Source organism: Phyllobates terribilis, unplaced genomic scaffold (assembly GCF_046119375.1).
Source record: "Phyllobates terribilis strain yellow unplaced genomic scaffold, ASM4611937v1 Scaffold_10__3_contigs__length_209671492, whole genome shotgun sequence".
Taxonomy (NCBI): domain Eukaryota; kingdom Metazoa; phylum Chordata; class Amphibia; order Anura; family Dendrobatidae; genus Phyllobates; species Phyllobates terribilis.
The window spans coordinates 186,165,929-186,238,017 of record NW_027362770.1 but is presented as its reverse complement, the minus strand read 5'-3'; the positions used below and the strand labels follow the sequence as shown (position 1 = coordinate 186,238,017).

Sequence of the window (72,089 nt, the reverse complement as noted above, 5' to 3'; positions counted from 1 at the left end):
AAACTACTAAAATTATCCCGTTTCTCCTCCTTATGTAGTCTGCATTGTCGGAATTACTAATGTGCATACTGACATTTACTGGTTTTAACCTTTGAATACAATAAATCTTTGCATTTTACTTATCTCTGATGTTCGGTGAGCTGGATTAATTCCTTTTTCAACATTTCTACTGAGCGCCGGCAGAGCACTGATTATGAGCCCCTGGAGTCATCAGAAGCTGTGGAGGTTGAGCTGTTTTTTTCCTTCTTTTCCCTACATACCCTGCCTGCTTAACTCCTGCTATCAACTTCACCACTGAAAATATGCAGCTGGATTAGTCCTCAGAAGGACTGTTAGTTCAGATGGATATACAGTATATATCTATGTTGTGGAATACCTATACTAACTATAAACAAGCAAATCTCTCCCTGACTAAGCAGCAGCTCTCCCTATTCTGCCCGTTTCCGGGGTAGACTGTGATGAGCATAGCGGCGCCAGGTCTTATATAGCCAATCACTGTAATGCCCACAACCAACATGACTACGGCATTACAGTGCGTGGCAAGCAATCCCTGCATGTTCATTGGCTCTCTAAAGAGCGGCAAACATGCAGGGCGGGAACCCGAGCTCCCCCCAAGCAAACCAGAAATAGTCGCCGAGCTTGTTGAGCAACGTGATGCTCGGGCGAGTACCGAGCAGTGGCAAGCACATTCACTCATCACTAATAAACAGCTCTAATATTTACAGCCACAACTGTTTATCCCTCTCTCATAATGATAGTTCTGCTTCACATCACTTGTCTCATCTATAGCATTATTTCTATGTCCTGTTGTGCATAAATATGTGACTTCAGATTTTGTGTTATTCTATACCTGATGAAGATACCCTAGTAGTCTCGCAAGCTTGCAACTTGTTACCTTTTAATGGCTAACTTAAAAGATGGTATCAACCACTGAGGACTCTCAAATCTTAGCAATTACAGAGGAACTCCCATATGAGGGAAATTAACATGTCGAGTTCCTTGGAGTAATAAGAGCAATGGACCATGTGTTGTTAGCTAATTGCCTGCGAAGACTTTCAGCCAATTCAGGAACATTTGCCTAATGTTATATGGTTTACTTCTATTATCTATTATATAGAGATATGGTTACACTATTTGTTGTACTTTGCTGCCATCTACTGGCCATTGTTATAATTTGTTGTTCATGTATTATAGCTGTGATTTCCCATAATACCTCTCTTTCTGCAACTCCTCCTATCTTGTTTGCTCACATCTAGTGATGAGCGAGCGTGCTCGTTTAACTCTTTAACCGAGCATGCTCGGGTGCTTACCAAGTATCTTCCGCGTGCTTGTATATTATGTTTGAGTCCCTGCGTCTGCGTGATTTATGGCTGTTAGATAGCTTCAACACATGCAGGGTTTGCCTGTTTGTTAGTGAATTCTCACGTGTTGAGGCTGTCTAACAGCCGTAAATCATGCAGACGCTGGAACTGGAACATAATATACAAGCACACCGAAGATACTCGGTAAGCACCCGAGCATGCTCTGTTAAAGGGTTAAACGAGCACTCTCTCTTATCACTACTCACATCCTTTCTTGTGGTCAGTGCCATCTTGGGCAACACGTGCATCAGGACTGAAGAAAGGATTCTCCTGTTACTTCTAACCTCAAGCTCAACCCTCCATGTTCTACCTCATCTTCATCCCTCATCTTCCCTCATCTCACCAAGGTACTCTGAATAAAACCTGTTAAAATTCATCAAATCTTCACTGCATCGTCCTTCTGGATTAACCATGTGCAGCAGGTCAAGAATAGGAGAAGAGGTTAGCGAGTAACACTACCTGCCATTGCTTGTACAGAGATCCGTACTCACATCCCTCAGACATATCTCAACCACGTACATTGGTGGCAGAATAGTAACAGGAGACCTAAGTCTACAGTGTCTGTGTCAGTGTGCATATGCATTGTCTGCTAGCAAGTTGTGACAACACAGCATTTAATCTTAATTATCTAGACATCAAAATTCAGTAGGTCAGGAGAAATACACTATTCTCTTTATGTTGACTTTTGAATTTGTGTTTTCTTCGGTTGATCAAGAAGGACAGACTGTTATTTGTATAAGCCTGAATGCTGGCACTTAAGTTGATATTTACTGCAACTTATTGTCTCATATCTCTGGAGGACAGGGACTGAGGGTTATGGAATAATAATGTTTGCTAATATGATGATTATATATTGTCCCAGGCCAACTAGCTTGTTGACTCGCAAAACAGGAGGACAAACTATGCAAATTGATTAAAGCTTCAAACAATGAGACATGAGCCCCTGCCACCTTCCACCTGCCCAGTGAATGATGAGAAAGATCTTTACAAAATCTTTGCCAAGAGAGACTCGTCAGGTTCAGATTGAATTGCCAGAGCAGCAGCTAGGACACATGGCTCCATTCAGAAGGACACAGATTTGGATTCTACAGGATGCCAGCCTAAGGGACCATGGCCCTGGATGGAGGAATATGGATCTGCTCCATTGACTATCACAGAACCCATGGATACATTTGGGGAAACCAGGTTGAGACAATCAAGTCACCTGGTCCCATGGAGATGTTTGGGGTAGCCAGGTTGGGGACCCACCGGTCACCTGGTTCCATGGATATGTTCGGAGAAGCCAGCTTGGGATCTTTGGGTCTCCTGGCTACGTACCTCAATGGACTGTCAGCTTACTAAGCTTGCCGCTACCTTCTCTCTGTGGGTGCCTGCCAAAAGCGGGGGGCCACTGGTTGTGGTAGTTGGCCCTGGAAGCCTCAAAATCACAGCTGCTCAAATCCTGGTGGCCAGCAGCTGGGTGAGACTGTCATTTTGCACTATTTTGGGTATTTGCTGGGACTGTTCTATAGCTTTATTGTCTGTTTGGTGGTTCAACAAAGTATTGCCACACTGTTTTACCCTCACCCTTTGTTGCCTGAGTGGTATTATGCCCACGGGAGACTCCCGTGTCTCCACACAAGTCTTTAACCATCTGCCATTTTAGCTAAGGCATGTCCACAAAAAGCTCTGTGGATCCCTCTGTGAGAGAAGCGCATTATGTTCCTGACACCACAGATGCATCGAAAGCAGAGTCCATGCTTACCGCAGAATGACCCAAACATGTAATCAAGCTGACACCAAAGGTCAGAGAGAACTTTGAGACAACTAGAGTTGAGTTCCATGACATCCTAGATAATTTATTATTATTTATTATTATAGCGCCATTCATGCCATGGTGCTTTACATGTGAAAGGGATATACATTTCACAAACAATTACAATAAATTTGAAAAATACAAGTCGGCAACTGGTACAGGAGGAGCAAGGACCCTGCCCGTGAGGGCTCACAGTCTACAGGGGATGGGTGAGGATACAGTAGGTGAGGGTAGAGCTGGTCGTGCAGCGGTATGGTGGAGCGAGGACCCTGCCCGCGAGGGCTCACAATCTACAGGGGATGGGTGAAGATACAGTAGGTGAGGGTAGAACTGGTCGTGCAGCAAATATTGGAGCGAGGGTTACTTCAGGTTGTAGGCTTGTCGGAAGAGGTGGGTCTTCAGGTTCCTTTTGAAGGTTTCCACGGTAGGCGAGAGTCTGATGTATTGGGGTAGAGAGTTCCAGAGTAGGGGGGAAGCATGGGAGAAATCTTGTATACGATTGTGGGAAGAGGAGATAAGAGGGGAGTAGAGAACGAGATCTTGTGAGGATCGGAGGTTGCGTGTAGGTAAATACAGGGAGACTAGGACACAGATATATGGGGAAGACAGGTTGTGGATGGCTTTGTATGCCGTGGTTAGGGTTTTGAACTGGAGTCTCTGGGAAATGGGGAGCCAGTGAAGGGATTGACAGAGAGGAGAGGCCGGGGAATAGCGGGGGGACAGGTGGATTAGTCGGGCAGCAGAGTTTAGGATAGATTGGAGGGGTGCGAGAGTGGTAGAAGGGAGGCCACAGAGTAAGAGGTCGCAGTAGTTGAGGCGGGAGATGATGAGGGCGTGCACTAGTGTTTTTGCAGATTCGTGGTTGAGGAATGTGCGGATCCATGAGATATTTTTGAGTTGGAGTCGGCAGGAAGTGGAAAGGGCTTGGATATGTGGTTTAAAGGAGAGATCAGAGTCCAGGGTTACCCCGAGGCAGCGAGCTTGCGGGACTTGGGAGAGTGGGCAGCCATTGACTTTGATGGATAGGTCAGTTGGGGGATGGAGTGAGACGGTGAAAAGATGATGAATTCAGTTTTGTCCATGTTAAGTTTTAGAAATCTGTCAGAGAAGAAGGATGAAATAGCAGACAGACACTGTGGGATTTTGGTTAGTAGGGAGGAGATATCGGGTCCAGAGAGGTAGATCTGTGTGTCATCAGCATAGAGGTGATAATGAAAGCCGTGAGACTATGAGCTGTCCCAGGCCGAAGGTGTAGATGGAGAAGAGTAGGGGTCCTAGGACTGAACCTTGGGGGACACCGACAGATAGGGGGCGAGATGAGGAGGTGGTGTGTGAGTGGGAGACATAAAATAACAAACCACAACATCAGTGCACAATGAGAGGAGGGGATAGTGCCTCACCTTATTTAGGCCTTATCTCACCCTACCTTGCCGCAGAGGTTGGCACCCTATTTTCCTGCACAATGGCGCCCCCGCTCAACGATGACTCTCCCTGGGATCCCTATAACACCCTACATTGACGGCCAATGGGGTACAGGGATTTTTAGTGGAGAACACACAGTTTCTTGTGACAAATAGAAACAATGCAAAACATACTCAAAAAGTTTTTAAATATCTGTAGCCCTGATCAGTGCAATTTGGCCACAGATGCAAAAGGGTGCAAGAATATAATCAAAGCGCATAACATGGATCAATTTTTTGTTTGCTTGAAATCATGCCTCATAGAAGGATAAATCTTAAAATGCACTACTTAATTTCCATGACATGGACAAGATAATACTCAATGCCCGATCAGTTTACATATAGCTCATGATCTCAGTTAATAAATTGTCCTGGACCAGGGATCCATTTAATACAAATAAATATTGCTTAGTAGATGTAACCACAATTAAAAGCTGAATTTCAGCTGTTTTATTTGAATACTTCCAGATTTAAATATGACTTTCAAGGGACCCCAAGTAAATCTGTCATGCAACACTGTCCCTAATGCGTGAAGTAGTTTAGCAACATTAGGCCCACATTGTTGGGTTCTTCTATCTATAGAATAACCACATATCTTTGCATCCTTTGATTATGTCTGTTCTTGTATCATAATACCCCCCAAATTTTTCCCCTTCTTTTGCAATCCCCAAAGAGAATGATATCTGTGGTTAAGTCACAATGCATTCTATCAAAAAACTACATCAGAGTCTGCAATCCCTAGAGCGCTATTAGTTGACCGCGCCCGGAGACTTCCGGTCATGTGCCCCTGACAAGATTTTGTCAGTGCCGGCATTTGGTACGCACACTGTGGAACGCATGACTTCCGATGGGTGAGGCGCACCACTTCCTGTGCAGTGGAGCACACGTGGACTTCCGGCATTTAAGATGCATGCTGGAGAGCACATGTTCCTCGTGCTATGCAACGCATGTTAGCCTGCTGGATCATGTCACCAGTGTTGAATTAATGTAATATCCGCTCAACCAGGTGCGCTGCATGCACTTTACTGATAAATGAGAAGGGGATTTATATATAAAAGAGGGTGTTTGAACAGATGGACTCTCCAATACAAGCACATTTATTATAGTGGGGACTCTCCCTGGACTCTCAAAATACTCTACAGAGAGATGGTGGAGACTCTGTGCTTTTACATATGGAGGACTCAGATAAGTAAACCTTTAAATTATATATTATGTCTTTGAAAATTTGCCTAAATAAGATACTCCTGATGAACCTTGGTAAAAGGGGAAACGCGTTGAGTTGTACAGGCATTGAGTCATATTTGCACGATATTTTTTCATTCATGACATGCGATCTTAGTTATGCAAGCATTAAGTCATATATGTATAGATTTGATAATATATTTTGATTTATGACATGTAAACTGTGGTCATGAGCTACATACGAATTGCCTTTAGCTATTTGGGCTTTTAATTGTGGTTACATCTACTAAGCAATATTTATTTGTATTAAATGGATCCCTGGTCCAGGACAATTTATTAACTGAGATCATCAGCTATATATAAACTGATCGGCATTGAGTATTATCTTGAAATGGATCCTCTGTCCATGTCATGGAAATTAAGTAGTGCATTTCAAGATTTATCCTTCTATGTGGCATGATTTCAAGCAAACAAAAAATGTAAAAATTGATCCATGTTATGCACTTTGATTATATTCTTGCACCCTTTAGTATCTGTGGCCAAATTGCACTGATCAGGGCTACAGATATATAAAAACTTTTTGAGTATGTTTTGCATTGTTTCTATTTGTCACAATAAACTGTGTGTTCTCCACTAAAAATCCCTGTACCCCATTGGCCGCCAATATAGGGTGTTATAGGGATCCCAGGGAGAGTCATCGTTGAGCGGGGGCGCCATTGTGCTGGAAAATAGGGTGCCAACCTCCGCGGCAAGTTAGGGTGAGATAAGGCCTAAATAAGGTGAGGCACTATCCCCTCCTCTCATTGTGCACTCATGTTGTGGTTTGTTATTTTATGGCTGTCAATAATTTAATACAGATATTAAAAGTTATATATTTTAGAATTTGTTTTGAAGAGGTACGAGCTCTGTGAATTGTTAGATTGGTTGGTACCGTAACTATATAGATCCTTTACTGTGATTCGTGTGAGTGGGAGACACTGAATGTCCGGTCAGTTAGGTATGAGGAGATCCAGGATAGGGCCAAGTTCGTGATGCCAAGAGATGACAAAAGTCTGTAGTAAGAAGGAATGGTCGACTGTGTCAAAGGCAGATGACAGGTCCAGGAGGAGGACAGAATAGTGTCGCTTGGATTTGGCAGTAAGTAGATCGTTTGTGACTTTAGTCAGGGAAGTTTCAGTGGAGTGGTGCGGTCTGAAGCCAGATTGGAGGTGGGCAAAGAGTGAGCAGGAGGAGAGGTGGGAGGACAGCTCAGAATGGAAATGTTCCAGTATTTTTGAGGCACAGGGGAGAAGTGATATGGGGCGATAGCTAGACAGAGAGGATAGGTTAAGGGAGGGCTTTTTGAGGACGGGTGTGATCGAGGCATGTTTGAAGCATGAGGGGAAGACATCAGTTGTTAGTGACAGGTTGAAAAGGTGGGCTAGGGCTGGGATGAGTATAGTGGTAAGGCTGGGGATGAGGTAGGACGGGATTGAGTCAAGTTCGCAGGTGGTGAGGTGTGATTTGGAGAGTAAAGAGGTGAGTTGATCTTCCGTAATGGTGGCGAAGCTGGTTTTGGAGGAGGAGGATTGAGTAGGAGTGAGGAGGGGCTGTGGGGACTTTAGGCAAAAGCTTTGTCTGATGTTATCAATCTTCTGCTTGAAGAATGTGGCAAAGTCTTCGACTGAGAAGAGAGGAGAGGGAGGAGGTGCTGGGGGACAAAGGAAAGGATTGAAAGTTTTAAATAGCTGTTTAGGGTTGTGAGACAAGGAGGATATGAGAGATGAAGTATGTTTGTTTTTCAGCAGTGAGTGTGGACTTGAAGGTAGAGAGGGACTGTTTAAATGTGATGAAGTGCTCGTTGGAGTGGGACCTTTTCCATTTCCGCTCAGGAACCCTGGAGGTCCTTCACAGTTATTAAGTCAGGTTGGTGTGCCAGGGTTGCCGGTTGAGTGGGAAAACTGTGGTATGTGTGAGGGGGGCGACCAAATTGAGAGCTGCAGCTGTTGTGGTGTTATATAAAGTGGCAGCAGCATTTGCATCTTGTAATGAACTTATGCCTGTGAGAGGGAGAAGGGATTCAGAGAGTGAGTGTAGGGCAAGGTGTTTGAGAATTCTGCGAGGGTGTGTAAGTTTGTAGAGTGGGGCTTAAAGCACCTGGAGAGGAGAGGGTGGAGAATGTGAGTAGGTTGTGGTCAGGGAGAGGTGAGCTAGAGAGGTTAGATAGGGAACAGAGGCGGGTGAAGATGAGGTCCAGTGTGTGGCCATCTTTGTGAGTGGGGGCAGAAGACTATTGAGCAAGGACAAAGGAAGAAGTGAGGGATAGAAGCTTGGAGACTGATTAGTGGGAAGTGTCAATGTGGATGTTGAAGTCACCCATGATGATAGTGGGGATGTCAGCGGAAAGGAAATGAAGCAGCAAGGTGGTGAAGTGGTTAAAGAAGGTGGTGGCTAGTCCTGGGGGGTGGTAAACGACGGCCAGTTGGAGGTTGGAGGGGGAGTATATGTGCACACAGTGCACTTCAAAGGAGGGGAGAGTAATGGAGGGTGGCAGTGGGATATGGGTGAAGGAGCAGTTGCCTGACAGGAGAAAACCTACTTCTCCACCATGCTTGCCATTGGAGCGAGGGGTGTGAGAAAGATGGAATCCACCATATGAAAGTGCAGCTGGGGAGGCCGTGTCAGAGGGGGTGAGCCAGGTTTCGGTGATGCCGAGAAAGGAGGGTTTGTTAATAATGAAAAGATCATGGATGTAGTAAAGTTTGTTCCCCACGGAGCATTTATGGGCACAGTTGATCACTATTTATCAGCTCTTCACCGCTCTAACAGTGACACTGCAGATTTAACCACGCATTGAATCGTTTATCTGTTTCATATAATCGCTACCAGAGACTGACTGCAAAGTACATCACATTCCTGAGTAACTGTGACATGGATGATACCCCAGCAGAGATAGATGAAAGGGAGACACTTCTCCAAAAAAAAGACCTCATTAGTGCAAGATGCCCAGGATAAGGCAGAACTCCACATCGCACACCTCCAAGAGGTTAGGTCACATCGTACAACGTCGACCAAAATCATATCTCGATCTTCCAGATCATCTCACTTGTCTGACAGGCTACTGGAAATCCATGCAACTGCAGGGGAAGCTACTCAGAAGCTTCTTTGCAAGGCACGAAGCTGAGATGGAAACCCAATTAAAAATACTCCAAGCAGAAAGGGAAGAAGCAACAGCTCTCACTAAACTGAAGGCCTTTGAACAAGCACTATGTCAAGATGCTGATATGGCCTGCCGTATTCCAGGAGAAATGTAAGACCCAGCTGATCGCACTACTGACTACGCGTTAAGATATTCAACATCTGTACCACCTTCATTCTCCCACACGGACGCACCCGCAAGGCAAGAGATGTCGCCATCTACTTCTGACAAGGTAACTTCCAGCACTAACCCACAATTTAGGCCGCAGCCAGCAGAACCTATAGAGACTAAACCACAGCTTAACCCTCATGCCACATTTTTCCTGATTTGTCGCAGTCATATAAGCCAGAGAACATTCCCCAGGGATACAACAAGTCAATCCTGCAACTATGACCAAGAGATCGGACATGTCTGACTTTGCCAGATACATGATTCACAGCGAGTTAATAAACATCAGTTTCTCAAAGTTTGAGGATCATGCCGAGAACTATAGAGCCTGGAAGTCGATCTTTCAAGCAGTATTCCAAGACCTTAACCTCACCGGCAAAGAACAACTGGATTTGCTTATTAACTGGCTAGCAGGGCTGTGGAGTCGGTAAGCCAAACCTCTGACTCCGACTCCTCAATTTCCATGACACTGACTTCAACTCTTACTCCACGACTCCCTCATACATGGCTCATGTTTGTGATAAATTTACTGTAGCATAGATTCATCTTAGCTAAAAGTCTAGACTAGTGTTAAGCGAGCATACTCGCATGTACTCGGTACTCGTCTGAGCATCTCAGTACTCGAGATGCTCGGAGCTCGCCGAGTACTTGCAAGATGCTCGGGCAGATGCTCGGGGCCCCTCCCTGCATGTTGGGCGCTCTTTACAGAGCCAATGAACATGCAGGGATTGCCTGCCACTCACTGTAATGCCACAGCCATGTTGACAGACCTGGCGCCGCCATGCTCGTCAGTCTACTCCCCAGTCAGACAGTGTAGGGAGAGGTGCTGCTGAGCTAGGGAGAGATTTGCTTGTTTATTAGGTAGTGTGCCATTTGCTTGTTGGCACTGCAGAATACAGCCAGGTCCTTTTCCATATTACAGCACTTAAAATACAGCTATTTAAAACTGTGGTTTGTCCGTCACACGGATCACATATACACTGTGTTCCAAATTATTATGCAAATAATATTTTCTCAGATTTTCCCAAATTACCTATATGAATTGCAGTCATTGTAATTTTCCAGTCAAATAACTATTAGAGTACAATTGAAAGGTTTTTGTACACACTGCCTATGATAACAGTATATTTAAAAAAAAATAAAACACTCAAACTGCACTCAAAATGCATGTTCCAAATTATTATGCACAACAGAGTTTTCAACCTTTTCATTTTAATAAAGAACAAAAAAAATGGTCATTTTTGAAATTATAAGCATTAGCAGGTTATTGCACACTGAAATCAAACAGTTTTCAACTCAAAACTTTATTCTAGGTGATGTTACATTTGCACATAGGACCCCTTGTTCGAAAGGAGCTTCTGAACTCTCTCGTCCATTGAATTTGTCAGGTTTTGGATGGTTTCTGCTTCAATTGTTTTGCATGAGGACAGAATACCCTCCCAGAGCTGTTGCTTAGATGTGAACTGCCTCCCGCCGTCATAGACACTCCTTTAGATGATGCTCCAGAGGTTCTCAATGGGGTTGAGGTCAGGGGAGCATGGGGGCCACACCATAAGTTTGTCCCCTTTTATGCCCACAGCAGCCAGAGATGCAGATATGTTATGTGCAGCATGAGACGGGGCATTATCATGTATGAAAATGATCTTGCTGCGGAATGCACGGTTCTTCTTCTTGAACCATGGCAGGAAGTGCTGTTTGAGAAACTCAACATACATTATGGAGTTCATCTTTACCCCTTCAGGGATCCTAAAAGGGCCGACAATCTCTCTCCCCATGATTCCAGCCCAAAACATTACTCCACCTCCTCCTTGTTGGCGCCGTAGCCTTGTTTTCATGGGGTGTCCATCAACCAGCCATCCTCCACTCCATCCATCTGGACCATCGAGATCATTTCATCTCCCAACTCCTTCCATGTATCTCTCCTCAAACCGGTTGTTCTTAATTCTTTTTCCGACTATCCAGGTACCTCCCCAGCTCCGGTCTCCGCTGAGGACGTCTATGAGGTAGAGAACATTCTGGCCACGAAGAGAGTAAGAGGAAAGACCTTTTTCCTGGTGGATTTGAAGGGGTTTGGCCCAGAGGAGTGAACTTGGGAACCCAGGGAGAACATCCACGCCCCGCTTGTTCTTAAAATTTTTTTTCGGACCTAAAGAAGAGGGGGCATAAAGGGGGGGGTACTGTAGCAGCGGCATCTCTGCCCCCTGAGAGGCAGAGACGCCGCCCCCGGCGTCCTCCGGCCCTCCTGCTGCTGCCGGTGCACGCAGCTTCCCGAGCACTGTGCTTAGGGCGCGCGCGCTCCCTCCCTCTTAAAGGGGCCGCGCGCGCCGTCCTAAGGAGTCTCCGGCCAATGGCCTGAGGACCTCTCATATAAAAGGCACCTACTCCAAAGTGGAGGTGCCCGTGCAAGGTTGTAGCTCTGTGTTCTAAACTCTGCTTCAGGCCTCAGGTCCCGCTGCTAGCCTGACTACCAGTCCAGTCCGCCAGCCTGACTACCAGTCCAGTCCGCCAGCCTGTATACCAGTCCAGTCCGCCAGCCTGTATATCAATCCAGTCCGCCAGCCTGCCTACCAGTCCAGTCCGCCAGCCTGCCTACCAGTCCAGTCCGCCAGCCTGCCTACCAGTCCAGTCCGCCAGCCTGACTACCAGTCCAGTCCGCCTACCAAGTACACTCTCCAGCCCGACGGTCTGGCTACGGTCATAACCCGCCAGTCTGTCTATGGGCCAGGCGCGCCGTCCTAAGGAGTCTCCGGCCGGAGGACCTCTCATATAAAAGGCACCTCCTCCAAAATGGAGGTGCCCGTGCAAGGTTGTAGCTCTGTTTTCTAAACTCTGCTTCAGCCCTCAGGTCCCGCTGCCAGCCTGACTACCAGTCCAGTCCGCCAGCCTGACTACCAGTCCAGTCCGCCAGCCTGACTACCAGTCCAGTCCGCCAGCCTGACTACCAGTCCAGCCCGCCAGCCTGATTACCAGTCCAGTCCGCCAGCCTGACTACCTGTGTCCGCCTGCCCATACACTCTCCAGCCCGACGGTCTGCCTACGGTCATAACCCGCCAGTCTGTCTATGGGCCAGGCTTGCCTGCCTACCCGGAGAACGTACCAGTTACCTGCCGTGCCTACCAGCCAGCCTACCTGGAGGCTCCTGCCAGTTACCCGTGGGATCTGTTAGTCCGTCTTCCCTGATCACCCGTCAGCCTGCCTGCCGTGCTCATCTGATATACCGGTCAGTCCCTGCCTTCTGACCCGTGGGAGTCACCTGCTCTCATACAAGGACTGGTCCAGAGTAGCACCTGGTCCGTCTGCTCGGTCCTTCCCTGGTTCACGGAGTCAATTGAGCCGCCGTGCGACCTCGGTCAGTCCGAGTTCATACCTAGTTACGCCCCTCTGGTCCCTCCTTGCACCGCAGCACAGAGCTTCCACCACCCGGATCCGTAACCCTGGCCTCCATTATTGACACGGGTTTGCTGTTCAAAATAGTTACCTACAGGCAAGCTATTTAAAACTGTGGTTTGTCCGTCACACGGATCATATATAATTGCGCTGAAAATATTGCCATTTCTGGCCTCCATTAAATTTTGTTGCAGTGTGTCAGTGAACTGATTGACACAAGGTCGGCGCTGTTAAAAAATAGTTACCTACAGGCCAGCTATTTAAAACTGTGGTTTCTCCGTCACACAGATCACATATACGTTTTCAGAAAATTCTGCTATTTCTGGCCTCCATTAAAAAAAATTTCAGTGTGTCAGCGAAGTTTTTGACACCTTGCTGTTCAAAATAGTTACCTACCGGCCAGGTATTTAAAACTGTTCTTTGCCTGTCACACGGATCACATATAACTTCACTCCAAATTCAGCCATTCCTAGTGAGCGTGGAAGATATTGTCCTCCATTTAAAATGGCCAAGGCGCGTGGCAAGGGACGGGGAACTGGACGTGATGGTGATGGTGCATGCAGAGGCCATGGCCATGGGCAAGCTGAATTTGTGCCACAACAAACACCCACATCTTGTCGCTCGACCGTCTTGTCCCAATTACAAGGAGACTGCAGAACACCACTATTGAACCCAGAGCAATGTCATAACATTGTTGGTTGGATAGCAGATAATGCTTCTAGGCACTTTGCCACCACCACCACCACCCTGTCTTCCACACGGTCAAGTCTCAGTAGTCGTGAGTCTGGACCGTATATTCCTCACCCTGATCCCCCTTCCTCCCACCATGCCGAGTGACTGGAGACAACTGATCCCACACTTGGACACTCAGAAGAGCTGTTCACTTTTCCATTTGTAGATTCGGGCCTCTTGCCCGGCCAGCTTCAAGCGAGTCAAGAGGAGAACGCGTGTAGCGATGCCCAAATATTTGAGCAGCCATGGTCACACGAAGGCAATGGTGGGAAAGTGCAATTACTGTCGCAAGAGGTGGATGATGATGATGAGACACAATTACCAGAAAGTAGGACCAGGGTGTGGAATTGGACGATGAGGTGGTGGATGATATAGTAACTGACCCAACCTGCCAGGGGGATATGCAGAGCGAGCACAGCAGCACACAGGTGGAGGGAGGCATAGCACCACAACAGGCAGGAAGAAGCAGTGTGGTGGTCGCAGACACAAGGCGGGAAAGCATTCCCTGTAACACCAACACGACGGAAGTTGCCAGTTCAACTGTTAGGTCTTCAAGTCTGGTTGTTTTTTGAAAGACTCTGCAGATAACCCCAAAAAGGCCATTTGCACCACCTGCCAGGCCAGCATCAGCAGGGGTAGCAAAACTAGCAGCCTGACCACCACCAGCATGATCAGGCACATGGCAGCAAAGCACCCGACTAAGGGTCCAGAAACAGTGTCTGTGGATGACACCACTGTTTCTTCCGCTGTTGAACGCGCACGCCAATCCCCTGTCCATGGCGCATGTGAAGATGCCTCCCGTCCAGCACTTGTTGTTGCACACTATCAACTAGCACCATCAGCAAGCACATCCACATCCTTGTCCCAGCACAGCGTTCAGTTGTCTCTACCCCAGTCCTTGGAATGCAAGCGCAAATACGCAGCCAACACCACACAGGCCACCCTACTAAATTCACACATTTTGCGAATGCTTGCGCTCAAAATGTTGACCTTTAGGCTCGTGGAGACGGAAGCTTTCTGCAACCTGATGGCGGCGGCCATCCCTCGGTACTCGGTCACCAGCCGCCACTATTTCTCCCAGTGTGCCGTCCCCGCATTACACGAGCACATGTCCCACAACATTAGCCGTGCCCTCAACAATGCAGTTAGTGGGAAAGTCCACCTAACCACGGACACGTGGACAAGTGCTTGTGGGCAGGGACGCTACATCTCACTAACGGCACACTGGGTTAATATAGTGGACTAGATGGTGGCCCGATTCTAATGCATCGGGTATTCTAGAATAGGTATGCGGCCGACCGGGTGCAATCAGCAGAGCTGTGTTTAAATTTTGCTCCAAAATCGCTGATTGGTCGAGGCCGGCAACCGTGACCAATCAGCAAAGCGGTGTTAAAATTTGGCGCCTATATCGCAGATTGGTCACGGCCGGCGGTTGCGACTAATCAGCAGAGCGGGGTTTAAATTTGGCACTAATAATGCTGATTATTCGCGACCGGTAACCGCGACCAATCAGCAGAGCGGTGTTTAAATTTGGCGCCAATTTCGCTGCTTGGTCGCGGCCGGCCACCGCCACCAATCAGCGAAGCGGTGTTTAAATTTGGCACCAATATGGCTGATTGGTCAGGGCCGGTGGTTGCGACTAATCAGCAGAGCGGGGCTTAAATTTGGCGCCAATACTGCTGATTGGTCGCGGTCACCGGCCGCGACCAGTCAGCAGAGCGTTGTTTAAATTTGGCACCAAAATCGCTGATTGGTAGCGGCCGGCCACTGCGACCAATCAGCAGAGCGGGGTTTAAATTTTGCGCCAATACTGCTGATTGGTCGCGGCCGGCGACCGCGACCAATCAGCAGAGCAGGGTTTACATTTGGCACCAAAATTGCTGATTGTTCGCACCCGGCGGACGCGCCAATCAGCAGAGCGTTGTTTAAATTTGGCACAAAAAACGCAGATTGGTCGCGGCCGGTGGTTGCGACCAATCAGCGGAGTGAGGTTTAAATTTGGCGCCAATCTCGCTGATTGGACGCGTCTGGCATCCGCGACCAATCAGCAGAGCGTTGTTTAAATTTGGCGCCAAGCTCGCTGATTGGTCGCGGATGCCAGACGCGACCAATTAGCACAGCAGTGTTTAAATGTGGCGGCAAGATCGGTGATTGGTCACGGCCGCTATTTAAATGTGGCGCCCAAATCGGTGATTGGTCGCGGGCAGCGGCCGCGACCAATCAGGAGAGCGGTGTTTAACTTTAGCGCCAAGATCACTGATTGGTCGCGTGCGGAGAGCGCGACCAATCAGCGAATCGTATTGGTGAGGAGCGGGGAGCGGAATCGTATTAGTGAGGACCGGGGAGCGTCGCTGCCTGTGCGGATACTTCCGCTGCAAGAAGCCGGGAGATGAGCGACTGCTCGCAGCATAAGTATCCCAACCCGCAGCGCCGCTCCCCGGTCCTCAGCACAGCGGTGTTTAAATGTGGAGCCAAGATCGGTGATTGGTCGCGGCCGATATTTAAATTTGGCGCCCAAATCGGTGATTGGTCGCGGGCAGCGCCAGCGACCAATCAGCGATTTTTAACACAAATGTCCGGACCTTTGTAACACCATGCGGATACTGTGGGGACATCAGCGTCTAGGGTGTGAAGGGAGGACCAGGGAGCGGCGCTGCGGGTCGGGATACTTCTGCTGCGAGCGCCCGCTCATGTCCCTGGTTCTCGCAGCAGAAGTATCCGCACAGGCAGCGCCGCTGACATCCATGCGGCTAGGGTGTGAAGGGAGGACCGTGGAGCGGCGCTGACATCCATGCGGCTAGGGTGTGAAGGGAGGACCGGGGAGCGGCGCTGACATCCAATTGGTCGCGGCCACTATTTAAATGTGCCGCACAAATCGGTGATTGGTCGCGGTCTTGGCCCGCGACCAATCACTGATCTTGCAGCCAAAGTTAAACACTACTGTGCTGATTGGTCGCGGACGCTAGGTCCGAAGACCGCGACCAATCAGGAGAGCGGTGTTTAACTTTAGCGCCAAGATCACTGATTGGTCGCGTGCGGAGAGCGCGACCAATCAGCGAATCGTATTGGTGAGGAGCGGGGAGCGGAATCGTATTAGTGAGGACCGGGGAGCGTCGCTGCCTGTGCGGATACTTCCGCTGCAAGAGGCCGGGAGATGAGCGACTGCTCGCAGCAGAAGTATCCCAACCCGCAGCGCCGCTCCCCGGTCCTCAGCACAGCGGTGTTTAAATGTGGAGCCAAGATCGGTGATTGGTCGCAGCCGATATTTAAATTTGGCGCCCAAATCGGTAATTGGTCGCGGGCAGCGCCAGCGACCAATCAGCGATTTTTAACACAAATGTCCGCTGACATCCATGCGGCTAGGGTGTGAAGGGAGGACCGTGGAGCGGCGCTGACATCCATGCGGCTAGGGTGTGAAGGGAGGACCGGGGAGCGGCGCTGACATCCAATTGGCCGCGGCCACTATTTAAATGTGCCGCACAAATCAGTGATTGGTCGCGGTCTTGGCCCGCGACCAATCACTGATCTTGCAGCCAAAGTTAAACACTACTGTGCTGATTGGTCGCGGACGCTGGGTCCGAAGACCGCGACCAATCATCGAATCGTCTTGGTGAGGACCAGGGAGCGGCGCTGCCTGTGCGGGTACTTCCGCTGCGAGAAGCCGGGACATAGCGGGCGCTCGCAGCAGAAGTATCCCGACCCGCAGCGCCGCTCCCCGGTCCTCCCTTCCGCATGGAGGTCAGCGACGCCGGCGGTCCTTCCGCTGCTACCGGCCGGGAGATGAGCGCCTCGCGCCACTCATCTCCCGGCTGCATCTCCGTCCCGCAGATGGGTCCGGCGGTCGGGGTCCTTCTGCTGGTACCGGCCGGGAGATGAGCGCCTCCCGGCTTCATCGCCGCTGAGCTCCATCCCGCAGATGAGCCGCTAACAGCCGCCATCTTTTTCCAGAAATCCCGCGGCGCTGATTGGCCGCTGCCGGACCAATGAGCGACGCGGGATTTCCTGGACAGACAGACAGACAGACAGATAGACTGACTGACAGACAGACAGACAGACGGGATAAGACAATTATATAGTAAATGTTACGGATCCGGGTGGTGGAACCTCTGTGTTGCGGTGCCAGGAGGGACCCAGAGGGGCGTAACTAGGTATCAACTCGGACCGACCAGGGTCGTGCTGCGGCTCAATCGACTCAGTGACCAGGGAGGGACCGAGCAGAGGGACCAGGTGCTACTCTAGGGACGACCTTGTAAGAGAGCAGGTGACTCCGACGGGTCAGATGGCAAAGACTGACCGGTTCAGCAGATGAGCACGGCAAGCAGGCTGACGGGTGGTCCGGACAGACGGACTGGCAGGCACGGCAGGACCAAGCAGGAGCCTCTAGGTAGGCTGTCAGGCAGGCAAGGCAAGTAACGAGCAGGAGCCTCTAGGTAGGCAGTCAGGTGGTCACGGCAAGTGACAGGCAGGAGCCTCTAGGTAGGCTGGCAAGTGGTCACGGCAAGTGACAGGCGGGAGCCTCCAGGTAAGCAGGCGGACAGAGCCCATAGACAGACTGGCAGACTGGACTGTAGACAGACTGTCGGGCTGGAGAGTAGACAAGCAGACGGACTGGACTTGTAGTCCGGCTGGTGGGCTGGACTTGAAGTCAGGCTGGCAGGCAGGACTACTAGTCAGGCTAGCAGCGGGACCTGAGGGCTGAAGCAGAGTATAAAACACAAAGCTAAAACCTTGCACGGGCACCTCCATTTTAGAGGCGGTGCCTTTTATAGGGGAAGTCCTCCGGTCACTGGCCGGGGACTTTTTAGGACGACGCGTGTGGCCCCTTTAAGAGGGAGGGAGCGCGCGCCCTCAGCACAGAGCCGGGGAATCTACGTGCACCAGCAGCAGCTGCAGGGAGGCCAGAAGACGCCGGAGCAGGACCGCGGCAGTAAGGGGAACGGTGTCTTTGCCGGGCAGGAGGCAGAGACACCGATGCTACAGTGGATGCCGGGACCCAGTAGGACCTTGGGACGGAACACGTCCTCCCAACGCTGAGGATTGCGGGCCCTGGGCCAATCAGGGTTGCCCCCACAGCTCCTGCACCTCCTCTTCCTCCTCTTCAGCCTCCATCTCCGAAATGACTACATCAGTCACAAGCTGGAAGCACTGCCTCAGCTAAGTGGCAACAGGCTGTGCTGAGGCTAATATGCTTAGGTGACAAACCGCACAACGCTGAAGAGTTGTGATCCGCTCTGAAACAGCAGGAAAATCTGTGGCTAACACCGCTGACCCCACAACCAGGCATGATCGTGTGTGACAATGGCCGGAATCTGGTGGCAGCTTTGAGGCGAGGCGAACTCACACACATACCATGCCTGGCCCATGTGCTTAACCTCGTGGTTCAGCAGTTTCTCAAAACCTACCTGGATCTGCTTGTCAAAGTAGGCCGTGTGTGTGCCCATTTCAGAAAGTCAGCTACAGCTTCTGCCGCCCTTGCCGTGCTTCAGCAGCGTTTGCAGCTTCCAGCTCACCGACTGGTGTGCAATGTCCCCACACATTGGAACTCTACATTGCAGATGTTGGGAAGGATTTGTGAGCAGAAGAGGGCAGTTGTTGACTACCAGCATCAACAAGGCCGTCGGTATTCAGGTCAGACTCCACACATAAGACCTCAGGAGTGGACATGGATGTCAGACATCTGTACCATCCTCCAAAACTTTGAGGACTCCACCAAGATGGTGAGCAGTGATAACGCCATAATTAGCATCACCATCCCGCTTCTCTGTCTTCTGAAACGCTCTCTGCTCCCAATTAAAGCGGATGCATTGCAGGTGGAGAACGATGAGATGGAGCAAGGAACCATACAGGGCCATGCCACACAGCCCAGCCTTATCTTATCCCAACATGGATTGAGTGACAATGAGGTAGAGGAGGAGGAAGAACAGGAGCTAGTTTCCTGCACTATAGACGGTAGGTACTACCTGCACAACTGTCATACCGTCTGTTCAGCGTGGATGGCCTGAGGACAGGGAGGAGGAAGAGGAGGAGAGCATGGTCAGTCATCCTCTTGGTGAGGATACGGAAGTCTTGCCTGTTAGCAGTCTGGCACACATGCCTGAGTTTGTTACACTGCCTTTCCCGTGACCCTCGCGTTGGCCAAATTTTGGGTGACAGTCATTACTGGTTGCTTACACTTCCAGACCCACGCTACAAGGAGAACTTTCTGCCTCTTATTTCCACGCCAGACAGGCCTAATAAAATGGGGCAGTACCAGAAGGCCTTTGTTGAGGAATTATTAAAAAAATTCCCATCTGAAAATGCTGGCGGCAGGGGTCACAGTTCATTGGACAACCAAGTAGTACAGGCGAGAGAGACACAAATCCAATCCAGCAGAGGCAGGGGAACAGTGTCAAAGTTCTGGGACAGTTTTCTCAGACCCTCCCATGGCATAGGCCCTGAGGCGTGGGGTACTCTCACAAGGAGGGAAAAGTTTTGGAAGATGCTGAGGTAGTACCTTGCCAACCATATCAACGTCCTCCGTGATTCCTCTGTACCTTATAATTATTGGGTATCCAAGCTGGACACGTGGCATGAACTGTCTCTCTACGCCTTGGAGGTCCTGGCCTGCCCTGCCGCCAGTGTTTTCAGTGCGGGTTTTTAGTGCTACTGGATGGAATTATAACCGATAGGCGCATCCACCTGTCAACTGAAAATGCTGACTGGCTGACTATTATAAAAATGAACAAGGGCTGAATTGGGTCAGACTTCTCAACACCACCGAATGATAGCAGCGTAACATAAACTCAAATGCAGTGTCTTTTTTTGGGAGCTCTAACTCTGTTCCCATGCACCACTGTCTTCACACCCAGACATGGGTATACGCTTCCTGATTTTGTTTATTTGCTCTTGTCCTCCTCCTTCTCCTCATCCTCTATCACCATATCACCACCATATCTACCATATCACCATATCTACGTCTCTTGCAAGAGGCATTGGATTTCCTCCAAATTTTTAGCAGCCGTTGCATTCACTGCATGGGCAAACAGTATGGGAGTCCCACTTCCTAATAATGGGAACATTGTTTTCAGGAGGCCCTCCGACCTCTACGTCTCTTGCAAGGGGCATTGGAGTTCCTCCAAATTTTTGGCAGCTGTTGCATTCACTGCATAGGCAAACAGTATGAGAGACCCACTACCTAATAATGGGAACATTGTTTTCAGGAGGCCATCCGACCTCTACATCTCTTGCAAGGGGCATATGCAAGAACAGTATGGGAGACCCACTCCTTTCTAATAGGAACCTGTCGTTACTGTGGCCCAGCTCTATATGTCTTTAAATTGTTAGTGGGGTTTTTCCTAAATTTTGGCAGCCATTGGACTCACTGCATACCCTATAACTGTATAGCAGACCCGTTGCTTTCTAATGGGAAAATGTTGTTACTAAGGCCCACCTCTGTGTCTTTAAATTGTTATTGGAGTTTTTCCCAAATTTTGGCAGCCGTTGGACTCACTGCATACCCTATAACTGTATAGCAGAACCGCTCCTTTCTTCTTTTTTTTTTTCTTTTCAAAATTCTTTTTATTATTATTATCAAAGAATAAATTCCACATACAGGTTTGAGACTTACTCATGGAATAAAGTTAAGTACAGAATAATAAACGATTATTAAGCAATATGGTAACAAGCAAGAAGAAAATAGAGCTTGCACTATAACATTATTTCAGTTCTCGGAAAACCGGGCGAGCCGGTTGTAGTGCGGAGTGTAAGTCAAATACAGGGTAGAGTAGAACATATAAAGTCCACTTATGCGTTCTAAACTTGCCTGAAAAACAAGGTGTTTAGAAACTACAAAAAGCATAAATTTAAATAGATATTAATAGAGAGTAAGATAAAGGAGAGAAAGGAAATGGAGGGTAGATACAGTAAGGGGGGAATAGATAGAAAAGGGGAAAAGAGGGATATGGGAAGGAGGCGGGAGGAAGAGGGGGGGGCACAATGTGTCATGGATTGTGACAAGATAAAATTAAATTAATTTATTGGGGGAGGGATCTATAGGTAATCCACGGTTGCCAAATGTCTAGGAAGGAAGCCTGAGTGTTGTTCACCAGCGATATTGTTTCCGCAACGTGATAAAGCAAATGAACTTTGTCCTGGAGGTGCAATAAAGTGGGAAGGGTAGTGGTTTTCCAGTGAATCGGTATTAACAGTTTGGCCGCTGCAATAATATGTTGGGCCAAAATCGATGTCTTTCTATGATCAGGCCAAATCAAAAAGTTCAACAAAACTGTCTCTGGTTTCAGACGCAAGGTTTTCTTTACCACAATGTGGATAAGGTTCTCTACTTGTTGCCAGAAATTGAGGATGATGGGGCATTGCCACCAAATGTGAAAATAGCTACCAGAACCAGTTCCGCATCTCCAGCACAAAGTTGATGTGTTTGCACTCCAGCCAGAACTCCGAAGAGGTGTAGGAAACCATCTCGTGACTATTTTGAAAGAATTCTCTTGTGCACATACACACTGGATCGGGCCATAGGAATGCTTATAGATATAGAGAGTTTGGGCCGGTGTGAAATGGTAACCTAAGTCTCGTTCCCAATGAGAAATATATGCTCTCTTTGGGCAAGTGTCAGAGGTTAGTAGGGTCTGGTAGATAGTAGAGAATATTTTTTGGGGTCTAGTGGTCCTAGTGCAAAGTATTTCATAGTTGGTTACAGCTCTGGAAAGATTGGAATGCTTAATATGTCGTTTAATAAATTCTTTAATGGAACCATATTGGATAAAGTTTAGCGACGCTAGGGATGGATTAAGCTGAAAATCCGATAGTGGGGCTAGCGAACCATCCTGTAGTAAATGATCGCTAGAGATGTTAGAGTATTTTAGACAGCCTCTAGTTTGCCCTGAGCGTGGCATTGAATGGGTTAGAATGTTTGAGAGTCTAAGTATGGGGGAGAGAGACGGGGTTAAAATGTCACTGGAATCTTGCCAAACTTTGAGCGTGACCCTAGTATGAGGGTTTGGTATAGAGGTGTTAGGTCGGATGTGAGACTGTGTTAGAAAAAGGGATCTAAGAGGGAGAGGGGCAAGTGCTTCCTCCACCTCAACCCATTGCTTATCTTCAGAGCCTCTAACGATGTCCACCGTTCTAGTCAGAATTGCGGCTCTATAGTAGCGCCTGATGTCTGGTGCACCCATTCCACCACATGTCCTTGGTAGGGCCCACAAGCAGTAAGAGATGCGGGCCTTTTTACTCCTCCAAATGTATGAAGAGAAAAGAGAATTTACCCTCTGAAGATAAGACAGAGGTATTTTATGGGCAACAGGGCAACATCTGAAATAAGTAGGTAAATTTAGGCAGAATCAAACTTTTCAATATATTTTTTCTCCCCATCCATGATAGGTCGGTGTCTCTCTATTGCTTAATGAGATTTACTGTGGAGTCAAACAGTGGGGGAAAGTTCAATTTAAATAAATCTCCGTCCGTTCTGCCTATCTTCACCCCAAGGTATGTGATATGAGTCTTAGGCCAAGTGAATGGGTATAAGTTTTTCAATTTTGCTAGGGAGTGAGTGGGGACATGAAAGTCCAGAGCTTCCGATTTGGAGAGATTTATTTTGAAATTAGAGAGACTGCCATATCGCTCCATCAGCGCCATCAAGGCAGGAAGACCTTTTAGAGGATTGGTTAAGAGGACCAGAAGGTCATCAGCAAAAGCTGCCGTTTTAAAATGTGAGTTGTGTATTCTGATGCCCTGTATCCTCTGATTTTCTTGTATTGAGATTAATAAAGGTTCCATAGCCGAGACAAACAACAGTGGAGACAACGGGCAGCCTTGTCTGTTCCCATTATGTATGGTGAATGTGTTTGACAAGGAATCGTTGATTTTGATGCGTGCAGTTGGGTTATGGTACATAGCCATAATGGCAGTAACCAGTGCAGGTTGTAAGCCGAAGCGTAGAAGTGTCTCCTTTAAGTAGATCCAGTCCACTCTGTCGAAGGCTTTCTCAGCATCTGTACCCAGTAATACCAAAGGGATCTTGTGGGCTTTGGCATATTGAAGAAGGTGCAAAATTTTGTGAGTATTGTCCTTTCCCTCTCTCTTGCCCACAAATCCAGTTTGATTCAGTGAGATAAGATTTGGCAAGAACTCAGCAATCCTACGCGCAAGCATACTGGCCAGCAGTTTCAGGTCAACATTCAATAGGGATATAGGTCTGTAGCTGCCACAAAGGGTCAGGTCCTTGCCTTCTTTATGTATCTATATATATAATCGTCTTATCCCGTCTGTCTGTCTCTCTGTCTGTCTGTCTGTCCAGGAAATCCCGCGTCGCTCATTGGTCCGGAAGCGGCCAATGAGTGCCGCGGGATTTCTGAAAAATGATGGCGGCCGTTAGCGGCTCATCTGCGGGATGGAGCTCAGCGGCGATGCAACCGGGAGATGACCGGCGCGAGGCGCTCATCTCCCGCCCGCCGGCGACGCTGACCTCCATGCGGCTAGGGTGTCAAGGGAGGACCGGGGAGCGGCGCTGCGGGTCGGGATACTTCTGCTGCGAACGCCCGCTCATGTCCCGGGTTCTCGCAGCGGAAGTAGCCGTACAGGCAGCGGCGCTGACCTCCATGCGGCTAGCGTGTCAAGGGAGGACCGGGGAGCGGCGCTGCGGGGCGGGATACTTCTGCTGCGAACGCCCGCTCATGTCCCGGGTTCTCGCAGCGGAAGTAGCCGCACAGGCAGCGGCGCTCCCCGGTCCTCACCAATACGATTCGATGACTGGTCGCAATCTCTCGCCGCGACCAATCACTGATCTTGGACCAAAAGTTAAACAACGCTGTGCTGATTGGTCGCGGCTGCTGCCCGCGACCAATCACCGATCTTGCAGACACATTTAAACACCGCTGTGCTGATCGGTCGCGGACGCTATTTAAATGTGGCGTCCAAATCGGTGATTGGTCGCGGGCAGCGCCCGCAACCAATCAGCGATTTTGAACACAAATGTCAGGACCTTAGTAACACCATGCGACTACTGTCAGGAGATCAGCGGCTAGGGTGTCAAGGGAGGACCGGGGAGCGGCGCTGCGGGTCGGGATACTTTTGCTGCGAGCAGTCGCTCATGTCCTGGCTTCTCGCAGCGGAAGTAGCGGTACAGGCAGCGGCGCTCCCCGGTCCTCACCAATACGATTCGCTGATTGGTCGCGGACTCCAGCCGCGACCAATCAGCGAGCTTGGCGCCAAATTTAAACAACGATCTGCTGATTGGTCGCGGACGCCAGACGCGACCAATCAGCAGATAGTTGTTTCATTTTGGCGCCAAGCTCGCTGATTGGTCACGGCTGGTGTCCGCGACCAATCAGCGAGATTGGCGCCAAATTTAAACAACGCTCTGCTGATTGGTCGCGGACTCCAGCTGCGACCAATCAGCGAGCTTGGCGCCAAAATTAAACAACGATCTGCTGATTGGTCGCGTCTGACGTCCGCGACCAATCAGCGAGATTGGCGCCAAATTTAAACAACGCTCTGCTGATTGGTCGCGGACGGCAGAAGCGACCAATCAGCGATTTTGGCGCCAAATTTAAACACCGCTTTGCTGATTGCGCCCGGTAGGCCGCATACCTATTCTAGAATACCCGATGCGTTAGAATCGGGCCACCATCTAGTTAATGATATTTTGGCTGTGAGCATTTGTTGTGGAAGAGGTTGACCCTCTAATGTTCCATTACAAATCTTCAGAACATGGGGCAAGAAGAGAGGGGCGAAGGTTTTGTAGTATTGCGCAGAGAATCCATCTGGACCAGGGGCTTTGCCTTTCGGGCACCTCGACAGGGTGGACTGAAGTTTTCCTAGTGTGAAGGGTTTAGATAGTTCGTTTTGTTGAGATGTTGTTAATACCGGGAGATTCAATGTACGCAAAAAGTGAGCAGTATCTGACTTTCTCTGTATCTCATGAGCTTCTGTGTCATTTGGGCGAAGATTATATAACTGAGAATAGTATTCCAGAAAGGCCGTCTCAATGTGGGTGGGGTTCTGTGCTGTAACACCTCTGGAGTTCATAATGGAGTGGATGTGGGTGCGGGCTTGCCTTTTGCGGAGCCGGGATAAAAGAAATTTGGAGGTCTTATCTCCGTGTAAAAACATCCTGTTTTTCCACGACCCATACAATTTCGCCAAACTGACATTAAGAATATCTTTCAATTTTTGTCTCTAACTAATGATGGTGGCCAAAGTTATATTGTCATTGTTTTTTTTGTGGTTCAGCTCCAGCTCTGCTATATCGTCGTATAAGTTTTGAACTTCCTAATGTCTCTTTTTATTATAGTAAGATGCAATGGAAATAAGTTTGCCTCTTAGCCCAGTTTTATGTGCTTTCCAGAGGGTTTGGGGGGAGGTCCCCTCTAATTCATTTTGTTGGAAGTATTGGAGAAGTTTATTACTCAGACGCGATCGGATAACAGGTAAGCCCAGTAGTGCATCATTAATCTGCCATGATCTGGGACCCGAGCGCATTCCGGGTGTAAATAATGAAAGTAATACAGTGGCGTGGTCAGAGTAAACGTTCGGGGTTATATTTGCAGTAGATAGTCTAGGCAGGAGCGACCTTGGTACAAAAATGTAATCTATACGGTGGTAGGATTTATGAGGATTGGAATAGAAGGTGTAATCTCGTACGGAGGGATTTAAGTATCTCCATGAGTCAATTAGTTGCATAGAATTAAGAGTGGTGCGCAGTCTCACTAGATGTCTAGAAGAGATAGAGCTTTTTTGTTTGGAAGTCATAGAATCATAGAATGGTAGAGTTGGAAGGGACCTCCTGGGTCATCTGGTCCAACCCCCTGCTCAAAGCAGGATTCACTAGATCATCTCAGACAGATGTCTGTCCAGCCTCTGTTTGAAGACGTCCATTGAAGGGGAACTCACCACCTCTCGTGGCAGCCTGTTCCACTCATTAATCACCCTAACTGTCAAAAAGTTTTTTCTAATATCTAATCTGTGTCTCCTCCCATTTAGTTTCATCCCATTGCTTCTAGTCTTTCCTTGTGCAAATGAGAATAAAGATGATCCTTCTACAATGTGACAGCCCTTGACATATTTGTAGACAGCTATTAAGTCTCCTCTCAGTCTTCTTTTTTGCAAGCTAAACATTCCCAAATCCTGCAACCGTTCCTCATAGGACATGGTTTGCAGACCAGTCACCATTCTGGTCGCTCTTCTCTGAACTTGCTCCAGTTTGTCGATGTCTTTTTTAAAATGTGGTGCCCAAAACTGTACACAGTATTCCAGATGAGGTCTGACCAAAGAGGAGTAAAGACCGATAATGACTTCACGTGATCTAGACTGTATGCTTCTGTTAATACATCCCAGAATTGTATTTGCCTTTTTTGCTGCTGCATCACACTGTTGACTCATGTTCAGTCTATGATCTATTAGTATACCTAAGTCTTTTTCACATGTACTGTTGCTTAGCTCTATTCCTCCCATTCTGTATATGCTTTTTTCATTTTTATTGCCCAGATGTAGTACTTTGCATTTTTCCCTGTTAAAAACCATTCTGTTGGTTGCTGCCCACTGCTCCAGTTTATTTAGGTCTTTTTGAATCCTCTCTCTCTCTTCTCTAGTATTAGCTATCCCTCCTAGCTTTGTGTCATCAGCAAATTTAATCAGTTTACCCTCAATTCCTTCATCTAAATCATTGATAAAGATGTTGAACAATACAGGTCCCAGGACGGAGCCCTGTGGTACCCCACTTGAGACATTCATCCAGCTGGATGTGAAGCCATTTACAACCACCCTTTGAGTCCGATCACTAAGCCAGTTATGAATCCACCTAACAGTTGCCTGGTCCATTGCATACTTGGTCATTTTTTCAATAAGGATGATGTGAGATACTTTGTCAAATGCTTTGCTGAAGTCAAGATATACTATATCTACAGCATTTCCCTGATCCACCCAGTCAGTGATTCTGTCATAGAAGGAAATTAAGTTAGTCTGACATGACTTGTTAGTTACAAACCCATGCTGACTCTGGTTAATCACTTCATTCTTATCCATGTACTTACATACATGTTGTTTAATAATTAGTTCAAAGATCTTTCCTGGTATAGAAGTCAGACTCACCGGCCTATAGTTCCCTGGGTCCACCTTCTTCCCCTTTTTGAAGATAGGAACAACATTTGCTCTTCTCCAGTCTTCTGGGACTTCTCCTGTTCTCCAAGAATTTTCAAAGATTATGGAGAGTGGTTCTAAAATTTCTTCTACAATCTCCTTCAGTACTCTGGGGTGTAATTCATCTGGACCTGGAGACTTGAACTCATTTATGTTAGCTAAATATTCCCTCACAATCTTTCTGTTTACAGATAACTTGGATTCCTCTATTCCTTTAAATGGACAGTGAAGATCAGTTGATGTTACATTTTCTTTCTGAGAGAAAATAGATGCAAAATAGGAATTAAAAAGTTCAGCCTTCTCAACATCCTCTCTTACCATTTCTCCATTTTCATCCTGTAAAAATCCTATAGCATCTTTGACTTTTCTTTTACTTTTGACATACCCCCAAAATCCTTTTTTATTGCTTTTGACATCTCTTGCAAGCCTTAATTCATTGTCAGCTTTAGCTAACCTGATACGTGCCCTGCAGGATCTGCAGACTGCATTATAATCTTCTTTAGATATGCCTCCCTCTTTCCATTTAATAAACATTTCTTTCTTTCTTTTTAGCATGTGTTTAAGTTCTGTGTTCATCCATCCTGGTTTCCTTAAATGCTTCCCATTCTTCCTACTTTTCGGGATTGTTAACGATTGTGCTTTGAGAATCTCATTTTTAAAAATTTCCCATCCTTCCTGGACATTTTTGTCCTTAAGGACATCCAGCCATTGGATCCCTCCTATTCTCTTTCTGAGTCTCTTAAAATCTGCCTTTCTAAAATCTAACCTTGAAGTTTGAGTCTTCACATGTCTTCCTCCTCTAGTTATCCAAAATTCTATAATAGCATGATCGCTGCCTCCTAGGGTCCCAGCCACCTTTACCTCCTCAACCATTTCCTCCCTGTTTATAAGGATTAGATCCAAAGTAGCAGATCCCCTTGTTTTCTCCCCTACCTTTTGGAAGATAAAGTTGTCAGCAAGAGAGGATAAGAATTTGCTTGACCTGTTAGTTTTACTTGAGAGAGATTCCCAACAAATGTCTGGATAGTTGAAATCTCCCATGACCACTACGTCATATTTTTTGGAGAACTTGGTCATTTGATACATAAAGAGTTCATCCATATCTTCAGCTTGCCCAGGTGGCCTGTAGTAAATGCCTACAATGGTGTCCTTTCCGTTGTTCTCTCCTTGTATTCTTACCTAAACAGTTTCCACAGAACTCCCAGTCTCTGAAGCTTCAATCTCTGTGCAGATATACGCTTTTCTAACATACAATGCAACACCTCCTCCTCGTTTATCAAGTCTGTTTCTTGCAAATAAGTTGTATCCTTTTAGCCTTTTATTCCAATCATGTGTATCGTCCCACCAAGTTTCAGTGATTCCAATGACATCATATTCCTTTTCCTGCATTAGTAGTTCCAATTCTCCTTGTTTGTTGCCCATGCTTTGTGCATTTGTATAAAAACATTTTAGTTTGTGATTGGTTTCTCTTCCTCCCATATTTTTATTATTTAGATTTTTTTGTCTTTGTTCTTCTTTTCCACTTCCAGTAGCAGAGATCTCAATAGTATTTGTCAGCTGTATGGCTTTTTCTGGCCTTTTGCTTCCCTTCCCACATTGTTCTAGTTTAAAGCTCTTCTGATGAGTGTAGCAAGGCGACTTCCAAATACATGTTTTCCAGTCTTCGTAAGGTGCACCCCATCTCTAGCAAGTAGTCCATCGTATAGGTAATTCATTCCGTGATCCAGAAATCCAAATCCTTGTTGACGGCACCATCGACGTAGCCAGTTGTTCACCTGTAGAATCTTATTCCACCTCATTGTTCCATGGCCATCCACTGGGAGAATGGATGAGAAGACCACCTGCGCTCCCAATTCTTTCACTTTCTTGCCTAAGTCTTCAAAGTCACTGCAGATGGTTTCCAGGTCCTTTCTTGCGGTGTCATTTGTCCCCACATGTATTAGCAGGAATGGGTAGTGATCTGTAGGTCTGAAGAGTCTTGATATCCTGTCAGACACATCTTTAATTTTTGCTCCTGGAAGACAGCACATTTCTCTTGAGGTTATGTCTGGTCTGCAGATAGCGGCCTCTGTTCCTCTTAACAGGGAATCCCCCATGACCACCACTCTCCGTTTTTTCTTCACAACATTCTTCTTTCTCCATCCAGGAGGATTCTGAGGGCTTACAAGGTTATTCATTGCTGGCAAAGTCTTATCTTGCTGTATTTCTTCATGGTTCTCCTGTGTGAGAGCCTGGTACTGGTTCCTGAGCAGTATGGGTGCTGACTGCCTCTCGATCCTCCTGCTTCTGTGGGTCACATGCTTCCATTCCTCTGTTTCGTCAGGTGCAGTTCGAATTTCTTCTCTTTCTGAATCATGAAGAGATAATTCTGCTCTGTCTAAGAACTCTTCACCTTCCTTAATGATTTTCAAGGTAGTTAACCTCTCTTCTAGATTTCGCAACTTTTCCTCCAACAGGGACACAAGCTTGCATTTCTGGCATGTGAAGTTTGGCTTTTCCACTGGCAAGTCTGTGAACATGTAGCAGGATATGCAGCTCACCAAATGGCTCCTGGACTCTTCCATGTTCTTATTGTTAATGTTCTGAAAACAGTGAAAAAAGCTTAAAAAAAAAGCTTCAAAATGCGCGCGGCGGTAGGCGCGCGGTTTACCGATGTCCTCTTTTCAGCTCCAACAGCCAAAATCCAGTGTTCTTTGAGCTTGCGGAGACTCTTCACTTACCCCAAAATGCAGTGGGAATATGCAAATTATCTCCTCAGGACTCCTCCCCTGGTTTTTGTCCAGCTTAGGTTCCAAAGCAATGTTGAGATCTCCTCCAATCAAGAGAGTACCCTCTCTAAAGCTCTCTATCTTCTTTAGAATCAATATTAACCATTTAACCAATTTTTTGTTGGGTGCGTACAGGCTACATAGGGTTACTAATGACCCATTAAGTAACCCCTTAACACATATGCAGTGCCCTTGAGGATCTACGAGGGATTCTCTAAACTGGAATGGGACTCCCCGCAGCATAGCAATGGAGACTACTCTCGAGCCAGATTGAGTTGAGGTGGCATGGTACCATGTATCATAGAGTGAACGTTCAAAGTTTGGCAATCTATTGGGTTTAAAATGGGTCTCTTGGATGAATAGCACATCTGCCTTTTGTTTTTTAAGTCTATGTAGTGTGGGGTATCTGGAGCTCGGCGAGCTTAAACCGGGGGCGTTTAGGGATGCAAAAGTAATTACCTTATCGGCATCTGTCGTAGTGGAATAGGATTTTCCCAGGTGGAGCTTCCGGTGGAAAGAAGCTAATTGTGCCTATAGGGGTTAGGAGATGGAAGGGAATAGGAAGAGGGGACGAAGGGAAGGAAAGACTAGAGATCAGAGAGAAATGGAAAAAGAAGAGAATCAGTTTAGATGATTGAAAACAATATGAAACAATTCCAGATTCAAATTCAAACCACATATATAATGCCTGGCGTTGATAGCCAGTTTAGGGGAGCATGACCAACATACAAATTTATATTCAACAGCAACATCTTTGTAGAGCATTGCATAACAAGAGTTACGTGGGGTAACAAACAGCGAGGCCAAGACCTAAAGGGGGGAATGGTATGATGAGACCAACCATATACTTAGGGATTCAAAAAAGGGAAGAGGTCGAGGCCCGTTTCCGAATTCCTTGTCCGAGACCAACAGAGTCCAGCAGAAAGGAACAAAACAGTTTACCCTATCACGATTGTCCCGAAAAGGACCAATGAAGAGATGGGACAGCGACGAGTGTCAAAACCACTCAGGTGATATCATCAGGCCTTTTAGAAGTCGGAGACTTAGCTGACTTTCTCCTCGCATGTTGTGCTTTCGGGGTAACTTGTTGCCAAGGGACTGGACTCGGAAAGGGTTGAATCAGCGTCGCAGAATGAAATGTCTCCCAATCAGGGTAGGATGCAAGAAATATGTCGAGGGTTTTGCAGGCAGCTTTAACATCTGCAGATGATCTAGCGATGATCTTCATGTCTCCCGCTGTCACATGGACTCCGAATGGGAATAACCAACGGAAACGGTGACCTCTCTGCAGTATAGCATCTGTGAAAGGTTTCAACAACCTTCGTTTTTTCAAAGTGATAGCCGACAGATCTTGAAAGAGCTGGATCCGTGTATCTTCATAAGAGATCTCCTGTTGTTCCCTTGCTCTACAGAGGATCAGATCTTTAACTCGGTAATCCAAAAAGCGGCATAATACGTTTCGGGGTGCCTCTCCTTGGGGCGGAGGGCCCTATGGACCCGGATTAGTTCGATTTCTCGGGGGTCATCATCAGTAAGTATGCCCCTGAAGATCTCTACTGCAGCTTTGCCCAAAGCTTCAAAAGCCACAGCCTTTAATTCTAATATTGTTGCGACGCTCCCGATTTTCGTGGTCTTCCAGGGTACTATGGATCAAATGTAGTTGTTGTTCATGAGCGTTCAAGTTATCAAGCAGCGCATTGGCTTGTTGTGAGAATGCAGTTTGGGATTGTTCAAGCGACTCCATCCTATGACCCTGTTGAGTAAGATCATTTTTTATCTCTGCCAATTCTCCACCAATTGGTTCGAGGGTTTTAGCCAATATTCGCTTTGTAAAGGAGCGAGTAACCGTGGAATCCTTAGTCTGGCATTCACCATCCGAGTCACTTTCCACCTCAGAGTCAGAATCGTCTATGTTTGTCATATCTAAGCGCTTGGTGGTCTTTGCTGATTCAGTTATAGAGCCTTGTTTCCTTAAGAATTGGTCAACATAAGCTTGGGTGACGGATTTCACAGCTTTAGATGTATTTTTAGGGGGCTTAACACTGGACTTCCCCATAGTGTTACTGGAAAGCTCTGTAGAGGAGAATATAGTCAAGTTATGGTGCAATGGCTCCCCCTGCTGGCTTAGGGGTGTTTAATACGACATATCTTGTCAGGCAGTGCTATATGGTCAGAATCTGAATATATTACTGGTAGATCCTACTGGTGGGAGTTGTGGTACACCAGAAAAGAGAATTAACTGCTGTACAATCCACTGGATGAGAGCTTATAAAAAAGTGCAAAAAAGCTCTATGCACAGCTTCTCTATCACCTCTAAGATGCTCAAGACGTCAGTCCCAGGACAAAGCTTGCAAGCTCAATTGGGGCTAGAAAAGTGGGCTGGTGATATATTGTCAGAGGGTGTCCAGGTAATGCAGGGACCTGCTGCACCGATTTATATATAAAAGCAGCAGCCTCAGCCTCTGTGACCTTAATTGTTCTTCAGCCCTGCTCAGATTAGGCCAGGGTCTGTGGTACAAATCTTAATAAAAGAGCAATAGCCACAGATTCAGGAGTCTCCACTTCTCCCCAGCACTGCTTAAGTCCCGCGCACCTAGTCTGGTCCCCCCCGCTCTGGCGATGAGGCTGAAGGGAATCCCAGGCCTCCGTGATATCCGGAGCTCTCACCGCTCTTCAGTGGCATCGCCCCTCTTGTCTCTCCTTCTCTCTCACGGAGCGAGCTGCGCGGTCAGCCGGATGAGGGAACCAGAGACAGACGCGGCTGTGCCGTCCAAGCCGCGCTCCTCTCAGGAGGCAGGACCGCGTGCACGCCGGATCAAGATGGTGATGGGCAGTGGGGGGACACAGTGCAAACAGACCTGGGTCGAGCGGTAAGGCTTCTGCAGCTTTCTTTGTCGGGTTCCTCGGGTCCCAGAAGCTGCGGACGACAGGCACCAAAAGTCTAGGGGGTGGATGCCGTCTTTTGTGAGACCAGATGGCTCGGATGCAGCTGATCTGGAGAGGAGCTCTGTTTGCAGCAGCCTCCTCAGTCAGTGACCATCTTGGATCTGTGAACCGCTCCTTTCTAATGGTGACGTCATTACTGTGGCCCAGCTGTGTCTTTAAATTGTTATTGGGGTTTTTCCCAAATTTTGTCAGCCCTTGCAGTCACTGCATGGGCAGTACCACTATAGGAGACCCACTCCTTTACAATGGGAACATTTTTTTTTTTACTGAGGCACTCCTCTGTCTCTTCAAAGGGGTATTGGGGTGCGTCCAAATTTTTGTCAGCCCTTGCAGTCACTGCATGCGCAATAACAGTATAGGAGACACACTCTTTAATAATGGGAATAAAAAAGCATAGCAGGCTGATGGCCCTCTAACAATAATGAGGGCCTACAGCTGAACCTTTAAGAATAGTAAAGGCCTCCTGATGGCCCTATAAAAATAGTGTTTGTGACTTTCAGAGTCCCTCCTTCATAAATGAAACAGGATGTGTCTGATCATGTCTCACACACCACATGGCCAGATAACGTTGTAAAATGTTAAAATGACATTTACCAGTGAATGTATTTTTTACCATTGAAAGCAATGCAAAAGTGCAAAAACGCATCAAAAACGCTACGTATGAACATAGCCCAAGGTGTGGAGTATATTTATTTTGCTTTATACACAAGTCATTACCCTGGAAAGGATGTTCCTTAACATTTTTCCCAGGGAAATCCATTTTGGTTTCGTTTTTGTACGTTTTATTGTGAGTCCGTAAAAATGGCGTAATACTCTGACAACATTGTTCACAGCAGTGACCTGGGTGTCAGAGATGCTTCCAGGGGTCTTCCCCATGCTGTTCCCATGTCATTTGAGCACTGTTCCCATCGATTTGGGCAATTTTTAGGCCCTCTGCAGACCGCCGGGGGGAGCCGCCTGAAAAATCCTTGAGTTTCCCATAGACTTACATTGGGTTCGTTACTCGGACTGAGCACTTGAGCATTTCAATTTGCTCGACCAGAGCAACGAGTACCCGCGCATTTTAGTGCTCGCTCATCACTACTGTTTATCCCTCTCCCATAATGATAGTTCGACTTCATGTCACATGTCTCATCTATTGCATTATTTCTATATCCTGTTGTGCATAAATATGTGGCTCTTCAGATTTTGTGTTATCCTATGCCTGATGAAAAGACCCTTGTAATCTCGAAAGTTTGCAATTTGTTACCATCTTTGCAGTTAGCCATTAATAGGTATCAAACACTGGGGACTCTCAAGTCTTAATATTTTTCTATCTACTGGCTAACACAGTACAAAGATATATATTTTTCCACTATCTGTAATTGTTGTCACCTTGTATAAACCACTCTGTAAACCGGTTACAAGTTCCTCCTCAATCTCTGAGATAAATGTGAGTCATCCAGACTTTCAGTTTCATTTCTATTTTTCTGCCTCATTTTATGGTCAGCGATGGCGTCTGCTGGTCTAAGAAGGGAGCTGGAATGTTCTGTCTGTCTGACCCTGTATACAGATCCTGTAATCCTGAGATGTGGACACAACTTCTGCCGGGACTGTATTGATCAGGTCTTAAATACACAGGACGGTTCTGGAGTTTATACCTGTCCTGAGTGCAGAACACAGTTTCAAGAGCGACCTGTGTTGATTAGGAACATAACTCTGTGCAACATATTGGAGGATTTCCTGTCTACTCGGCCACATCAGGAGGAGATCACCGGGATCCGCTGCACTTACTGTGTGGACTCTCCTGTACCTGCTGTTAGATCCTGTCTACACTGTGAGGCTTCTCTGTGTGATAAACATCTGAGGGTTCACAGTAAGGGACTAGAACACGTCCTCACTGATCCCAGCACTTCTCTGGAGACCTGGAAATGTTCTGTCCATAAGAAGATCCTGGAATATTACTGCACTGAGGACGCTGCTTGTATCTGTGTGTCCTGCTGTCTCATTGGAGAACATCGGGGACATAGAGTGGAGCCTCTAGACGAAGCCTTTGGGAAAAAGAAGGAGAAGTTGAGAAACGTTCTGCAGAAACTGACCACAAAGAAAGAGGAGGCTATGGAAAAAGTCAGCCATCTGGAAGAGAACTGGAGAAAAGGTCAAGAAAAAATGACTGAAGAAAACAAGAGAGTCACTGCCCTGTTTATAGACATCAGGAGACGGGTGGACAACCTGGAAAAGAAGGTCCTGAGTGAGATCTCCAGGCGAGCAAAGAAGATGGCACTGTCACTGTCTGATGTGATCCAGAAGCTGGAAATAAAGAAGGACGAGCTGTCCAGGAAGATGAGGCACATTGAGGAGCTGTGTAACATGACTGATCCACTGACTGTCTTACAGGAACCGGACACCGGTGACTTGTGTGATCCTGAGGAGGAGGGAGGTGATGAGGACACAGGGGGACATGATGGAGGTGATCGGGACACAAGGGATGGAGGTGATCGGGGTGCGGAGCTGACCTCACACATAGCACACACATTATCTGCTATGATAAGAGATATAAATGTGATCTTCTATGTGCAGGATCCTGCAGACATATTACTGGATGTAAACACGGCTGCTAATAATCTCCTTATATCAGACGACCTGAAAACTATGTCCCGTATTCCAATAAACCAGAATCGTCCAAAAACTACAAATAGATTCCAGGAGGATCAGGTATTAAGCAGCAGGAGATTTTCCTCAGGAGGACATTACTGGGATGTAGAGATCAGTAAGTCAGGTTTGTGGAGGGTGGGGATGTGTTACCCCAGTATAGACAGAAGGGGGCGTCAGTCACACATTGGAAATAATAACAAGTCCTGGTGTTTGTGTGGAGGGCGACAGGTGTATAATAATCAGTGTACAGTGATACATGATAGTAAAGTGATCCCGTTACCTCACCAGATCCCCAGTGATGGAGTCAGGATATGTCTGGATTATGAGGCCGGGCAGGTGTCCTTTTATGCGCTGTGTGACCCCATCAGACACTTACACACCTTCACTGCCGCCTTCACCGAGCCCCTTCATGCTGCATTATATGTAAATAAAGGTTGTATAAAGCTGTCAGGATGGAGCAGCAGAAATGAGACATCATGAGAAATTGAAGCCGCACTGAAAGAGAATTGTGAAAAAGTGTCTTAAGAGCTCTCGTTTCACAATTATCTTTCAAGGTATGCAGGATGCCAATCACCCGATGAACAAGCAAAGTACTTGGTAAAGTTGTATATATGGCACTCAAAAAAATGATATAGGTGCTCGAGTAAGTGTTCCATTTTACATTTATGCATTTATCACCCACTGCTGGTTTTGGCTTACAAATACTGATGTAAAATACTGAATGTGTGAATGTGGCCTTATAGTTTATGGTCTAACGGTGAGACTAAGAAAGCAACAGAGTGCGGTGAGTGGGTGCAAGATTTTCCCTCTAAATAGTATGAGCTATTGGCACTGCTGGTGTATGTAGGTTGGTTGTGCTGTCGAGTCTCACCATGAAGGAATACAATGAGCTGCAAATAATATTATGCAGTTGTCACTATGTTAACGTCAAAAAATCATCTCCTGGTAGTGTCCCACAGAATGGTTGGCGTGCCGTTGGGTGCCACAGTGATGCACCCTCGTCCTGACAATTACAACAGCTGTCAAACAAATTATAGAGAAATAAGTGTAAATTGATGGATGGGAGTTATCGTTAGGATGTATGATTGTAGTGAAGTAAAAACCGATGATTAAAAAAAAATAAATAAACCATGCCATTCTTTCCTGTACATTGAAGATGGTTCATTATTTTCAGTTCAGTCTACATGTTCAAGTTGCACTATAGCAGAAAGCTGCATCAATGTACTGTCATGAGAAAAACTAAGTACAACCTCTTTGAATCCGATGGTTGTACTTATCAAGGCATAATACAAAAATATGTCTTTAAAATTAGAATTTATCTGCACAGTCTTCACAAAAGAAAATCCCATGATAGATGACATGATCAGGGATACCAGAAATTCCCTGATCCGCCGCCTCAAACTCACTAAAGTAGACATATCCCGGGCCTAAATGCCAGACACCTCCGAGTACTGCAGGACGGATGGCAGACCCCCCCGAGTACTGCAGGACGGATGTCAGACCCCCCCCGAGTACTGCAGGACGGATGGCAGACCCCCCCCGAGTACTGCAGGACGGATGCCAGACACCCCTGAGTACTGCAGGTCGGATGGCAGACACCCCCGAGCACTGCAGGACGGATGGCAGACCCCCCCCCCCCCCGAGTACTGCAGGACAGATGGCAGACCCCCCCGAGTACTGCAGGATGGATGCCAGACACCCCCGAGTACTGCAGGATGGATGCCAGACACCCCCGAGTACTGCAGGACGGATGCCAGACACCCCCGAGTACTGCAGGAATTAACTACCATGACAGAAAGACTGCTATTTTTAATATTCACAGATTCCATAATAACAGGGCCTGTACCACAGGGCTGGCGCATAGCAAACGTGTAGCCAATATTCAAAAAGAGGATAATTTAATGTCAGAGGGATTTATGTAAGCTAGAGACTTGGACTGAGAAATGGCAATTGAAGTTTAATGTAGATAAAATGTAAAGGTCATGCACTTGGGCAGAGGAAAAAAAAAAGTATAATTGTGTACTAAATTATAAAAACTGGGTAAAACTGTCACTGAAAAAGATTTGGGTGTATGGGTGAAAGGCAAACTCCACTTTAGTAACTAAGAAGTTACCTTGGTGTTCACTAGAGCCTCTAGTGGTGAGGTCAGGCTTGTGCGACAGGTAGCTGCCAGGTTCCACGCCAGGGTGGTGTCCGGCAGTAGCAGCTGACCCCAGGGGTCAAGTTAGCTTACACTAATTAGGGCTTGGTTCAGGTACAGTTCAGGATCACTGACTCGGAGATTCAGCGAGCTCTGATTGCTGCTGTCAATCACTGACAGGTGCGTGTAAATGGCTTAGTTGCTTACATTGTACCATTTACAAACACTCTTTGTTTCTTGACCCTCAGAGCTCGCTCATACCTCTGATTTTCTCGTACGAGTGCTATCTGTGGTGTTCACGGATAGCACTCATACCTAAGATATTCTATGGGGCTGTATATCGAGTGGTCCGAGGGTCAGATCAAAATCGGCAATACAAGTCTATGGGTTTGAGATAGAATCGGACCATACTCGGATGACATCCGAGTATGGCCTGATTTTCAAGGACTGACGAAAAGGAGAAGGTGGAGAAACTTTTTTTCTTTTTTTCTCTCCACCTTTGAGAAAAACTGATGACACACGGACCACGCTCTGATCAAAATAATCGATCCATTTTTCTCATATGTGGAAAATACTTCTGTCTGAATGAGGCCTTAACAAGATTTTTACCCATGTCCATATCGTGTCCCCCAGTCCCTGCTTCTGTAGCTTCAGTATAAGGCTGTTATATGGTACAGTGTCAAATGCCTTTGCAAAGTCCAGATAAATCACATCAGCCGCATTACCAACATCCAGATTTGCACTTACCTCCTCATAGAAACCCAGCATGTTGGATAGACACGACTTATCTTTCATGAATCCATGCTGGTTGTCAGCTAATATATTATTATCTGCGATATAACTCTGCAGGTCATCTCTTATGATACCCTCAAAAACTTTGCATACGACTGATGTCAGACTTACCGGACGGTAGTTGCCTGGAATCACCTTATTATTTATAATGGCTTTTAGCTTGATCTCGAGCCATGACGACTTAATGGATGAACACTCTGTAGGAAGATCGATCTTGTGGAAGCCTAGATAGGTCCACCAAGGTCCTCTCTGCCGTTTTCTTGATTGTATTAAGCCATTGGGTTGCTGGTCTTCCTCTTCGCCTTGTTCCTTCTATTCTTCCGACCATGATGTCCTTCTCCAGTGATTGTTCTCTTCGTATGATGTGTCCAAAGTAGACAAGTCGTAGCTTGGTGATCCTTTCTTCGAGTGACATGTCCGGCTTGATTTGTTCCAAAATTGATTTGCTTGTTCTTCTTGCCATCCATGGTATTGATAACAACCTTCTCCAGCTCCACATTTCGAAAGCATCGATTCTTCTTCTGTCTTGTTTCTTTATTGTCCAGGTTTCGCATCCATAAGTTACTACAGAAAAGACCAGATTATATACGAGCCGTGTCTTCATTGCCAGTGAAATGTTCCTCCATTTAAAGACCTTGTCCAGTGACGTCATTGTTGATTTGCACATATATATTCTCCTATTGACTTCTGGTGTCCTCGCTGCATCTTCTTGAATGATCGTTGATAAGAGTTGGTTGAAGTCCTTCACAATTTCCACTTAGTCGCCGTCCATCTTAGACGTATCCTGGTCATACCTGGCAGTAGTCAATATCTTTGTCTTGTTGTATACTGGTATTGAGCAGGAGCCCCATGCTCGATCTTTCCGTCACCTTCTTATTTTTATGATTTTTTTTTAACTATTGACAAGACTAGTATTGACCCGAAGAATCATGTCGTCAAGTCACTTTTGGAGCACAACACCCCAAAACAATGGCAAATTTAGATTTTTTTTTTCACTATTTCTCGCCTCTTGGATTTTTTTTTCTCGTTTTCCAGTACATTCGACGGTAAAGTGAATGGCGTCACTCAAAACCAAACCTCCAGCTGCAAAAAATACGGCTATGGATATAAAACAATATACGAGAAAGGTCCTGATTCATCAAAGCTTTCACGACAAAATTTTGGCCTAAAAAGCTTTGAAAAGTTGCAAAATTTTTGGAGCAACTTGGAGTTTTGCCTAAATTTTGTGACATCTGGGGTCTTGATGCCAATTTTGCCCAGGTCTGCTGAAATTGGTGGAGCCGGGGCAGGACGGGGGCGTGATGACGAGCAGCAGCGTACACCTCTTCATGAATCGGGAGCGTCTGACTCCAGGACGCCCCTCAAGACAGGTGTGAACAACGCCTTGACCCAATGTTCTGCCTCTTAGAAGGGAAGGAAAACACGAACGGTGGGAAGAAGGGGTTTTATATAGGGTGAGAGGGGTAACGCTAGACGATGCCCGCGACACGGCAGCCTGAGGCGTCTCGTACATCATGAGCGCAAATTAGGATAAAAATTAGCCCCTCTGACACCTGTCGCCGTGACAACAGCGAGAGTCCTGTTCAGCCGCACCCCTGTCTATTATACCAAAATTATATCCACTCTGTTCTTCCCCAACAATTTCCCGCCTGAATCTGACAGAAACTATTCATGCATTGCACAACATAGGATTAGGGAATCCAGACAGACGAGCCCTGAACAATCATGGCGCCTAATGTCTTATCATGTGAGCGACCAGACATGACCAATCAATTGCTTACTAGTATTCACGTGACATCAACTGGACACGCCCCTTAGCAACCAAACCCAAAACATCCCGCGCGGCCGCCATCTTTTTGTAGCCCAGAGCCCGTTACTGCAGGCAGCGAAAATAATGAAGCCGGAGATAAACAGCGCTGACGAGGCCGGAAGTGACGACAGAGCCTTGTGTCAGGGATGATCCGGGGTACAAGTGCCGGGGTCTGTCACCTGGATCCGGGGAGTGGGAAACCGTGTGCGCCCCCTGCTGGCTACAGGGAGCTGTGTCACTGCTGATAGCGCAGCCGGGAGCCTGGGAAAGAGGGTGAGGGAGCAATGGCGGCTGCCCCTACTGTCTGATATACTATGTCCCCCGACACCTGTACTGTGCCCCCCCCCCCTGACACCGACCTCACACCTGTACTGCCCCCCCCCCGACACCGACCCCACACCTGTACTGTGCCCCCCCCCGACACCGACCCCACACCTGTACTGTGCCCCCCCCCCCGACACCGACCCCCACACCTGTACTGTGCCCCCCCCCGACACCGACCCCACACCTGTACTGTCCTCCCCCTGACACCGACCTCACACCTGTACTGTGCCCCCCCCCCGACACCGACCCCACACCTGTACTGTGCCCCCCCCCGACACCGACCCCACACCTGTACTGTGCCCCCCCCGACACCGACCCCACACCACACCTGTACTGTCCCCCCCCCTGACACCGACCTCACACCTGTACTGTGCCCCCCCCCGACACCGACCTCACACCTGTACTGTCCCCCCCCTGACACCGACACCACACCTGTACTGTGCCCCCCCCGACACCGTCCTCACACCTGATATACTATGTCCCCCGACACCTGTACTGTGCCCCCCCCCCTGACACCGACCTCACACCTGTACTGCCCCCCCCCCGACACCGACCCCACACCTGTACTGTGCCCCCCCCCGACACCGACCCCACACCTGTACTGTGCCCCCCCCCCCGACACCGACCCCCACACCTGTACTGTGCCCCCCCCCCGACACCGACCCCACACCTGTACTGTCCTCCCCCTGACACCGACCTCACACCTGTACTGTGCCCCCCCCCGACACCGACCCCACACCTGTACTGTGCCCCCCCCCGACACCGACCCCACACCTGTACTGTGCCCCCCCCGACACCGACCCCACACCACACCTGTACTGTCCCCCCCCTGACACCGACCTCACACCTGTACTGTGCCCCCCCCCCGACACCGACCTCACACCTGTACTGTCCCCCCCCTGACACCGACACCACACCTGTACTGTGCCCCCCCGACACCGTCCTCACACCTGATATACTATGTCCCCCGACACCTGTACTGTGCCCCCCCCCTGACACCGACCTCACACCTGTACTGCCCCCCCCCCGACACCGACCCCACACCTGTACTGTGCCCCCCCCCGACACCGACCCCCACACCTGTACTGTGCCCCCCCCCGACACCGACCCCACACCTGTACTGTCCTCCCCCTGACACCGACCTCACACCTGTACTGTGCCCCCCCCGACACCGACCCCACACCTGTACTGTGCCCCCCCCCGACACCGACCCCACACCTGTACTGTGCCCCCCCCGACACCGACCCCACACCACACCTGTACTGTCCCCCCCCTGACACCGACCTCACACCTGTACTGTGCCCCCCCCGACACCGACCTCACACCTGTACTGTCCCCCCCCTGACACCGACCTCACACCTGTACTGTCCCCCCCCGACACCGTCCTCACACCTGTACTGTGCCCCCCCCCGACACCGTCCTCACACCTGTACTGTGCCCCCCCCGACACCGACCCCACACCTGTACTGTGCCCCCCCCTGACACCGACACCACACCTGTACTGTCCTCCCCCTGACACCGACCTCACACCTGTACTGCCCCCCCCCTGACACCGACCCCACACCTGTACTGTGCCCCCCCTGACACCGACCCCACACCTGTACTGTGCCCCCCCTGACACCGACCCCACACCTGTACTGTGCCCCCCCTGACACCGACCCCACACCTGTACTGTGCCCCCCCTGACACCGACCCCACACCTGTACTGTGCCCCCCCTGACACCGACCCCACACCTGTACTGTGCCCCCCCTGACACCGACCCCACACCTGTACTGTGCCCCCCCTGACACCGACCCCACACCTGTACTGTGCCCCCCCTGACACCGACCCCACACCTGTACTGTGCCCCCCCTGACACCGACCCCACACCTGTACTGTGCCCCCCCTGACACCGACCCCACACCTGTACTGTGCCCCCCCCCCGACACCGACCCCACACCACACCTGTACTGTCCCCCCCCCGACACCGACCTCACACCTGTACTGTCCCCCCCCTGACACCGACACCACACCTGTACTGTGCCCCCCCCGACACCGTCCTCACACCTGTACTGTGCCCCCCCCGACACCGTCCTCACACCTGTACTGTGCCCCCCCCCCGACACCGACCCCACACCTGTACTGTGCCCCCCCCCTGACACCGACACCACACCTGTACTGTCCTCCCCCTGACACCGACCTCACACCTGTACTGCCCCCCCCTGACACCGACCCCACACCTGTACTGTCCCCCCCCTGACACCGACCCCACACCTGTACTGTCCCCCCCTGACACCGACCCCACACCTGTACTGTCCCCCCCCTGACACCGACCCCACACCTGTACTGTGCCCCCCCTGACACCGACCCCACACCTGTACTGTGCCCCCCCTGACACCGACCCCACACCTGTACTGTGCCCCCCCTGACACCGACCCCACACCTGTACTGTGCCCCCCCTGACACCGACCCCACACCTGTACTGTGCCCCCCCTGACACCGACCCCACACCTGTACTGTGCCCCCCCTGACACCGACCCCACACCTGTACTGTGCCCCCCCTGACACCGACCCCACACCTGTACTGTGCCCCCCCTGACACCGACCCCACACCTGTACTGTGCCCCCCCTGACACCGACCCCACACCTGTACTGTGCCCCCCCTGACACCGACCCCACACCTGTACTGTGCCCCCCCTGACACCGACCCCACACCTGTACTGTGCCCCCCCTGACACCGACCCCACACCTGTACTGTGCCCCCCCTGACACCGACCCCACACCTGTACTGTGCCCCCCCTGACACCGACCCCACACCTGTACTGTGCCCCCCCTGACACCGACCCCACACCTGTACTGTGCCCCCCCCGACACCGTCCTCACACCTGTACTGTGCCCCCCCCGACACCGACCCCACACCTGTACTGTGCCCCCCCCGACACCGACCCCACACCTGTACTGTGCCCCCCCCGACACCGACCCCACACCTGTACTGTGCCCCCCCCGACACCGACCCCACACCTGTACTGTGCCCCCCCCGACACCGACCCCACACCTGTACTGTGCCCCCCCCGACACCGTCCTCACACCTGTACTGTGCCCCCCCCGACACCGTCCTCACACCTGTACTGTGCCCCCCCCGACACCGTCCTCACACCTGTACTGTGCCCCCCCGACACCGTCCTCACACCTGTACTGTGCCCCCCCTGACACCGACCCCACGCCTGTACTGTGCCCCCCCTGACACCGACCCCACGCCTGTACTGTGCCCCCCCTGACACCGACCCCACGCCTGTACTGTGCCCCCCCTGACACCGACCCCACGCCTGTACTGTGCCCCCCCTGACACCGACCCCACGCCTGTACTGTGCCCCCCCTGACACCGACCCCACGCCTGTACTGTGCCCCCCCTGACACCGACCCCACGCCTGTGCTGTGCCCCCCCTCGACCCCACACTTGTACTGTGTCCTCGACACCGACCCCACGCCTGTACTGTGCCCCCCGACACTGACCCCACACTTGTACTGTGTCCCCCGACACCGACCCCACACCTGTGCTGTGCCCCCCCCGACCCCACGCCTGTACTGTGCCCCCGACCCCACGCCTGTACTGTGCCCCCCCCGACCCCACACTTGTACTGTGCCCTCCGACGCCGACCCCGCGCCTGTGCTGTGTCCCCGACGCCGACCCCGCGCCTGTGCTGTGTCCCCGACGCCGACCCCGCGCCTGTGCTGTGTCCCCGACGCCGACCCCGCGCCTGTGCTGTGTCCCCGACGCCGACCCCGCGCCTGTGCTGTGTCCCCGACGCCGACCCCGCGCCTGTGCTGTGTCCCCGACGCCGACCCCGCGCCTGTGCTGTGTCCCCGACGCCGACCCCGCGCCTGTGCTGTGTCCCCGACGCCGACCCCGCGCCTGTGCTGTGTCCCCGACGCCGACCCCGCGCCTGTGCTGTGTCCCCGACGCCGACCCCGCGCCTGTGCTGTGTCCCCGACGCCGACCCCGCGCCTGTGCTGTGTCCCCGACGCCGACCCCGCGCCTGTGCTGTGTCCCCGACGCCGACCCCGCGCCTGTGCTGTGTCCCCGACGCCGACCCCGCGCCTGTGCTGTGTCCCCGACGCCGACCCCGCGCCTGTGCTGTGTCCCCGACGCCGACCCCGCGCCTGTGCTGTGTCCCCGACGCCGACCCCGCGCCTGTGCTGTGTCCCCGACGCCGACCCCGCGCCTGTGCTGTGTCCCCGACGCCGACCCCGCGCCTGTGCTGTGTCCCCGACGCCGACCCCGCGCCTGTGCTGTGTCCCCGACGCCGACCCCGCGCCTGTGCTGTGTCCCCGACGCCGACCCCGCGCCTGTGCTGTGTCCCCGACGCCGACCCCGCGCCTGTGCTGTGTCCCCGACGCCGACCCCGCGCCTGTGCTGTGTCCCCGACGCCGACCCCGCGCCTGTGCTGTGTCCCCGACGCCGACCCCGCGCCTGTGCTGTGTCCCCGACGCCGACCCCGCGCCTGTGCTGTGTCCCCGACGCCGACCCCGCGCCTGTGCTGTGTCCCCGACGCCGACCCCGCGCCTGTGCTGTGTCCCCGACGCCGACCCCGCGCCTGTGCTGTGTCCCCGACGCCGACCCCGCGCCTGTGCTGTGTCCCCGACGCCGACCCCGCGCCTGTGCTGTGTCCCCGACGCCGACCCCGCGCCTGTGCTGTGTCCCCGACGCCGACCCCGCGCCTGTGCTGTGTCCCCGACGCCGACCCCGCGCCTGTGCTGTGTCCCCGACGCCGACCCCGCGCCTGTGCTGTGTCCCCGACGCCGACCCCGCGCCTGTGCTGTGTCCCCGACGCCGACCCCGCGCCTGTGCTGTGTCCCCGACGCCGACCCCGCGCCTGTGCTGTGTCCCCGACGCCGACCCCGCGCCTGTGCTGTGTCCCCGACGCCGACCCCGCGCCTGTGCTGTGTCCCCGACGCCGACCCCGCGCCTGTGCTGTGTCCCCGACGCCGACCCCGCGCCTGTGCTGTGTCCCCGACGCCGACCCCGCGCCTGTGCTGTGTCCCCGACGCCGACCCCGCGCCTGTGCTGTGTCCCCGACGCCGACCCCGCGCCTGTGCTGTGTCCCCGACGCCGACCCCGCGCCTGTGCTGTGTCCCCGACGCCGACCCCGCGCCTGTGCTGTGTCCCCGACCCCGCGCCTGTGCTGTGTCCCCGACCCCGCGCCTGTGCTGTGTCCCCGACCCCGCGCCTGTGCTGTGTCCCCGACGCCGCGCCTGTGCTGTGTCCCCGCGCCTGTGTCCCCGCGCCTGTGTCGTGTCCCCTTCCTGATGCTGCATTGGCGCGCACCCCCTTAACACTGACGCTCCATCTCGGTGCCGTCCTGCAGATCGCTCATCGGTGGGATCCGGAGTCTGGAAGATGAGGCGTCTGAGCCGCAAGAAGACGCTGACCCTGGTGAAGGAGCTCGATGCTTTCCCCAAAGTGCCCGACAGCTACGTGGAAACGTCAGCAAGTAGGGGGACGGGTATGTGATGGGCTCTGATCTTCTGGGGCTTCTACAGTTATACAGGGCCTGTACTCGAGGAGCGGCTAATGCCGTCACCTGTGGTACAACATGGGGGCCACCATTCCCAAAGCATGACGGCGCCCCCGCTCTCCGCTCCGTTGTACTCACACTCCTCTCTCTTCCCAGTGTCCCTCCTGGCCTTCTCCGTCATGGCCGCCCTCACAGTCCTGGAGTTCCTGGTGTATCGCGACACGTGGATGAGATACGACTACGAGGTGGACAAAGACTTCACCAGGTTCTTATCCCTCCTCACCGTGCAATTACACAGATCAGACACCGGGGGTAGCAGAGACAGATCAGACACCGGGGGTAGCAGAGGGCAGGAAGTGTCACCAGAGTGTGGTGTTCCCGTTATACGGTGGGGCTTCCGGGGTTCGGCGGGTCTATAGGCCCCCCGCTCTCATTATTAGGGCATACAGCCAGGATACAGATGTGGAGCAGGAGTTCAGGGTCTTTTTATTCTTATTTTACTTTTTTTTTTTTTTTTTTCTCCTTTGTAGTAAATTGCGGTTGAACATCGATATCACGGTGGCCATGAGGTGTCAGTGTAAGTTTGCTCCTGGCCAGCAGGTGGCGCAGTGGCTGCATCCTTGCTCCGCTGCTTCTCATATGTTCTCTGCCCTCCAGATGTTGGGGCCGATGTCCTGGACCTGGCGGAGACCATGGTGACGTCTGCGGAAGGACTGGTGTACGAGCCGGTGAGCAGGACTGACACCTATATGGGGGGGATTTAGGGTGCCCTTGACGCCCCCATATTGCTGGGATGTCTGATATATGGCTTTGCCCATTAGATGAGTCCTGACCGCGGCTTATGTCTTTCAGGTCGTTTTTGACTTGTCTCCTGTGCAGCGGCAGTGGCATAGGTGAGACTCTAGTGGGGGGCTCGGGGGTCCACCATGTTGGGTCTCGTGACCGTTCCTTTGTGTTTAGGATGCTGCAGCAGATTCAGAACAGACTCCAGGCCGAGGCGTCATTACAGGACCTCCTGTTCAAGAGCGCCATGAGGAGCTCAGTCACCGCCCTGCCCTCCAGGTGAGACGGCCCGAGACCCTCACAGACAGGACTACACCTGCTGAGGGTCGTAAAGGCTTTCTGCCATTTTATAGTGCTGCACTGTATATTGGGAGTAAATATGGCGGTGTATGTGGCAGGGCTGTAATGACTACAAACCGTCTTGTCTGCTTTTTAGGGAAGATTCCCCTTCTGAGCCGCCCAGCGCCTGCCGGATCCACGGGCACCTCGATATCAATAAAGTGGCCGGAAACTTCCACATCACTGTGGGCAAGTATGTTATTCTGTACCGAGCGCGCAATCCACCGGGAATCGGTCACACATCATGTATATGGCGTGATCAGTACACCGACTACTGTTACCCATAATGCATTATACTCCAGAGCTGCACTCACTATTCTGCTGGTGTACTCACAGTGTACATACATTACATTACTGATCCTGAGTTACATCCTGTATTATACTGCAGAGCTGCACTCACTATTCTGCTGGTGCAGTCACTGTGTACATACATTACATTACTGATCCTGAGTTACATCCTGTATTATACTCCAGAGCTGCACTCACAATTCTGCTGGTGCAGTCACCGTGTACATACATTACATTACTGATCCTGAGTTACATCCTGTATTATACCCCAGAGCTGCACTCACTATTCTTCTGGTGCAGTCACTGTGTACATACATTACATTACTGATCCTCAGTTACATCCTGTATTATACTCCAGAGCTGCACTCGCTATTCTGCTGGTGCAGTCACTGTGTACATACATTACATTACTGATCCTGAGTTACATCCTGTATTATACTCCAGAGCTGCACTCGCTATTCTGCTGGTGCAGTCACTGTGTACATACATTACATTACTGATCCTGAGTTACATCCTGTATTATACTCCAGAGCTGCGCTCACTATTCTGCTGGTGCGGTCACTGTGTACATACATTACATTACTGATCCTGAGTTACATCCTGTATTATACTCCAGAGCTGCGCTCACTATTCTGCTGGTGCAGTCACTGTGTACATACATTACCTTACTGATCCTGAGTTACATCCTGTATTATACTCCAGAGCTGCACTCACTATTCTGCTGGTGCAGTCACTGTGTACATACATTACATTACTGATCCTAATTTACATCCTGTATTATACTCCAGAGCTGCACTCACTATTCTGCTGGTGCAGTCACTGTGTACATACATTACATTACTGATCCTGAGTTACCTCCTGTATTATACTCCAGAGCTGCACTCACTATTCTGCTGGTGCAGTCACTGTGTACATACATTACATTACTGATCCTGAGTTACATCCTGTATTATACTCCAGAGCTGCACTCGCTATTCTGCTGGTGCAGTCACTGTGTACATACATTACATTACTGATCCTGAGTTACATCCTGTATTATACTCCAGAGCTGCACTCGCTATTCTGCTGGTGCGGTCACTGTGTACATACATTACTGATCCTGAGTTACATCCTGTATATACCCCAGAGCTGCACTCACTATTCTGCTGGTGCAGTCACTGTGTACATACATTACATTACTGATCCTGAGTTACATCCTGTGTTATACTCCAGAGCTGCACTCACTATTCTGCTGGTGCGGTCACTGTGTACATACATTATATTACTGATCCTGAGTTACCTCCTGTATTATACTGCAGAGCTGCACTCACTATTCTGCTGGTGCGGTCACTGTGTACATACATTACATTACTGATCCTGAGTTACATCCTGTATTATACTCCAGAGCTGCGCTCACTATTCTGCTGGTGCGGTCACTGTGTACATACATTACATTACTGATCCTGAGTTACCTCCTGTATTATACTCCAGAGCTGCGCTCACTATTCTGCTGGTGCGGTCACTGTGTACATACATTACATTACTGATCCTGAGTTACATCCTGTATTATGCTCCAGAGCTGCGCTCACTATTCTGCTGGTGCAGTCACTGTGTACATACATTACCTTACTGATCCTGAGTTACATCCTGTATTATACTCCAGAGCTGCACTCACTATTCTGCTGGTGCAGTCACTGTGTACATACATTACATTACTGATCCTAATTTACATCCTGTATTATACTCCAGAGCTGCACTCACTATTCTGCTGGTGCAGTCACTGTGTACATACATTACATTACTGATCCTGAGTTACCTCCTGTATTATACTCCAGAGCTGCACTCACTATTCTGCTGGTGCAGTCACTGTGTACATACATTACATTACTGATCCTGAGTTACATCCTGTATTATACTCCAGAGCTGCACTCACTATTCTGCTGGTGCTGTCACTGTGTATATACATTACATTACTGATCCTGAGTTACATCCTGTATTATACTCCAGAGCTGCACTCACTATTCTGCTGGTGCAGTCACTGTGTACATACATTACATTACTGATCCTGAGTTACCTCCTGTATTATACTCCAGAGCTGCACTCACTATTCTGCTGGTGCAGTCACTGTGTACATACATTACATTACTGATCCTGAGTTACATCCTGTAGATCTTTTATTTTAAAAATGAAAAACATAACAATAATAACAGAAACATAACAAAATTAATAACCACAAAATAAACAATGTAATGAAACTGGTCCAGCCGCTCCCTGTCTCCTCACACACATCTAGGCCGCGGCGCTTGATTTGAGGAAAAGATGGCGGCTGTTAGCGGCTCATCTGCCGGACGGAGGTCAGCGGCGATGCAGCCGGGAGATGAGGCGGCGCGAGGCGCTCATCTCCCGGCCAATAGCAGCAGAAGTATCCCGACCGGCGGCGGCGCCGCTGACCTCCATGCAGCTAGGGTGTCAACAGAGGACCGGGGAGCGGCGCTGCAGTCGGGATACTTCTGCTGCGAACGCCCGCTCATCTCCCGCCTTCTCGCAGCGGACGGAGCCGCACAGGCAGCGACTCTCCCCAGTCCTCACCAATACGATTCGCTGAACTTGGCGCCACATTTAAACACTGCTGTTCTGATTGGTCGTGGACGCTGCCGGAACCAAGAGGGGAACCAAGGCGTCCTTTAAGGTCTTATAGAATTCAGATGTTAAGCCATCTGGACCGGGAGATTTCTTTAGGGCAAGCCCTTCAATCGCCAACTTAACTTCCTCTTCCCTGATCATCTCTGTCAAAACGCCAAGAGAGGGGTCTACCCCTGGTTCGGGGACGGCTTCAGCCAGAAAAGCAGACATCTCATCCCAATCCAGATCCCTCTTCCCCAAGAGGTGCGAGTAGAAGGATCTGACGACCTCCAGGATCCCTGATCTGGATCTTTTCAGGGACCCCGCAGTGTCAACCAGTCCTGTAACAACTTTACTATTCACTGACATCTTGCAGTTTCTGTAAGGGTCGGGCGAGCGGTACTTCCCGTAATCCCTCTCAAAAACCAAAGATGCGTGTCTATCATACTGACACCTCATTAGCAAAGATTTCACTCTGGAGATCTCCTCGCGGCTACCTCCAGTTGAGACAAGATGCTCGAGTTTCCTCCTCAGGCCCTGATACAGGCGATACCTGTCCAGGCTCCTGAGGCTCGAGAGCTGGCTGAAGAATCTCGCCACCCTTTTCTTAAACATCTCCCACCACTCTGACTTACTACTACAAAGATCCAGTAAGGGTACCTGGCTCTGAAGAAAATCCTCAAAGGACTGTCTTATCTCCGCTTCTTCCAAGAGAGACGAATTGAGCCTCCAAAAGCCTCTTCCCATCCGGGGGGTCTCTGTAACATTCAGAGAAAACAAAATCAAACAGTGATCGGAGAACTCCACATCAACAACAGATACTGCTGAAGAGACGGCTTCCTCCTTTAAATAAAACCTGTCTATCCTGGACCTACAGTTACCTCTATGATAGGTGAAACCCTCGTGGCCTGCGGTGTGCCGGATGTGGACATCCACCAGGCGAGCCTCACTAGCTATACTATTAAGGGCGACGCTATCATAAGTCAGCTTGTCTCTGGAACCTCCTCTATCCCGGGGCCTCGTGACAGTGTTGAAGTCCCCTCCAAAGACGACCTGGCGACTCGTAAAAAGGTAGGGCTTGATCCTCGTAAAGAGACACTTCCGGTCCCATTTAGATTGGGGACCATAGATGTTAATGAGCCAGAGCTCTTGTCCCTTCATGAGGACATCTAATATCAGGCACCTCCCCATTTCTAACTCAATAACCCGTCGGCATTCTACTGGTGCGGAAAAAAGGACCGCCACTCCGCTATACGGCTCGGCCGCAAGAGACCAATAGGAGGGCCCGAGTCTCCACTCCCTCTTAGCTATAAACACCTCTGCTATATTTGGCAGCCTGGTCTCTTGCAAAAAGAAAATGTCAGCTTCAACCCGGCTGAGAAAATCAAAGGCCGCAAATCTAGCCATGTTTGACTTAATGCTGGCGACATTAATGGAAGCCAGCGTCAACGGAGTGGGTACCGCCATCATTGGTGATTGAGTTAGATGGCTTTCTTCTTCCCACTCCCCTTATCCTCTGCCTCAGAGGAGGAGTCCTTCCCCCTCTTTAATGACACAGAGGTATCCATTTCAGCATTTTTCCTTCTTTTTTCGTCCTCGTCTCTGGACTCTGGGCCAGTCCCTCCCCCCAAGGACCTTGCATCCCCAGGAGAAGGAGACTCGGCGCCCCCTGTAAGCTCCGCTGAAGCCGAAACCTCACCCTCAGCCTCCTCCTCAGAGGAAGAGATGTTATCAAGGGCTTGGAACCGGTTAGAAAGACCAACTAGAGGGGAGTCGGTTTCACCTTCCTTAGGTACCTTGGTCAGAGCGGGAGAAGATGTTTTATCTCCCTTCTTTCTCTTCTTTTTGGTGCCGAGCTTACGCTTGTGCTCTAGCCACCGCTTATTATCCTCATCCATACTTTCATAATGGGAGGATTCTGAAGCAGAGGCAGTTTCCTCCCTGTGGATCCTCCTGACCTCCTCATCCAACTCATCATCCCTCGGGGCCTCAGCAGCAAGACTGGCATCCAGGACAGGGGCTGCCCCGGTAGTCTGGGGCTCGCCCCGCTCCCTCTCCTGTCTGCGCTTGTCTAGACGCCTCAGCTGGGCAGGCGTCTTTTTATTGCTTTTCTTCCCTGGCCCCTCAGCTCCCCCACCCCTGCTAGTCCCCTCCCCAGCAGAATCGGCCTCACGGCTTACTCCCACCGGGGTCTCGACTGCATTAGCGAAGGAGCGAGGACAACGGCTGAATGGGTGACCTAACTCACCACACAGGTGGCACCTAATCTCCACACAAGAGGCAGCAAGATGGCCGACACCCCCACACAACGCGCATTTCTGCACAGTGCAGTTTGCACTGAAGTGTGTGGGGTCGCCGCACCTGTGACAGAGCTTCGGTTGCCCCTGGTAGAAGACCAGGATACGATCCCTACCCAGGAAGGCAGACGATGGAATGTGGGCAACCGTACCACCTGAACGCTTACGTTTTACCATAAACGTCCAGGCCCCTGACCAGATACCAAACTCGTCGCGGTTTTTCTTTGGCATCTCCACCACCTCTCCATACCGACCAAGCCACGTCATGATGACATAGCAAGAAAGCGACTCGTTACGAGTCATCACGGTCACTTTCTTGATCTGGTTTTGGTGAGACACTGCTTGAACGGCAAAGTCTCGCCAGCCGGGCTCATTTTTTGCCAACTCATAATTCGTCCAGGAGAGCTCAAGCCCCTCCGGGCGAACAAAGCTGACATCAAACTCAGGCGTGGAATAGGGATGTATCAAGGCGTAGATGTCAATCGCCTTGAAGCCCATCCTCAGCAGGAGCTCCACAACTTTAGACCTTGGAGGACATGCATCACTGCCCCTCCACCGAAGACGGACCACATTCCTACGCACACTGCCTGGCCCGGCTGTTGGGAGGGACCACACTGTATCTCCCCCTTTTTGCTCTCGGAAGGCCCCGAGGCCATGCCTCTCTATCCAGAAGGATAGATCAACCTCTCGACCCTCTACCATTAGTGATCTCTCCCCCTTCTTTAGAGCCTCCAGAAGGCGCCGTTGCAACATGCCGTCCCCAAAGCCCGGAGACTAGGATGAGGATGCCCTATTTGCCCGGCAGTGACACTGGCATAACTCTGGACAGGTGTTGCCACCCCCGGGGGGGCAACCGGACCAGTGACTACATCAGCCCCAACAGCAACACCATTACCCACCTCCATCTCACCCTCCACCAAACCAGCAACCACACCACTAGACAATGAATTAGCTTCATTCACCCCCACCACCACATTCATTCCACCAGTAACAATGGTGGATGACCTTTTGACCTCCGTATCAGGCACAAGGGGCTCAGTCACCTCCATGGAACTGGAGGCGACCTCACCCCCGGTCTTATGTGTGCCCTCCACATCATCGGTCGGTAATTTCCGCTGTTTGACATTTGGTATAATGTGCCGCTGATCTTTAGCTGCTGTTAGGCGCCGCTGATCTTTAGCATCAGGATCTTCCGGACCAGCGACGCCAACACAAAATAACACTTTGGTGGGAGGACTGGAACGCTCAGCCCCAGCAGCCCCCTCGCACTGCCGCCACTCCTCAACTAGTGATCAGCGGCAACAGCATTCAGAGGCGCCGAGGCTACCGGAGCTGCCCCCGACACCGGGCTGCTCCCCCCCTCCCACTGAGGAGCGCACCACAGCATCGTGGCCTGATGGAACGCCCGCCGCCGGGCCGCCCTCACTGTCCAGCCTCTCGGCTGATGCACCTCCTGCTACGTCCCCGCTACTACAAGCAGAGACAGAGCTCTGCGCCTCACTACCGCGCTCTGTAATCTCCCCGCGCCTTTGCACCGGATCCACAGCAGAACCCGGGCTGGGCTGGGCAACGGGGCTTATACAGCGAGCTGAGCCTGCCGCCGACTCAGGGGGTACAGGGAGGGGGGCATATACGTATCTTACCGCCTCCTGCAGCTTTGGCTTGGTCTTCTTTGCCTTTTTGTGGCCCCCAGGTGCCTCTTCTGGTAGATCATCACCAAGATGGAAGTTTTGGAGGCACACTGGGGACTCCAGGAGCTTAATCTCCGCCATTAGCGCCCCTCCCTGGCCGCTGCTGTCACTGTCCTCCCCAGAGCCGGCAGAAATGCGACCGAATGTCATTGTCGCCTGTCCTGCAGGGAGCTCGCTGCACGTGGCCTGCGGGTGACTTTGCAGGCTGCCAGGTGGGGCTTCCTGCTGGTCATCATCACTCTCCTCATCCACCTGGCTCTCAGGCTGCAGCCCCATCTGCCTCTGCTCTCTGTTATCAGCCATTTCTCTGAATCGATCTTCATTAATTAGTTTTTCCTTAAACGGACCACTCTGCTCCCTGATGGTGGCTTTCCTTAGTTCCAGCACATTAATTTCACTGGTCAGCCTCTTTACCTCCGTCTGGAGTTTAGTCTTCCTTGGTTTGGAGGCCCCGCAGCTTTGACGCTTGTGCAGCGCAGCTCCTCCCGAAGTCTCCTGACAAGCTTACTTGCATCTTCATACTCACGGAGGCGGCTCATGACCCGGGAGGCATAAGTGGACAGACTCCCGGGCACTTTGCAACCCACAACCTTCCTCAGTGAGGTCGGCTTCACCTCCGTGAGCACTCAGCTTTCCTCCGGAAGGAGCGTCATCATGCATGCTGTCAGGCTTACACTCCATTCTGGAAGCCTTGCGGATTCTCTGGGTTTCCAAAAACCCAGAGGGAGTAAGAGCCACATTGCTGTGACTCCTGGTGGAGTGTCTCACCCCCAAGTCCTCCAATGTGCAGGCCGGTTTCTGGTTTCTCCTGCCCCCCGCCGGCCTGGTTCGGGAAGCAGAAGCCTGGGACTTGGCTCCATCACTCATCCCAGGAAACCCGCTCCCTCCCTGGGTAGGAGAGAGAGCAGATCCCCAGGTGGAGAGGTGTTGGTTCTCAGACCTGTGGAGCACACAGCAGGATCTGCAGCCACCACAACCATAATCACCATAGTGAGCAACAGCTGATCAGAGCTGCACTCACTATTCTGCTGGTGCAGTCACTGTGTACATACATTACTGATCCTGAGTTACATCCTGTATTATACTCCAGAGCTGCAGTCACTGTGTACATACATTACATTACTGATCCTGAGTTACATCCTGTATTATACCCCAGAGCTGCACTCACTATTCTGCTGGTGGAGTCACTGTGTACATACATTACATTACTGATCCTGAGTTACATCCTGTATTATACCCCAGAGCTGCACTCAGTATTCTGCTGGTGCAGTCACTGTGTACATACATTATATTACTGATCCTGAGTCAAATTCTATATTATACTCCAGAGCTGCACTCACTATTCTGCTGGTGCAGTCACTGTGTACATACATTACATTACTGATCCTGAGTTACATCCTGTATTATACTCCAGAGCTGCACTCACTATTCTGCTGTTGCAGTCACTGTGTACATACATGACATTACTGATCCTGAGTTACATCCTGTATTATACTCCAGAGCTGCACTCACTATTCTGCTGGTGCAGTCACTGTGTACATACATTACATTACTGATCCTGAGTTACATCCTGTATTATACTCCAGAGCTGCACTCACTATTCTGCTGGTGCAGTCACTGTGTACATACATTACATTACTGATCCTGAGTTACATCCTGTATTATACTCCAGAGCTGCACTCACTATTCTGCTTGTGCAGTCACTGTGAACATACATTACATTACTGATCCGGAGTTACATCCTGTATTATACTCCAGAGCTGCACTCACTATTCTGCTGGTGCAGTCACTGTGTACATACATTACATTACTGATCCTGAGTTACATCCTGTATTATACTCCAGAGCTGCGCTCACTATTCTGCTGGTGCAGTCACTGTGTACATACATTACATTACTGATCCTGAGTTACATCCTGTATTATACTCCAGAGCTGAGCTCACTATTCTGCTGGTGCAGTCACTGTATGCATACATTACTGATCCTGAGTTACATCCTGTATTATACTCCAGAGCTGCACTCACTATTCTGATGGTGCAGTCACTGTGCACATACATTACATTACTGATCCTGAGTTACCTCCTGTATTATACTCCAGCGCTGCACTCACTATTCTGCTGGTGCAGTCACTGTGTACATACATTACATTACTGATCCTGAGTTACCTCCTGTATTATACCCCAGAGCTGCACTCACTATTCTGCTGGTGCAGTCACTGTGTACATACATTACATTACTGATCCTGAGTTACATCCTGTATTGTACTCCAGAGCTGCACTCACTATTCTGCTGGTGCAGTCACTGTGTACATACATTACATTATTGATCCTGAGTTACATCCTGTATTATACTCCAGAGCTGCACTCACTATTCTGCTGGTGCAGTCACTGTGTACATAATTACATTACTGATCCTGAGTTACATCCTGTATTATACTCCAGAGCTGCACTCACTATTCTGCTGGTGCAGTCACTGTGTACATACATTACATTACTGATCCTGAGTTAAAACCTGTGTTATACCCCAGAGCTGCACTCACTATTCTGCTGTGTTCGTACATTATATGCTGATTTATTGCTGTACTTTTCTATACCGTGTAGGGCTATCCCACATCCCAGGGGTCACGCACATCTAGCTGCTCTCGTCAGTCACGACAGTAAGTATATTATTTGTAGATGCGTATCTGCACGACCAGCGTTCCTTTCTAGCAGGAGGACTGCCGGGGGGTGCCTCGTCCCTCTTGCCGCCGCCGGGGGGTGCCTCGTCCCTCTTGCCGCCGCTGGGGGGTGCCTCGTCCCTCTTGCCGCCGCCGGGGGGTGCCTCGTCCCTCTTGCCGCCGCCGCCGGGGTGCCTCGTCCCTCTTGCCGCCGCCGCCGGGGTGCCTCGTCCCTTTTGCCGCCGCCGCCGGGGTGCCTCGTCCCTTTTGCCGCCGCCGCCGGGGTGCCTCGTCCCTCTTGCCGCCGCCGCCGGGGTGCCTCGTCCCTCTTGCCGCCGCCGCCGGGGTGCCTCGTCCCTCTTGCCGCCGCCGCCGGGGTGCCTCGTCCCTCTTGCCGCCGCCGCCGGGGTGCCTCGTCCCTCTTGCCGCCGCCGCCGGGGTGCCTCGTCCCTCTTGCCGCCGCCGCCGGGGTGCCTCGTCCCTCTTGCCGCCGCCGCCGGGGTGCCTCGTCCCTCTTGCCGCCGCCGCCGGGGTGCCTCGTCCCTCTTGCCGCCGCCGCCGGGGTGCCTCGTCCCTCTTGCCGCCGCCGCCGGGGTGCCTCGTCCCTCTTGCCGCCGCCGCCGGGGTTGGTCTTCGGGGTCGCCCTCAGTTTATGACCGGAGCTTTTCCTTTACAATTAGGTTATAACTTCTCTCATCGCATCGATCACTTGTCCTTTGGAGAAGTCCTACCTGGAATCATCAACCCCTTGGATGGAACGGAAAAAATAGCAGAGGAAAGTAAGTGCACCCCTCTTTACTTTCTGCTGTCTTGTGTGTGACGTACGGGAGTTTAGTCATCCAGGCTTCGTATCCCCGTGAGGCATCACTGTCCTACATTTTTTTTTGCAGGTAACCAGATGTACCAGTACTTCATCACCATCGTCCCCACCAAGCTTCACACGTACAAGGTGTACGGGGACACGCACCAGTTCTCGGTGACGGAGCGGGTGAGATCCCATTACTGATGACATCACTGGTAGCTTATAATAAACCCTCCACTCACTGCCTCCATTGTGCCGCTATAGGAGCGCGTGATTAACCACGCCACCGGCAGCCACGGAGTGTCGGGGATCTTTATGAAGTATGACATCAGCTCGTTAATGGTGACCGTGACCGAGGACCACATGCCCCTGTGGAAGTTTCTCGTGCGGCTCTGCGGCATTATTGGGGGGATATTCACCACCACAGGTGCGTCCTTACCTCGGGGGGAGGGTGCACTTCTGTGGTCTTGGGTGTTTAATTTGTAGGTTTGATTGGTTGTTTGCGTCTCTCCTCAGGGATGATCCACGGACTGGCCGAGTTTTTTGTGGATGTTGTTTGCTGCCGTTTCAAGCTTGGAGTTTACAGTCGTAACGAAGTGAGTGTGATGCTGACGCTCCTCTCACAACGGGGCTGTTATGGGGCGGGAGAAACTGCAACGTGATCTGATGCTCGCTCCGCCAGTCTCATATCATGCCGGCTGTCACTGTAATGTGATCCCCCTCCTGCCTACTCACAGCATGCCGGCTGTCACTGTAATGTGATCCCTCTCCTCCCTACTCACAGCATGCCGGCTGTCACTGTAATGTGATCCCCCTCCTGCCTACTCGCAGCATGCCGGCTGTCGCTGTAATGTGATCCCCCTCCTGCCTACTCACAGCATGCCGGCTGTCGCTGTAATGTGATCCCCCTCCTCCCTACTCACAGCATGCCGGCTGTCGCTGTAATGTGATCCCCCTCCTGCCTACTCACAGCATGCCGGCTGTCGCTGTAATGTGATCCCCCTCCTGCCTACTCGCAGCATGCCGGCTGTCACTGTAATGTGATCCCCCTCCTGCCTACTCGCAGCATGCCGGCTGTCACTGTAATGTGATCCCCCTCCTGCCTACTCGCAGCATGCCGGCTGTCACTGTAATGTGATCCCCCTCCTGCCTACTCGCAGCATGCTGGCTGTCACTGTAATGTGATCCCCCTCCTGCCTACTCGCAGCATGCCGGCTGTCACTGTAATGTGATCCCTCTCCTCCCTACTCGCAGCATGCCGGCTGTCACTGTAATCCCCCTCCTGCCTACTCACAGCATGCCGGCTGTCACTGTAATGTGATCCCCCTCCCCCCTACTCACAGCATGCCGGCTGTCACTGTAATGTGATCCCCCTCCTGCCTACTCGCAGCATGCCGGCTGTCACTGTAATGTGATCCCTCTCCTCCCTACTCGCAGCATGCCGGCTGTCACTGTAATCCCCCTCCTGCCTACTCACAGCATGCCGGCTGTCACTGTAATGTGATCCCCCTCCCCCCTACTCACAGCATGCCGGCTGTCACTGTAATGTGATCCTCCCTACTCACAGCATGCCGGCTGTCGCTGTAATGTGATCCCCCTCCCCCCTACTCACAGCATGCCGGCTGTCACTGTAATGTGATCCCCCTCCTGCCTACTCGCAGCATGCCGGCTGTCACTGTAATGTGATCCCCCTCCTGCCTACTCACAGCATGCCAGTTGTCACTGTAATGTGATCCCTCTGCTCACAGCTTGCCGGCTGCACTGTAATGTGATCCCCCTCCTGCCTACTCACAGCATGCTGGCTGTCACTGTAATGTGATCCCCCTCCTGCCTACTCACAGCATACCAGCTGTCACTGTAATGTGATCCCTCTACTCACAGCATGCCGGCAGTCACTGTAATGTGATCCCTCTACTCACAGCATACCAGCTGTCACTGTAATGTGATCCCTCTACTCACAGCATACCAGCTGTCACTGTAATGTGATCCCTCTACTCACAGCATGCCGGCAGTCACTGTAATGTGATCCCTCTACTCACAGCATGCCGGCAGTCACTGTAATGTGATCCCTCTACTCACAGCATACCAGCTGTCACTGTAATGTGATCCCTCTACTCACAGCATGCCGGCAGTCACTGTAATGTGATCCCTCTACTCACAGCATGCCGGCAGTCACTGTAATGTGATCCCTCTACTCACAGCATACCAGCTGTCACTGTAATGTGATCCCTCCTCTCACAGAATACCGGCTGTCACTGTAATGTGATCCCTCCTCTTTGGTATAAATTCTATCACCACATGTCACACAATTTCCCATTTTGTGCAGTAGATTCTGAGAAAACCCCCAGACTCCGCATTCATGATCTGCAGGTTTCTGAGTCTGTGTATGTGAATAATTAATTGTACGGGGGTGCGTTCAATATAATAGCAGTGTGGAGGTCAATCAGTGAGGTCAATCATTCTGTGAAGAAACAGGTGTGAATCAGGTGGCCCTTATATAAGGGTGAAGCCGCACATGTTGTAAATGCATTTCTCCTTGAAAGCCTCAGAAATATGGGTCTTTCGAGTCTTGTTCAGAAGAACAGCGTACTTTGATTAAAAAGTTGATTGGAGAGAGTAAAACTTATAAAGAAGAGCAGACAATGATCGGCTGTTCAGCTAAAATGATCTCCAATGCTTTACAATGGAAGAGAGACGTGGAAGAAAACAGAAGACTACCATGCGAATGGATGGAAGAATAGCCAGAATGGCAAAGGCTCAGCCAATGATCAGCTCCAGGATGATCACAGACAGCTTCAAGTTACCTGTGAGGACTGTGGCAGTTAGAAGACGCCTGTGTGAAGCTAATCTCTTAGCAAGAAGTCCCGGCAAAGTCCCACTGTAAAAAAGACATGCACTGAAGCGGATACAATTGGCCAAAGATCACATCAACTGGCCTAAAGAGAAATGGAGAAACATTTTGTGGACTGATGAAAGTAAAATTGTTCTTTTTTGGGTCCAAGGGCCGCAGACAGTTTATCAGACGACCCCCAAACTCTGCATTCAAGCCACAGTACACCTTGCAGACAGTGAAGCATGGTGGAAGCATCATGATATGGGCATGTTTCTCTTACTATGGTGCCAGACCTATTTACCGCATACCAGGGATCATGGACCAGTTTGCATATATTAAAATACTTGAGGTCATGTTGCCTTACGCTGAAGAGGATATGCCCCTGAAATGGGTGTTTCAACAAGACAACGACCCTAAACACACCAGTAAACGAGCAAAATCTTGGTTCCAGTCCAGCAAAATTGAGGTTCTGGAGCGGCCAGCCCAATTCCCGGACCTTAATCCGATAGATCACTTGTGGGGTGACATCAAAAATTCTGTTTCTGAGGCAAAGACAAGAAATGCCAAAAAATTGTGGGATGTAGTGAAAGCCTCCTGGAATAACAGCTGACAGGGGCCAGAAGTTGGTTGACTCTATGCAACATAGATGTGAAGCAGCTCTAAAAAAACTGTGGGTAACAACTAAACATTAGGTGAGTGATTCACAGGAATGCTAAATCCTCAAAAAGAGACATATTGTGAGTTTCTAAAGACAAATGCAGACACTGCTGTTTATTAGAACAGAACAATGGTCATTTTTTGTTATTTTCTGTAAAGTAGTTAAAAGTTATCTACATTTCTCTCCATGTTGTGAATTAGAAAACAGTCTACAATGTTCCCAATGCTGAAAATAACAACTAGGAGAGAGATTCTGTGCTTCACTCTGTACATCCATGTCTCTGCTTTACTCCATAGTAACACTAGATGGCGCCACAGCAATATATTCCACAGGAATCATCCCCAACATCTGGCCCTGTAACTACAACTCCCAGCATGTCCTGACATGTTAAACAGCGCGGAGTCGGCTCTGCTCATCCACATGATGAAAACTGCTGTATGTAATGATTTTATTATTTTTTTTTTGTAGGAGAACCATGTCCAGAATCTCCTCTCCTCCAATCACAGTGCGGAGACCTCCACCCCGGACCCTCTATGATCAGAATAAACCCATCCTCCGCTCTTTTACACCTCCGGCTCTGCTGTTTACTTTTTCTTATATGAAGGCGGCTGCTCTGGGACCTATTGCACAGGAATAGACGGACAGCTGTGCCGTTCAGGAGCCCGAAAAAGCTGGGTGATATTAGAAGCCCATGTAACAACAGTCCACACTATTCCCCTCATTAAATGTGCTTGATGTCACTTCTGTGCACTAGATGGCGCTGTTCACCTCACAAAGCCTCAACAGGACTGACTATAATAACAGTAATACACAGTGAACCCACCACAGTGTCATCACATCCCGAGCCACCGGGGGCGCAGTCACCCCACTATGGACACAGCTTAAGTGCGACCTTACATCATACGCTGCCTGCAGAGGAGCAAGGTGTCGGGGTACTGTACTGGGTGATGTAAGAGGGGGTAATCCCAATATAGGGGCTCGATCAGTACACTGATCACAGCGTGTCCATCCGCACGGACCACCAAGCCTCTAGTGGTGGCTGCAGACAGAATCCTATCATGTATCTCTGTATACAGGGAGCTCCCCCTAGTGGTGGCTGCAGACAGGATCCTATCATGTATCTCTGTATACAGGGAGCTCCCCCTAGTGGTGGCTGCAGACAGGATCTTATCATGTATCTCTATATACAGGGAGCTCCCCCTAGTGGTGGCTGCAGACAGGATCTTATCATGTATCTCTATATACAGGGAGCTCCCCCTAGTGGTGTCTGCAGACAAGATCTTATCATGTATCCCTGTATACAGGGAGCTCCCCCTAGTGGTGGCTGCAGACAGAATCTTATCATGTATCCCTGTATACAGGGAGCTCCCCCTAGTGGAGGCTTCAGACAGGATCTTATCATGTATCTCTGTATACAGGGAGCTCCCCCCTAGTGGTGACTACAGACAGAATCTTATCATGTATCTCTGTATACAGGGAGCTTCCCCTAGTGGTGGCTGCAGACAAGATCTTATGTATCTCTGTATAAAGGAAGCTCCCCCTAGTCGTGACTGCAGACAGGATCTTATCGTTTATCTCTGTATACAGGGAGCTCCCCCTAGTGGTGGCTGTAGACAGGATCTTATCATGTATCTCTGTATACAGGGAGCTCCCCCTAGTGGTGGCTGCAGACAGGATCTTATCATGTATCTCTGTATACAGGGAGCTCCCCCTAGTGGTGGCTGCAGACAGGATCCTATCATGTATCTCTGTATACAGGGAGCTCCCCCTAGTGGTGGCTGCAGACAGGATCTTATCATGTATCTCTATATACAGGGAGCTCCCCCTAGTGGTGGCTGCAGACAGGATCTTATCATGTATCTCTATATACAGGGAGGTCCCCCTAGTGGTGGCTGCAGACAAGATCTTATCATGTATCCCTGTATACAGGGAGCTCCCCCTAGTGGTGGCTGCAGACAGAATCTTATCATGTATCCCTGTATACAGGGAGCTCCCCCTAGTGGAGGCTTCAGACAGGATCTTATCATGTATCTCTGTATACAGGGAGCTCCCCCCTAGTGGTGACTACAGACAGAATCTTATCATGTATCTCTGTATACAGGGAGCTTCCCCTAGTGGTGGCTGCAGACAAGATCTTATGTATCTCTGTATAAAGGAAGCTCCCCCTAGTCGTGACTGCAGACAGGATCTTATCGTTTATCTCTGTATACAGGGAGCTCCCCCTAGTGGTGGCTGTAGACAGGATCTTATCATGTATCTCTGTATACAGGGAGCTCCCCCTAGTGGTGGCTGCAGACAGGATCTTATCATGTATCTCTGTATACAGGGAGCTCCCCCTAGTGGTGGCTGCAGAAAGGATCTTATCATGCATCTCTGTATACAGGGAGCTCCCCCTAGTGGTGGCTGCAGACAGGATATTATCATGTATCTCTGTATACAGGGAGCTCCCCCTAGTGGTGGCTGCAGACAGGAACTTATCATGTATCTCTGTATACAGGGAGCTCCCCCTAGTGGTGGCTGCAGACAGGATCTTATCATGTATCTCTGTATACAGGGAGCTCCCCCTAGTGGTGGCTGCAGACAGGATCTTATCATGTATCTCTGTATACAGGGAGCTCCCCCTAGTGGTGCCTGCAGAAAGGATCTTATGTATCTCTGTATACAGGGAGCTCCCCCTAGTGGTGCGTCCTTTGTGAATTAGACTCTTGTTTCCAGAACATCCCACTTCTGAGGGCATTGACGTTTTGAAGTTTGGAGACCGGTCATCATCTTGACCTGTTATGTTGCTCAGATCATTCCTTATCATCCATCATTCAGCTGAACGAAGTGCAGTCTTGTGGGAACCCCACTGCTAGGTTCTTGGTGCAATTCAATGTTTAGGTAGGTGGCGCGTGTCACATCCGGCACAGCATTGCCCCATCACACTGTCTCTGCCTCTTCCCATAGTGCGCCCCAGTGCTTTCTCCTGATGAGTCTCCTGACGCGACTCATCAGACCAGGCCGCCTTCTTCCATTGCTCCATGGTTGAGTTATGATGCTCATGTGCCTATTGTGGGCGTTTTCAGTCTTGGCAGGGGTCAGTAAGGGCTCTCTGGCAGGGGTCGGTAAGGGCTCTCTGGCAGGGGTCGGTAAGGGCTCTCTGGCAGGGGTCGGTAAGGGCTCTCTGACCATTCTCATAAGTCATCTTTCTCCTCTGTCGATGTGACAAGATTTGGGTTGTACTTATTGCTTCCTTTGCCGTTGCGTGATACTTGCCAGATCTGTGTCACCTACACCTCCTAGAAAGTAAACGAGTGAGATTTACGAGGGCACGAGTGGTTTATAGGCCTTTTTATATGACTTGTACATCCTGCCCATTGCTGCTCTTCATCTCAGGGACACAAGTAAGAGGCATTGGCAATGCGCTATTAAAGGAGCAGAACTAATCACATGTAAACACTGTAAGGTAAACACTGTAAGGTTACAAACGAACCCACAGTGGTAGCCATATTGTGGCCTGAATGCCACGAGAAAGTGATTAATTGGCGGAAAAAACTACTGCTGCGGGTTCCTGGGCAGTACAGCAGTGGTTTCCAAAACCACGCCCCTTCACTGACATCACTCAGTGCTTTTCAGCTATTGGCTGAATATGTAAGTCATGGACTTCCTGCTTAGCTCCTCCTCTAAAATAAAGCCCGAGCGTTCGAGATCATGTGCAGGAAGTCTGCAATGAGCAGCTTTACCCAATAGCCTGGTATTTTACACGTCTTAATTTACTCATTTGCATGGAGTTTTCCTTTAAGCTATTCCTTAAAATTTTCAGAAGATTCAAAACTGCTTGGAATGTCGCAACTTTTTTTTTTAAAACTTTTTGACGTTTTTACATTAGTTCCGCCAACTTTTTGAAAAGCAGCTGGACTTTTGTGGGGAAAGGTGGCCGAGCACATCCGGCAATTTTATCATTTATACCACAAAAGTGGCATAAATGGCGACAGAAATGTACTTTAGTCGCTGATTGGCGTACAGTTTTTGCAGCGACGCACGAGTTGTGTCTTACTCCAGCGCACTATTCATCTAGAGCCGGGATGTCAAACACACACAGAGGGCCAAAATGAAAAACTTGGACCAAGTCGCTGACCAACCAGTATACAGTATAATGGGCCACACGCAGTCCACCATACAGAATAATGGGCTCCACGTAGTCATCCGTACAGGATAATGGGCCCCACATAGTCTTCCATACAGAGTAATGGGCCCCACGTAGTCCGCCATACACTATTATGGCTCCCACGTAGTCTGCTATACACTATTATGGCCCCCACATAGTCCGCCATACACTATTATGGGCCCCACGTAGTCCGCCATACACGATAATGGGCCTCATGTAGGGGTGGTGGTTCTGGTGTTGCAAGCCAAAAAAAAACACCCTGCTGGTCAGATTTATCCCACAGGCCAGAGTTTGTCATGTATGAGCTAAAGCTTGACGTGCAAAACTAATCAGGGCATCAGTCGGCGGTCGTAGTGTCTAGTGTTTGTAGGGAGTTATGCTTCCGAGATGATCAGTACGTTATCGGCAGCACATTCCATGTTTACCTTGAGCTATGTGCTGCCGATAATGATTTTCATGCTGGCATTGGGTGATTGCCGGCACTTTTACATAGGCATAACATTTGTTCTCCAAATGTTCGCTCCCGATTATCGTTATCGGCAGCACATCGCCCCATGTAAATACGGAATGCGCTGCCGAGACCGTACTGATTATAATAATGATCTCTCTGTCCCCATCGACACACACGTCGGCCTGTGTGAACAAACGCCTAATGACTGCCATAAATTAGTAACGTACAGTAATGTAAGAGCTGCCCGCACCCCCTGCCAGTGACGCTGCCCCCCACCGCTCTCGGCAGCACATCGCCCCATGTAAATATGGAATGTGCTGCCGAAACTGTACTGATTATAATAGTGATTGCTCTGTCCCCATCTACACCTGTCGGCCTGTGTGAACAAATGCCTAATGACTGCCTTACATTAGTAACATACCGTTATGTAAGAGTTGCCCGCACCCCCTGCCGGAGACGCTGCCCCCACACCGCTCTCGGCAGCACTTGCACTGGCTCTGCTCGTCTCCCTTGCACACAGTGAGTGGCGGTCGCTGTGTTTGGCTTTCTCAGGCTCGGGTGAGTACAGCAGACACTTGTGGATTTTTCCCTCTCTCCTTTATAACCACTTGTGGTACGTGGTCAGCAGCCGCCTCCACCTCAGAGACCCCGGGGGACGCGGGCAGGGACAGGGGCCCTGTACACATACATGTTTATCTTCTCTCCACCTCGCCTCCGCTTTATAATCTGCTGCCGGTTACCAGCTCCTGGATAGAAGAGCCGTGTATTTATTGGACGGGGACGAGGGTTCCTGTGCCGAAATGTGGAGGAGCAAGAAAAATGACAGCTGTGAGGGTAATATCGGTGGTTAAAGGGGTCCCTGTTCATTTCCCTGCCCCTTTATTACCAACATTCAGCCTGGTTGCTATGCACGCACTGCCTAACAACCAGAGTGTGTCCATAGCGACCAATCTGACTAGTGACACCCCTCCTTGTCATCGACAGATACCCCTGAAAAGGAGTTCTGATGTAGCAGTAGGAAACTGCAGGCTGCGGCCCACGTGGCTCCTGATGTGAAGATGACAATTTTGCTCGGTTGCTATAGTAGTCCTAATAACTCCCTAGCAACCAGTCAGTCTAATCATTTAGCATGCCCAGACAATAATCTAACAGCCCCCCAGGGACCCCCAACAAGGAGTATTGGCTTAGCAGTAGGGACACACCATGACACTTTTCACAGGATGGTTGTTGTTGACAGTTTTTGTCTGGTTGCTATGGAACTGCCCATAGTCATAGCCCATAGCAACCAGTCTGTTGAGTTGAGATTCTGTCAAATTTAAGAATCTTATCAGGGACCCCTAAAGGGGAGAAATGGCTAGCAGTAGGAAACGGCAGGCTGCGGCCTAACATGCTACTACTGGTTACTATGGATACATTGCCTAGCAACCAGTCTGTCTCTGAAGAAACTAACAGCCCCCATTGTCAAGGAAGTAGTGACTTAATGCTGGGGGGTGGTTGCCATGAGGCCTTTCATACGAGATGCTTGAATTAGACCTTTCTGTCTGGTTGCTAAGGACACACTGCCCATAGTAACCAGTTGGAAAAATTGGGACTGATTTGAGGGCATAGAAGTGACGGTGGTCCATCGAAAGATAAACCGCTCCTTCCTCTACCTTTTATTTCTTAATAAGACGGCATTTCCCCATAAAACGCCTGAGGTCGGACCTCCCCTTTAAGGTCTCGCCATGTTCTCCTACATGTGTACATTGTTGCTGTAGTTACAAGGACGCGTCTGGCTTCTCGGGCTTTCGACAGGCGCAGCAGTGTGACCACATGACGAGAGAATGGGAATGTGTTTATTATGATTACGCCCGTGATAAGCGGCGCTTCCTTCCCCCCCAGACACCACACACAGGCAGCTTCTCCCATAAGTGCCTCCACCAGCGTCCCATAAATTGTAATGTATCGCTCCCATAGAGCCCGTCCAGCTCCATCTTGCACTACCACCCACTCCTGACTCGTTGCCAGCCCTTTGGCTCGGGGTACACAGGCCTCTTTGTCCCGGCTGATGGTCGTGGAGACACTTACTCCTCACCACGAGATCGCCTCTAAGTGGGAGCGTAATTTATAATAAACCTGTTCTGCCGACCACAAGCGTCCCCCTGCAGACGATCCTGGCCGCAGGTAAAACGACGACGTAAACTTCTGACCTCCAATCTGTGGGTGCACTTTTATATGACTCCTACATCTTTTGCCAACGTCCCTGGCAGGTTGGAGATTTAACCCTTACTTGGACATTAAGGATACTTGTCTGGTGACAGAGAGAAGTGGCGTGATAAGCGGCGCTCTTGGTGGGGCATAAATAGTCTTGGATTCAAGAGGGTAACGTTTCTTTTTAAGAGTGACTTGCCGAGCCTGGCATGTCAATGTGAGGAGACTTTTAAGCCTTGTAATGCTCCTCCTGGGGAATTAAATGTGCAAATTACCTCTTCAGAGAGGAGGAGGACTAGAACTAGTGCTACCTAGTGGAAGTAGCAAACTTAAAAGTCAATATCGAGCCTTGCCACATGACTTAGGATAAAAGCCAAACCAGTTTGCAGACGCTGTGTTTTGGGCTGCTGCCTCTCATCAGTGCAAAGTGTGAGATCTGGTTTGGCTGGGTGAGAGGGTAACAAGGGGTAACATTTCTCCTTGTGGAGAGTGACAAGCCAAGCCTGACCTTCTAAGCATTGCAATGCTTCTCTGGGAAACCCAGCCAAACCAGATCTCACACTTTGCACTGATGAGAGGTAGCACCCCGAAACAGTGTCTGCAAATTTAGATTCTGGTTCGATGTTGACTTTTAGGATTGCCGCTTCCAATAGGTGGCGCTAGAGTTCTAGTCCTCTTCCTCTCTGAAGAGGTAATTTACATATATAAAGTCTGCTAACACTTCTGTAAGTGACACCCCAGAAATGTGCGCCGTTTGTTGCACTTCTTCGAGGGTTCTCCATGTAAATGGACACAGATTTTTTTTTTTATTTTGATGACATTTATTTTTTTGCTTAAAGGGGATGTCCACTTACACAAACTGAAAGTTATTCTGCTATGCTGATCTCTCACCTCTCCCTGGCCAATCTCTGCCGCCTGCTTCAACTATGACATCACCACTCAAGAACATGTGACTCCTGCAGACTATCATTGACTGTAGGCGATCACATGATGGGCTGCAGCGGTCACACATGTCCCTGTTGGAGTGTTCTGTTGCCAAATTGTTTAACGTTTAATCTTTGAGATGTTCTGCTAAAATAATATCATAAACTGCTGCGCGGCAGTGACGTTGGGCCGGCCGGCACCTCTGACACCTACCAGAAAGGCTGAGGAGCACAATGGCTCTTTGTCATGTGGGATTATCTCTGAGTGGGAGGCAACTCCAGAAACACTTCATGGGGGATCCTAAAATTAGGGATAATCCTGAAGATCCCCAGGTCACAGATCATAGATGAGGGAAACAACAACCACAAAACAGAAGGCAGAAAAATACAACAGGAATCTCTATCATTGCTCGTCCATGAGAAAGATGGTGAATATTATTTCTTCCAGTCATTGTGCAAAATAATTTTCTCTATTTCAGCAGTTTTACCATTAGACAAGTTACACCATATATTACACTTCACTTCGGTATTATACCCCAGAGCTGCACTCACTGTTCTGCTGGTGCAGTCACTGTGCACATACATCACTGATCCTGAGTTACATCCTGTATTATACTCCAGAGCGGCGCTCAGTATTCTGCTGGTGCAGTCACTGTGTACATACATTACATTACTGATCCTGAGTTACCTCCTGTATTATACTCCAGAGCTGCACTCACTATTCTGCTGGTGCAGTCACTGTGTACATACATTACTTTACTGATCCTGAGTTACATCCTGTATTATACTCCAGAGCTGCACTCACTATTCTGCTGGTGCAGTCACTGTGTACATACATTACATTACTGATCCTGAGTTACCTCCTGTATTATACTCCAGAGCTGCACTCACTATTCTGCTGGTGCAGTCACTGTGTACATACATTACATTACTGATCCTCCGTTACATCCTGTATTATACTCCAGAGCTGCACTCACTATTCTGCTGGTGCAGTCACTGTGTACATACATTACATTACTGATCCTGAGTTACATCCTGTATTATACTCCAGAGCTGCACTCACTATTCTGCTGGTGCAGTCACTGTGTACATACATTACATTACTGATCCTGAGTTACATCCTGTATTATACTCCAGAGCTGCACTCACTATTCCGCTGGTGCAGTCACTGTGTACATACATTACTGATCCTGAGTTACATCCTGTATTATACTCCAGAGCTGCACTCACTATTCTGCTGGTGCAGTCACTGTGTACATACATTACTTTACTGATCCTGAGTTACATCCTGTATTATACTCCAGAGCTGCACTCACTATTCTGCTGGTGCAGTCACTGTAGACATACATTACATTACTGATCCTGAGTTACATCCTGTATTATACTCCAGAGCTGCACTCACTATTCTGCTGGTGCAGTCACTGTGTACATACATTACTTTACTGATCCTGAGTTACATCCTGTATTATACTCCAGAGCTGCACTCACTATTCTGCTGGTGCAGTCACTGTGTACATACATTACATTACTGATCCTGAGTTACATCCTGTATTATACTCCAGAGCTGCACTCACTATTCTGCTGGTGCAGTCACTGTGTACATACATTACATTACTGATCCTGAGTTACATCCTGTATTATACCCCAGAGCTGCACTCGCTATTCTGCTGGTGCAGTCACTGTGTACATACATTACATAACTGATCCTGAGTTACATCCTGTATTATACTCCAGAGCTGCACTCACTATTCTGCTGATGCAGTCACTGTGTACATACATTACATTACTGATCCTGAGTTACATCCTGTATTATACTCCAGAGCTGCACTCACTATTCTGCTGGTGCAGTCACTGTGTACATACATTACATTACTGATCCTGAGTTACATCCTGTATTATACCCCAGAGCTGCACTCGCTATTCTGCTGGTGCAGTCACTGTGTACATACATTACATAACTGATCCTGAGTTACATCCTGTATTATACTCCAGAGCTGCTCTCACTATTCTGCTGGTGCAGTCACTGTGTACATACATTACATTACTGATCCTGAGTTACATCCTGTATTATACTCCAGAGCTGCACTCACTATTCTGCTGGTGCAGTCACTGTGTACATACATTACATTACTGATCCTGAGTTACATCCTGTATTATACCCCAGAGCTGCACTCGCTATTCTGCTGGTGCAGTCACTGTGTACATACATTACATAACTGATCCTGAGTTACATCCTGTATTATACTCCAGAGCTGCACTCACTATTCTGCTGGTGCAGTCACTGTGTACATACATTACATTACTGATCCTGAGTTACATCCTGTATTATACTCCAGAGCTGCACTCACTATTCTGCTGGTGCAGTCACTGTGTACATACATTACATCACTGATCCTGAGTTACATCCTGTATTATACTCCAGAGCTGCTCTCACTATTCTGCTGGTGCAGTCACTGAGTACATACATTACATTACTGATCCTGAGTTACATCCTGTATTATACTCCAGAGCTGCACTCACTATTCTGCTGGTGCAGTCACTGTGTACATACATTACATTACTGATCCTGAGTTACATCCTGTATTATACTCCAGAGCTGCACTCACTCTTCTGTTGGTGCAGTCACTGTGTACATACATTACATTACTGATCCTGAGTTACATCCTGTATTATACTCCAGAGCTGCACTCACTATTCTGTTGGTGCAGTCACTGTGTACATACATTACATTACTGATCCTGAGTTACATCCTGTATTATACTCCAGAGCTGCACTCACTATTATGCTGGTGCAGTCACTGTGTACATACATTACATTACTGATCCTGAGTTACATCCTGTATTATACTCCAGAGCTGCTCTCACTATTCTGCTGGTGCAGTCACTGTGTACATACATTACATTACTGATCCTGAGTTACATCCTGTATTATACTCCAGAGCTGCACTCACTATTCTGCTGGTGCAGTCACTGTGTACATACATTACATTACTGATCCTGAGTTACATCCTGTATTATACTCCAGAGCTGCACTCACTATTCTGCTGGTGCAGTCACTGTGTACATACATTACATTACTGATCCTGAGTTACATCCTGTATTATACTCCAGAGCTGCACTCACTAT

General features: G+C 49.8%; 2 protein-coding genes across 2 annotated transcripts; both read left to right on the top strand.

Annotated features, from left to right (window-relative positions):
• Positions 1-34,566: 34,566 nt before the first annotated feature.
• On the top strand, positions 34,567-36,873 carry LOC141164789 (E3 ubiquitin/ISG15 ligase TRIM25-like). Its single transcript, XM_073650353.1, has one exon. It carries the CDS (start codon positions 34,602-34,604, stop codon positions 36,222-36,224), a length of 1,623 nt encoding a protein of 540 aa, XP_073506454.1. The 5' UTR covers positions 34,567-34,601; the 3' UTR covers positions 36,225-36,873.
• A 3,662-nt stretch (positions 36,874-40,535) lies between these two features.
• ERGIC2 (ERGIC and golgi 2) lies at positions 40,536-61,993 on the top strand. The gene is made up of 14 exons (XM_073650351.1): positions 40,536-40,759; positions 46,157-46,294; positions 46,463-46,571; positions 46,837-46,883; positions 46,964-47,034; positions 47,159-47,199; positions 47,267-47,368; positions 47,526-47,621; positions 56,905-56,960; positions 57,641-57,739; positions 57,851-57,948; positions 58,027-58,189; positions 58,279-58,358; positions 61,722-61,993. Exons 2-14 carry the CDS (start codon positions 46,189-46,191, stop codon positions 61,788-61,790), a joined length of 1,137 nt encoding a protein of 378 aa, XP_073506452.1. The 5' UTR covers positions 40,536-40,759; positions 46,157-46,188; the 3' UTR covers positions 61,791-61,993.
• The last annotated feature ends 10,096 nt before the right edge of the window (positions 61,994-72,089 follow it).

What these genes read in the sequence shown, in the direction of transcription:
- LOC141164789 (XM_073650353.1), top strand. Translation starts at nt 34,602, where the DNA reads ATGGCGTCTGCTGGTCTAAGAAGGGAGCTGGAATGTTCTGTCTGTCTG.
- ERGIC2 (XM_073650351.1), top strand. Translation starts at nt 46,189, where the DNA reads ATGAGGCGTCTGAGCCGCAAGAAGACGCTGACCCTGGTGAAGGAGCTC. An exon ending in GTCAGCAAGTAGGGGGACGG is followed by an intron (nt 46,295 to 46,462) that starts GTATGTGATGGG and finishes CTCTCTTCCCAG; the next exon opens with TGTCCCTCCTGGCCTTCTCC. An exon ending in TTCCACATCACTGTGGGCAA is followed by an intron (nt 47,622 to 56,904) that starts GTATGTTATTCT and finishes TATACCGTGTAG; the next exon opens with GGCTATCCCACATCCCAGGG.